Source organism: Anabrus simplex, chromosome 3 (genome assembly GCF_040414725.1).
Source record: "Anabrus simplex isolate iqAnaSimp1 chromosome 3, ASM4041472v1, whole genome shotgun sequence".
NCBI lineage: Eukaryota > Metazoa > Arthropoda > Insecta > Orthoptera > Tettigoniidae > Anabrus > Anabrus simplex.
In genome coordinates, this window is record NC_090267.1 from 494472483 (window position 1) to 494544571 (window position 72089).

Genomic DNA, 72089 nt, shown 5'->3' on the forward strand with positions numbered 1-72089 from the left:
GCGGGTTCTTTGCAGTTCCGGTTGTAGTTGTTACCCTTCGTTTTTGCGGAATTTTTCCAGAGAGAAGACCAATTTTTGAAGTACGTTCTGTTTGATAGGAGGGGAATAATCCGTGTGTGGAATGGCGAGATGATAGGGAAGACCTTGTCCTGCAGCTGCTGCTTTAGCTAAACGATCAACCTGAACATTACCGGGTATGCTGCAATGACTTGGTATCCAAATTAATATTATATCATGCTGATTTACGGAAAGGTTGTATAACAATTTACGGATGTTCCATGTATACCAACTAGTAGATTCCTGCGGAGTTTTGATACTTTGAAGGACACTTAATGAATCGGTACAGATGATGGCATTGGGAATATTATATTGCCGTAAACATAAAAGAATTTGTCGAATAGCAAAGGTTTCAGCAGTGTATATGGAAGCGTTGGGTGGTAACGTAAATTGTTGTGCTGAATGTTAAGCTGGGGGATGCAATAGGCAGCTCCAGTTCCCTCTGAAGTCTTAGATCCGTCTGTAAAGCAATTTGTGTATTGTTTATACGGATTGAGAAAGGCTTGTAAAGTTTTATTAACTAGAGTGGGATTATTCTTCAGATTACCCGGAAAGTGTTCGAAAGTAGTAGTTATGATGGAAGGGTGGCATGTAGATAAGTTGTATTCGTGAGAGTATGCCGGTAATGATCTTGTCTGTACAACATTATTTCTTAAGGGAAAAATTACTTCATATGCCAGTAGAAGTACCGGTATGTTGTTGGCTTTCAATTTTTGACATATTTGGTACTCATTTAAAAGTTGCAATTTAGGTAATATGGGATGACGATTCAGAGCTATCTTTCTAAGTAAATATTTAGACGCTAGATATTCTCGTCGCATAGCCTAGGGTAGTTCTGCTGCTTCAACCAGTAAGGAATTGGTGGGTGTTGTCCGTAATGCACATAATATGATTCGTAAAGAGTTGAATTGTAACGTGTCTAGTTTTTTTAGGTTGGTCGTTGACGCCGTATCGAAGAAATAGCAGCCATAATCTATCCTTGGCCGGATCCGATCCCCAGTTTCTACGAGTTAAGGACTTAAGAATTTGGATTGTATTTTCAATGTTGGACTTCAGTCGGGCAAAATGTGTCTTCCAATTTAACTTATTGTCTATGAAAATTCCTAATAATTTGGTATAGGGTTGAATAGCAATATGGTGGCTGGCATATGGTAGTGCAGATTTGTCGTATGTTCGTTTTTGGGTAAATGTAACCGCGGCAATTTTGGAGTGTGTGATTTCTAAACCGTGGTGTTCCATCCACTCATGTATATGGGAGAGGGCTTGGGAGATGGAGTGACGACATTGGTCGACGTTATTTTGTGTGGTATAGATCAGTATGTCGTCTGCAAATTGCAATATACGTGCATGAGTATTTACTACTCGTTCCAAATCATTTGTATATAAAGTAAAAAGTATGCCACCTAATATATCCCCTTGCGGAATCCCGACATTAGCTTTTCGTGCACAAGCGTCAAGTCTATAATTTTTCAAATTTAATGTTCGATTTAGTAAAATGTTTTTAAATATATGAATAAGGGGTAGTGGGAAGTTTAACTTGTGTAATTTTTGAAACAAAATGTGAAGATCAACATTATCGTAAGCTCCTTTGATATCGACAAAAACCGCTATAGTACCTTGTTTTCGGCACCGTGCTAATAAGAGGTCCGTTAGAAAAATATTTAAGGCATCTGTGGTACTTCGTCCTTTTATGAAAGCAAATTGACATTTCGGTAAATCATTATGATACTCTAATTGCCATATTAATTTGCGGAGAAGGATGCGTTGAAAGGTTTTAAGGAGACAGGACCCTAATATTATACCTCTATAATCTTGAGGTTGTAAGGGATCAGTGCCTGGTTTATGTATTGGAATGATGTCAAAATTATTCCAGTCTGATGGTATTAAAGTATCTGTTAAAATTTTATTATACCGGTTAAGAATAATGGATTTAACCTTAGTTGGTAGAGAGCTGAGCATCTTGTAAGTTATAAAATCTGGCCCTGGTGATGTAGTTTTTTTATGTAGGGCGACTTCTAATTCCTGATATGTAATAGGATTCATCAAAGTTTGATATTTATTAGATGTGTATGAACAACTTAAGAGATAGTCGGGCTGAACAAAATCGGGTGTTAGATTGCAGTAGAATTGATATAATTGGGGCGGAGATAAAGCTATAGGTTGGGGTGTGTGCCGAGAGTTACTAAGAGAGCGAAGTTTGGCCCAGATGATCTTGCTGGATGTAGTATTGTTAATACTCTCTACGAAGGTTTTCCATGCGATTCGACGTTTATTGTTAAATAAACATCTAATTTTTGCACAGATTCGTTTATATTGCATGTAATTAGTAAAAGTAAAATGTTTTCGTAAATTTTTCAGCACGTTTCTCCGTCGTCTAATCCAGACTTCACATTCTCAATCCCACCAACGGATTTTGAGCGTTGGATTATGATTGGTTGAGGTTTTGTAAATGATTAGATGGTAGATGTCAAGATACGATTTTATACAGTGTAAAAGCGAATCATATTCCGCGGATGTCATTTTAAAGGTATGACTAATATAATCCTGAATAAATTGCGAAAAGAGATCGTAATCCATATTATTCAGATTGTGTATAGGTATCCGAGGAAGCGTGTGAGTTGAAGAAGGCTTGTGGTTAGACCCTGTAACGAGAATGGGGAAGTGATCACTACCATGAAGGTCCTTAATAGTTTGCCAAGATAATTTATGCGCTATATCCGTGGTACATATAGTAAGACCGCGCTCGAAGCATTTGTAGGGGCTGTTAGCCGGGTGGGTGATCCATCATTAATTATGGTGAAGTTGACTTGAAGAGAAGAGGTTAAGATATGAGCAAATACAGTAGAGACAATACGCGACACTGAGCGAGATATCGAGGGACAGCTATTGGAGCTCACTCTAGCGGATAGACCTCAACGGTACTGATTCTGTCATAAGAGCACATGTATTTTTGTGTGAAGTTTTTGGCGTTATTTATATGTTTTCAGTGAGTTGACATAATTAAATAGTAGCGTGTGTCATTCCTTGATATCTCCTCTCAACATGAGGGGAAAGGTATGTGCTGTGTTTGGCTGCAGTAATTACGAAGTAGAGAAAAATGCGCGGTCGTTCTTCAGGTTCCCTCGTGACAAGAACATGTACCGTAAGTAATATTGTGTTTGCATATATATTCTTCCAGTGACAGAGATTTTTATAGTACTTCATAATCTTCTGACCTGCTCGACCCTTGTTTTAACGGGCTTAAAATATAATACGCATATTTTATTGTATAGTGCAGCAGTTAACCTTCAATACCGATGTGTTGTTGTAGGTGTGATCTGTGGGTTTTGAAATGTCACAGAAGGGATTTGGATAAAGTGTACAAGAAAGAATTAAGATCTGTTCAGATCATTTCCAGGCCAGCGACTTTAATGCCCGGTTTCTGGAACGTGAGATATCGAACCTATAGCGGTATCGAATGGATAACTCGTGTTTTGGCGTTGCACGAACGTCAGCTACATCTATCGATTCGATAAATCTCCTGCTAACTTAGAGGGCCCTGAGCGTGAGATATCTATTTGTTAACTTGGTTGGCAGTTGCGCAGAACTTCAATATCGGCGAAGGTATCGGCAGCTAATATTGTGTTAACGTTTTACATGGCTTTCTCATCTTCTTCCGACGAAGAAATTATAGAAGCTGTCAACATTTTAGAACGACCACGATTATATCATCGTCGGCCTAATGTTATGACGATATACAGTGAAAGCGAATTCAAAGACAGATTCAGATTACAGAAGGATACTGTCATGCATTTGGTTGAGGTTATAGGCAATAATTTGCGTCCTGTGTCAAACAGAAGTTTTTCAATTTCCCCTCTTGAACAAATATTAATAACAATACGTTTTTATGCTACTGGTTCTTATCAGATTCTTGTCGGTGATTGCATTCGTGTCCATAAAAGCACAGTTTGTAGAGTAATTAAGAAGGTAACTCACGAGATTGCCAGTTTGAGGCCTAATTACGTACGAATGCCAGAATCAAGGAACGAACTGTTAAGGGTAAAGGAAGGCTTCTTTTCTATGAGTGGATTCCCTAATGTATTAGGCTGTGTTGATGGAAGTCACATTCCAGTTCAATCACCGAGCAAAGATATGGGTGAACTTTATAGAAACAGAAAGGGATTCTTTTCCATTAATGTCCAAGTTGTCTGTGACCATTTATTGAAGATTAGGGATATTGTCGCACGATTTCCTGGGTCTGTTCATGACAGTACAGTCTTCAACAGTTCCCATATCAGGGCTAGGTTTGAAGCTCAGGAGTTTGATGGCACTTTACTTGGTGACAGTGCTTACCCATGTCGTCCATATCTCATGACCCCATTTCTCAATCCTAATACTGAAGGTGAAGTGAGATATAATCATGCTCATATTAGAACAAGAGTATCAGTGGAACATACATTTGGTGTCTGGAAAAGGAGATTTCCTTGTTTATCTTTAGGCCTGAGGATTAAATTGGAAACAGCACTTGCTGTAATTGTGGCTACTGCTGTTTTACATAACCTAGCAATAGATGAACATGGACAAGAGTTTGACATTGAAGCTATTCCTGAAGAAAATAACATTGACCCACCTCTGCCAGACAATGGGTCCGGAAATGCTGTGAGAAGAACACTGGTTACCACCTTCTTCAGGTAAGAATGAAATATGATTTAATAAATGAAATTGTACAACACTACATTTTAATGAACAATATAACACACAATAGTAGAAAAAAAAATATTTTACGTTGTTTCCCTGCTTCTAAATATCAATGTTGCACTTTAATTGATCATACTGTGCTTGCTTTATTTTAAGTTCTAAGGTTTTAAGTTCATTTTCTATCCGAATATTCTCTAACTGGTTTAATTTCACTTGTCGTTCCAAACTTGCACTCTCCAGTTCTATTTCAAGTTTATTTTCAATTAGTTTATGGCATCTTTTCATATGGTCCAACACTAAAATACTGGTTTCCTCCTCCCTTGCCTTTACTGCCTCCTCAGTAGTCATTATTTTCAATTTTTTTTCATGAATTTCATGGTCATATTTGTCTTTAATATTTTTTCTTTTTATTATTCTGTCTGCCATGCACTCTGCTGCCCTCTTCCTTCTTATAACATTACCGTTACCATTACATTGGTCACTGTTTATTGCAGCTGATCGACTGCATGTGGGCGTTGGGGTGACCACTTCTGGTGCCCTATGGACATCAGGGACTGCCTGGGTGACAACTTCTGGTACCTTATGGACTATAGGGGCTGTTTGGGGGATGACTCCTGGTGACTTTTGAATCTCAACTTCAAGGGCTGTTTGGGTGACCACTTCTGGTGCCTTTTGCAGATGATCATCTGATGGATTAATCACATCTAGTACAACATCTGAAAAATATAATAGTATTTATTAATATAAAATAAAAAGGTCATAGTTAAGTTATAGTACTCATTCTAACAAAATAAATTATATGACAGAAAGGAAGATAACAGATGAAGATTAAATTAGATACCTCCAAGATATTCAGCACATGAATCGTAACAATTCCGCAGAGGCTCAAGCTGAGGTTTCACCATTGCAATGAATCTCTCATCTATATTGTCTGTTTTTGGAGTAAATGTTCCACCTCCTGTTTTGTAATGCTCCACCTGAAATAATAAATACATGCATGTTTACCAATAATCATAAAGCAATAAATCTCATTGAATCCTAAAGTAATTCACATAATAGCTAAGCAAACCAGCAAACCTCCTATCCAACAGACAGACCACTGAGGATAAAAATGGAAGAGAGGTATTATTTTATTCTAGCCTTGCATATAGACTAACCTATTCCTAATTATGTAATATTTACAGTTGTTATCCACATGTTGCATTATTATTTCATTACTGGTATATTAACAATAATTAATATTAAGGATTCATAACTGATAATTATTGTAGTATTCAATTACTAGCTGCCATGAAACGTTTTCATACCTTCCTGTGTCATAAACATATAGGCCTACTCAGTACCTTGTATGTATCTTAAGAATAGTTGCCTAAATTTGGACAAAACAAGTTCTAGCTCTTATTCAAATGAAACCACTGCACTTGCATTTCATTTTCTTATTGTCATGTTACTGTTTTTAATAATATCAGTTTGACTGCATGATAAGATTAGTAGATCTTTTATTATTATTATTATTATTATTATTATTATTATTATTATTATTATTATTATTATTATTATTATTATTTCCTCCAGGGAACAGAAGTAAGATTTTAATCACAAAGAAATTAACTTATTGTTTTCTTTAGTTAGTGCAAAGAAAGCTATTTTAGAATTTGAGAAAATAGTCTGTGTACCTTTCAAAGTGGTGGTGGTGATTACTGTTTTAAGAGGAAGCATTTATCTTTCAAAGACAAAGAACAAGCTTGGAAACAACCAGCTGATAGTTTCAATGAAATATGTGACTCCCAAGAAACATAAAACATCTGGGCCTCTTTAATTAAAAATCTTGCTGAGAGCTGTTGTTTATGTTACCTTCTTATCTGTGTCAACACACTTCACACCCTTCAGGAATATTAAGTGGCCTTGGTTAGCTCCCTACATTCAACTGAAATTCTCAAGTGGACTGCTAAACCTCATATCATGAGTTAAGAGAGGGATTTGGAGGTATTAACAGGTAAGTACGAAAACAGATGCTTCTTTTATGTTAACTTTAATTTTTTCCTTCATTGGTTCACCAACAAATCATAAAAATACTGGTGGATAGGATAGTTTGCTTGATATCATTTTCTGCCATATTTGGGAGATTGTTAATTCCCTGAGGAAAATTGTGCAGTGTGTTAGTGACTTCAAACTGGTCATCAGTAACAGGAGATATGCTTTCTTAACCTAAGTTGTACATTGAATCATTAGCCTATCTTCATCAATATCAGTCTATCATCAATAATTTCAATTAATTATTTCATTTTCTAATGCCAATAGGCCTACTGTTTTTCAGCTGTATTAAAAAGTGTAGTGTTTGAGTAAATAGTTCAGCAGCTTATTATTCAAATCTATGGTAACCTTTTTACTAGGAAATTCCCAGATACATTAATACAAACTGGGGGAAAATGGGTTTAGTTTAAACTCAGAATTAAGTAGTTTTGGGAGGATGGTTGTCCAGCTGTACTTCCTCTTAAAACAATAATCACCAACCAGAAATGCTAAACTGCAGCAGTTTCAAATAAATGCACGTTTAAACTCATTTGGAGGAAATGGCCCTAAGCCTAGGAATTTCTTTCTTTCTTCATCTTCCTGTTTTGCTATTTGTTTTACATCACAGTGCCAGATAATTCTTATGCCAATGATGGGATAAAAAAAAACTACGACTGGTAAGGAAGCAACTGATGTGAAAATGGGAAACCATCATCAGTGCTGCTGACAGCTGGGTTCAAACCCACTATCTCCCGAATGCAAGCTGGCAGCTACGTGACAAACCGCGTAGCGAACTCACTTGTAGGCATTTCTATTGTAAGGTTTATATGGATAGTCTAACCTACAATATAGTAGGAATAGATAGAAATATTTTTATTGAAAAATCTTACCTTATCATCTGCAATATGCTGCCGAGCCTTCCTCTTCAATGTGTCGTACAAATAGTGCAGCTGTTTCGGGAGCCTGGGTCCTGATTGACAATTAGCATTGTACAATTTGGTTATCTCCTCCCAAGCTGTATTCTTTTCTTTCACACTCGTTGCATCAGTCCTTTTGTTCCCTATAACACTTATGAACTGCTCTACAATATCTAACAATATATTTTTGTCTTGTTCAGTGAAGTTTTTTGCCCTTTTGCTATCCATGATGTTACCCTCTGCAGAATTTAGCAATATTATTCAGCGAAATGTACCGTATCTGTATTTGTGATGATGACTGGGACAGCTGGATAATAGCCAAGACTGTGAATCACTGCCTATTGGATTCTGCTCATATTATGCATAAAAACAAGGTAGTACTAGCGGAGGCATCTAGTGAGTAGTTACGAAACTTGATCAATGAGCCAATAGTTGACAGTTCGATAAGTTAGCTGCTATTACGCTGTGCAACGCAGCGAAGATTTATCGATTCGACAGCTGTAACAAATCAATAGCTGTCGGATAGATATCTCACCATTCCAGAAACCGGGCATAAAAATCCTCGATTATACAGCCAAGGTTATGTTACATTTTTACTCTATTTGTACGTAAATATTCCTCAAAGCATCACTATCAACAACATTTTCAAACTTTTCTTTCTTTTATCTTTCTTCTCAGATTAATGCCGGGATTTTATAGATTTTCTTTCTGTTAGTAGGATTCATGTTAAGAGGAAAATTGACCAGCTATTAAATGTTAATTCATTGCATCATATGTGTACGGAATGTGCCGATATTTTTATTGACAAATGTCTTAATGTGACGATGCAATGTTTTTAAATGAGGAAAAAAGACAAATCCAATCGTAAGATTTCAGGCAGGTATGCTAAAGCTAAAAAAGTAATGCATAAATGAAAGATCAAGCCATTTCACAGCAGTCCATTTCACACCTTGTTTATATGTCTAATTTCAGTCTTTGAATAAAAACCTTTTAAATAATTCTTCATTCATTTATCCAGAATTGCTTTAGCAACTTCGAAGTTAATATCTCAATATCACTTTCTTTCTAGACGCAATTTATTTATCCATTTACGTATATACACTTCCATTGATATTTGAATTTAGCGCGATTTGTTCAGGTCAAGTCACTAGGAGCGCCACCGTCGAATTGTCTCCCATTTTAGCAAGGCGAAATCCGTAAGTGTCGTGTATTGTCTCTACTGTATTTTATATGAGTTCCTTTGGAGCTATTGCTCTTGCTTCCCCAAATTATGTGATGCGCATAGAAGTCTCAAATATAATATTTTGCTTCGCACCGGTAAATTGGTTTTAAAAAATTGGACCAATTATGGTAGGAACCATGTATATCGGGAGGACAGTAAAAGTTAGAAAATATAAAATCTTTTATTTGAATGCGCTGAAAGTAAGTGCCTGCTATAGCCTGTTCCGATGGTAGAAGATGATAGGGTATGCAATTCTTAATTAAAACTGCAATTCCACCATATCCTGCACCATCTAATCGTTCGATAGTATATCCTTTAATGCGAAAGTTAATATAATTTGAAAACCATGTTTCTTGTAAGAAGAAAATATCTGGTTGGAATTCGTTAATGAGTGGGATTAACTCATGTCGCTTATTTACCACACTCCTACATTTCCATTGCAGTATCTGCATATTTAGTATCTAAAATGGGGAGGATTTTTATCAAGTATCAACTTTAATAAGTGTCGCCATTGGACATTTTGTCCCATTAGTTCCATCAGATTAACAAAGTCGTCCTGGATCTCTTTTCGCAAATCTTTAACAGGGGCTACTTTTGATGTGGAAGGGGTTATTCCCTGCTCGTTTTCGCTAGCAAGATTAGTAGGGACCGCCGGTGTAATAGTATGGGTGGTCGGAGTTTGGTTAGATGGTGATTTTTCTGTGCGGGGGGTTCGTATTATATTGAGATAGGTCTCCCTATCATAACCCGGGCGTGGGGTTGGACGAGGTTCCCGGTGTACATAGGTAGTGATTTTACGTTTACGTGGGTTGAAATTATCAGGTCTGGTTCCCAGTGTTTCAGCTAAGGACGGAAAATCATGGGGTAGTATGGTAGGATTATAGGTAACGGGTTGCAGCCTATTTCTGGCTTCTTCAAAGGAAACGTCTTCAGTACACATATGCTTCTTAATGGCCGTCTGTTGTTGGTGTACAGCACATCGCGAGGATCCTACTTGGTGATTCTGATCACAGTGGAGGCATTTGACAAGCGTTTGTTGACAGTCTTTCGTGACATGGTTATTGCTGCATCGGCAACAACGAAGAGTTTTCGCCCGACAATTGAGAGCTGTATGTCCGTAACGTTGACAATGCTTGCAAATAATAGGATTAAAGATGAAAACCTGAACGTCCAAAATGACGCTAAAAATATAAATCTGCTGAGGGAGAACGTCAGTTTCAAAAGTGACCTTCACAGTTCCTGTCGGAACATACTCTAATGAATCGGCGTTAGATTTGCTTCTTTAAGGCGTTGGTCACCTATAACCGGCACAGGTGAATCAATAAATTTCTTAATTTCATCTTCAGTTAACGTCAAATCCACTCCCCTTACTAAACCGGCCCTGTAGACATTGGAGGAAGGTATATAAGCTTTCAGATAAAATGATTAGCAGTCCTTTTCTATGAATAGATTTGATACCCGATATTTTTCGCTCATAAAAGAGCCCACCCAATGCCAATGGGTGTAAGTTGCCCGCATTTTTGTTATCATTTGCTTTAACAAACACAAGATAGGGGCCCATATAATTGCCAGGGTATCGTGTCGCTGGTGGAATTTTACTGCTGGGAATCGGATGTGAATTAGTATTCTGTTCATCCCCAATTGGAGGGTTGTCAGACTGTTGAATGGCGGTACTAGTTGTTTGTGTTGGGTTAGGCGTTCTATCCTCAAGAGAATCCATGGAGTCATCTTCCCCATTATCTGAATTGAGAATAATTGAGTCAGTCATATCAACTGGACCATCTACCAATAAATTGTCACCCTCTAGAAGGTTCGGACTACGGTTAGTTCCTCCTCCCCCACTGTCAAATGCCATAATGATTAAATTACATGAAAAAACACAATAGCACTCAGAATATAGCACACGATATTTAATACTAAGTCACTCTGCTACCAAGGCAGCAACTAGCACACGCTAAGATGAATAACACTCGTTTTCGCTGGGAACAACTGCACTCAATGAGAGCTCGAACACGACTGATCCTCGACCTCGAAGAGTATAACCAAATACTTTCTTTGTCTTTCTTTCTTGAGGAGGTTGGTTTGGGGTTAAGTCCACTATTGCCCAGTCACAAGTCCTACTTAATATTTCACTTGAGTCACTTGAGGCACTGAATAACCTGGCTTACACACGTTTAAGTTGATTAGGAGAAGGGTCATTTTCTTCAAAAAAAACTAACTACGGATGTCAGCTCAGTAGTATTGTCAGTGATCGTGGAGAGAGAGTCGTCAATCTCTTTTTCACCCAAAGTGGGGATGGAAATGGGCAAATTCAGGGAATCTTTAAGCTTGTTGGTGTCTACTGCAACCGTGCCTCCAGATTGCACATTTCTAATAGTTAATTCCTAAATCAATTCCTCCTTGCGCAAATAGCCGGGATGGAGGACATCGCGAGGGCCGGGCATGATGACAGAACTTTACAAATTTAGAAAAAATCAAAAAACCAGCGACTGAGAAAAATGTTAGAATTCGAACCAAAAGCAATAACTTATTTAGCCGTCAAAAGGGGCTAAATTGAGATCCATTCAACCACGCTTTGCTACCACTTGTTACCGTGTTTTAGTGGATCAGCAGAGGTGAAAGAATGTGCGGGCTGGAATAGGTCTCAACTACAAAATTAAAGTTAATTTAACACTTTAACTAAGGTTATATTTTCTTTTCAAAATCAACAAATAACAGAGTATAACAGGTACCAAGTAGCAGATCAACAAATTGACAGATTACAGTTCGTTACAAGATTTGGGCTTCGAGCCCCAAGATTAATTTCTGAGCTCTCAGCTCACCACCACAATTGCTAAATGGCAGAAACCCCTAAATTCATGGAGCCCTTGCTCCCAACTTTTAACTCAAGCCTCCCAGAGGCGCCTCTCACACACAAGAGAGAGCAGATGCGCTCTCAAAGTCTTCAAGCCTATTTAAGAGGCCATAAACTGACTTTACACTAACTGCCCTCCAGGCACACATATAATGGCACAGGGGTACCTCGTACCCAGTCTACTGGACCTTCACAAGAAGAAAACAAAATATCAGGTTAAGTTACTGGCCCAAAGTACAGAAGGGATTGGAGGCGTGAACTTGAACTCCTAAATACACTTTTAAAACCTAAGTGGCTCTAGGCCGAAGCACAGGGGCTAATCCCAAGCTAAGGGGGTGACCCGTATGAGAAAACTTTAATATTTTAAGGAAGAGAAGAAACGGTTATGGGAACGTAGTCACCTCAATTTCAAAATGAAGGGGAGTTCGAGAGGGTAAAGCACTCTCTATCCCCGCTTTACAGTAAAAGAAATTTATAGATTTTACATAGACAGAAAGGAATTTACGTTTAAAAAGGACGGCTACATACTAAAGGTTTCGAATCCTCCCCGAGAGTTAAACTGCTGAGCTAGCAAGAAATAAAGATGTTAACAGGCCATTACCTTGTAGAAGAACTGTTGCTTGAAGAAAGAGGCGCTTCCCGCCCCCTGCTACATATTCACACACTGAGTTAGATGTTATACTAGTGGCACCGAGACAAGAAAATCAGCAATTTTTATACCTTCGTGGAAAATTCGAGACCTTTCAGGAATGAGTAGACACACCCTTTCGCTTTTATTAGATAGCTTAGAGCAACACATCTATGTCGAAGAAGACATACATGATTGGTTGGAAATAAATTAAAGAAATTTGGGATTGGCTAAATTCAAAACAGGCGGATAGAAAGGATTAATGTTGCCAACCCAAAGATAACAGAACAAAATATAGTAAAAACAAAACTTATGAATACTAAATTTCTTCAAGAAGGTTCATTCCTTCCCACCAGAGTGCGTAATCATAGTTTTTAGTAGAGACATCTGGTAGAGAACGTCCACACTTCTTGATCAAATACAAACAAAAACACATCAAAAATTCACACGGAGCTATCTTCGGAGAAACTGTTGAGTTAATACAGTTTGTTAAAGTTCAGGCTTTCTCCTGTAGAGGAGTTTCAATCGGCGCAATATTTGAATTAGCGGCGTGGAGGTGTACCGACCGGTACAATTAAATTACATGAAAAAACACAATAGCGCTCAGAATATAGCACACGATATTTAATACTAAGTCACTCTGCTACCAAGGCAGCAACTTGCACACGCTAAGATGAATAACACTCGTTTTCGCTGGGAACAACTGCACTCAATGGGAGCTCGAACACGACTGATCCTCGACCTCGAAGAGTATAACCAAATACTTTCTTTGTCTTTCTTTCTTGAGGAGGTTGGTTTGGGATTAAGTCCACTATTTCCCAGTCACAAGTCCTACTTAATATTTCACTTGAGTCACTTTACGATACACTCACATCAGTAATAACCGTTTTAGACACAAGTATACTTGGTTATATGTAAACAAGTATACTTGGTTATATGTAATAAGAAAAAACACTATTCTGTTCTTCGTGAGTAGAGCCATACAAAATATTACACTTTATGAAATTTTGGAATATATAGGGATCCTAATAATCTTTAGCAAAACAAACCTAAAAACACTTAACTAGGATCTAACAAGAATGAAACTCTAGGGTCGTGATACACTCTCCGGGAACGTATAGAAGTGCCACTTCTCTGCTTCCGGCAAAACAACTGAATTTCTACAGCGTAATTACAATTTGATTTGAGTGTTGTCAATATACTCGTTAAGAATAGTGATGATGTGTGTCGAAGGTTGTGACCGTTGCCTACGCTATAATACAAGGCCTTGAAATGCACTCGTGGAAACGGGTTGCTTCCTAGTTCACCATTCAGCCGCTAGGATCGCGGTCTTTCCCCCCTGTATTCGCATGGCCGTATATGTCAATAAGTAAAGTATATCCTAAATAAAAAGAACTGAATGTTTTTGCGAGTATTGACAGTACTTTATTTATAGAGCGATGCTGCATTGGCTTGGATATATCACTGAAGTTTCAAAACTTTCCTTCTGAGGGGCTTCTTATCAAGTTTCAAAACTTTCTCTCTTCTACTTAAGTGGTTCAAAGTAATGTTGTCTAACAGATGTCTCAGACATTTTCATAGTAGAAATAGAGGTGGTTTGTTGCCTTTACACTTTCCAATCTTAATTTTACTGTTGAACATGTCTTTCGAAAAAATAAACGTACACCTTTTAATAACTCTCTTCGGGTCAAGTACTGCGTAGCGGAAGTGACAAATTCCGTCGTTCACTGCAGAAGTGCCACAGACGATTTTCGGTATCTGAAAACGAATAAGACACAATGTTGGACTTTGAGTAGCTGGAGAACAGATATGTTCTAAACAGCCTTTACAGTCTGTTTTTTATTTTGCCACACGAACCATAAGGTCATTGTATTCCGCTTGGCGTCTTAGGTAGCTGAAGAAGAGCTCGGTGTCATAGCTCGTTAGGTTCCTCATCAATGCATAATGCAAATGCATACGTATGAGGTATTTTACGCAGGCCACAGTGGACTGGGTAGTCAAGATCTATGCCTGATACATTTCTCTCATGATTCTTTTCTACTTTCTCTGAATGCATTTTAAGTTTCTTTATATATGACAGGAAATCATTCATTAACCAACTGAGGAAATCATCTTCAGTACTAAAAGATGCTTTTTTTTTGCTAGTGGCTTTATATCGCACCGACACAAGTAGGTATTATAGCGACGATGGGAGAGGAAAGGCCTAGGAGTTGGAAGGAAGCGGCCGTGGCCTTAATTAAGGTACAGCCCCAGCATTTGCCTGGTATCAAAATGGGAAACCACGGAAAACCATCTTCAGGGCTGCCGACAGTGGGATTCGAACCCACTATCTCCCGGATGCAAGCTCACAGCCGTGCGCCCCTAACCGTACGACCAACTCGCCCGGTTAAAAGACGCTCGTTTGTTCTCGTTCCTGAATATGTCCCATGTGAGGTGTTGCAGATGTTATGCGCATAGAACAATTTAATAAAATGCTCCATAAAACAAATGGCTTATTTTAAGCTGTATTGTATGCTCTCGGGACAAAACCACCTCCATACTTTACAAACCGGAGATTGTTTCAGGGGAAAATACAATATTTTTAGCTCTTGCTACATTCATTTTCGTGAAATTTGTTGGGCAAATTATTTTCCTCGTTGGTTTCCTAATTTAAGGTTTCTGAGCGAAGATGCCTCTCAAATGATTGCCGGTCACGGTAGCATAGTTCAAAAAAGTCCAGTGACAAATTTTGGGATCGCCCGATTCTTATTACGTAACTCGGATCAAAACTTAGGAACAGAGGTCTATTTCTATCAGCTTGAAGTCGTATCTCATGCGTGATACTTCCTCTGTATAATGTTTCGAACATTGAACATTCACTGGAAACTTGTGAAACGAAATTCCACTACCTTTAATTTCTCGTGAATAAACAATGACTGGAACTGCGAATGCTTAACATCAGACAAATACATAATACATTCACAACCAACTCAGTTAATGAACACGTTTAAAGGCGCGAGCCTGGTAGACAGGGGGCAAGATAGCGATCCTAGCGGCCCGGCATTGAACTTCAGTGTAACCACTTTCATAGCGTTTTACGGGCTCTATTTCCAGGCCTTGTATTATAACGTAGGCTACGGTTGTGATAGCAAGACTGAAAGACGAGTGGGCGAAGGTACGTGTAAAGCGAAGACCTTAATGCAGCTATCGATATTAGCTAAAATGGCGGCCCGATCGGTTTGTTCAAATCCAAACATGAGCATGTGCGAAGCATCTGTTTATTTCTCTCTGTTGGTTTCGATTGATTAGGAAACGTTTGTGTAGTCATGCTTTTTTTGAAATATGGTTTTAAAACTATTTTGATATATTAGGACGTGTCGATCGTATTGTATGCCTGGATGTAATTCAAATTACAGGAGATACACTCGAATTCAGATCAAGTGTACTTAATGCATCGTGACGATTTCGTAATTACAAGTAATTTATTACGGTGCATTCGAGGATAAATTGGTCAATAGAGAGGATCTGTTCCGTGTACTTGATGAGCTGTTTTTTTCCGGATAAGACCAAAACTCTGTGTTGGTGCCAATCCTAGTACATTTCTCAATTGCTATACCTTTTGAGGATTTTAAATTGAGGTTATAAAAAGTGATAAAGCTATTTATTTATCTGTGAATGAAGATTATATTCTCCTTGTTAAATTAGAGGACAAGGTATCAATTGATATACTGTCCAGTCACGCAGTGATAGTGGTACGGTACACTACTCTCCTTGTGCGAGTCAGTGGTGCGCGGTAGAATCACTTGTATTTTCGTTCAAGTGTGGTGCGGGAGTGACAAGCAATGGAGACCGACAGTGGAGGAACGTCGGCGGTAACCGGGAATTCCTTACGAGTGGAGCGTGAAATTGTCGTACCTATGGAAGAGGAACCCATAACTAATTCATCTAGTAATACGACACGACGGCAAGGTTCTCAGTCAACTGAGTCTGATGTACAGAGGCGTAATACGGAAGTGGTAGACCGTTCTAATTCCGAACAATCTAACAATCAATCCGAGGCGTCCCAAGTGGCTTCTACCCCGGAATATTATAATCGCTTTCATCATGGACCTTTCTTTGTATTTGTTGAATCTATAAACGAGCAAAACATCGGCAATCTACACCCTATGGCACTTGGTCGCCGATTTTATAAAACTAAACTCAATGTCAAATCGATCCAACGTAAAGGACGTAATCGACTACAAGTTACTTTCCATACGGCTTCTCAAGCAAACGCATTTTTGAGTAATCCTATGCTTGAAACCCTCAAAATTAAAGCTTACATTCCATCCTCACAAGTGTTAAGAGTAGGCATTATTTGTGAAGTTGAAAACGGTTTATCGAATGATGACATATTACAGTACCTGGAATCCGAGGCACCAGTTAAAAGCGTGCAACGACTTAATCGCCGTGCAATTAAAGATGGAGAAACCCAATATCTTCCTACGGGTTCAATCAAAATTGTTTTCAGATCACAAACATTACCCTCCCATGTCGCCTTATATAAGGTGTACATGGAAGTTGACCCTTACATCTTTTCATCCATTCGCTGTCGCAAATGCCAGCGCTATGGGCATACAATTCGGCAATGTCAAGCGAAAAACGCTCGTTGTGGAAAATGTGCGCAACAACATGAAACCCAGGCGTGTACTGAGCAATTTACACAATGTGCGTACTGTAAGAAAAACCATGTCACAGGTTCCTCAATTTGTCCTGAACATAAGTATCAGGTCACCATTAAAAATTAATGAGTACTGAATACATAGGCCTATCTTTTCCCGAAGCTAAAGCCCGAATCGCCCTTCCAATTTATCATTCCGAGGAACAAGAACTTCAGTTCCCTCCTCTATCGTCGAATCCCCCATCCCCTTCGATTCCAAACCCGCGTAAGCGTAAGTTCACCCAAGTAATCATGCAATCTCCCCCTCCTACACCTGAACCCGGTTTCGACCGACAAGGATACATGGCCATTCTGCGAAACGAATCTTCGGTTCCAGTACATTCGATCCCGTCAACGAGTGCTATGCAACAACCTCTGCAACTAGCATATCCCTCAAGTGCGCCCACATCTGCTAGGCAGCAACCCTCAGCAACGCCTCAAGATATCCATTATCCTCCTTCCAAGGAACGCCTTCAACAAGAAGTCCAGCAATTGCTGGTAATGTTAATCCAAAGTATGGGTCACGAGCCTCAACTTCACCATGTATTATATAAACTACGAGACTCTATCATGAACATACTAGCATGATTACTTTACTCCAATGGAATTGTCGAAGTGCCGCCTCTAAAAGACATGAGTTACAAATATTGCTGAATGAAACACGAGCTCAATTTATCTGCTTACAAGAAACGTGGTTTCAACCGCATTTCAGTTTTCGATTACGAGGCTATCAAGTTTTCCGACATGATGGTAATGGCTTTGATGGAGTTGCCACATGTGTTCATACTTCCTTATCAGTTACACATTTCTCTTTACAATATATCATCCCGCACACTTATGCTGTAGGAATAGTACACCATAATACTTGTTTCATAAACATCTATTGCCCTCCCCACATTTACATTACTCAGAATGAATGGATGCATTTTTTCAACAATTTGACACATTTCCACATCTTTTCCTTCTTGGTGATTTTAATTGCCACCACACTGAGTGGGGATGTATGGTGGATACAGTCAAAGGTTCTAATTTACTTACTACTTCAACTCATCAGAATTTGTTCCTTTTAAATGACGGCTCCCCTACCCGTTTAACTCCGCCTGGATCTCCACCCAGCGCAGTAGACCTTACTTTCTGCCGCACAACTATGGCCCCTGTCACCACCTGGCATACATTATCTGATACTCACACTAGTGACCACTTCCCAATTCTCATCACATATGGTATTCACCCACCACATTCCCAGTTTCAGACACCCTCCTGTAAGTAACGTCCGATAAATTTCAATGTTTCTAACTATCAATCATACCTCAATTATATTTTGCAGCAGAAACACAAGTCCCCTCTTTCCTTTTCCCTCTTACTCCCTTATTTAACCCAATATTTAAACATATTTCATCCGTGTCGACCATTAAATGTGACGACCCATCCACAGGAATATGCACTAAAATGGTGGGATAAAGAATGTCACGATCTTATTCATAAGCGCTAAAAATTATTCAAACAATATCGCCAATCAATGACGCAGCAGCATTATTTTCAATTGCGAAATCATATTGCGAAAACAAAGCGCGTCTTTAATGCAAAAAAACGAAAAGCTTGGCAATCTTTTATTTCTCAATTAACTCCACAACTTCCAGCAACGAAATTTTGGAACGTGATCAGCATGATCACGAGAACTTTCCAATACCAAACTTCTTCTGCTTATCCGCGACAAGTTCTAGAAGATTTTTTATACCCCCTTGCCCCTGTTACAGTAAATCCATTCTTTCTACCCACCTCACAGAATAATTCTTGCTCTTTTATTTCCCTTTTGAATCCAATTACATATAATGAATTACACTCTGTATTATATTCCGTTAATAGCTCATCATCAGGACCTGTTGCAATTACTTATCAAATGCTCAAGGCCTTACCCTCCCATGTCCAAATTTATTTACTCAAATATTATAATAGTATTTTAGAGACATTACATGTACCAGCATCATGGAACGAGTTTTTCATCACACCCATTTTGAAACCAACAAAACGACCTACCGAACCTGAAAATTTCCGAGGCATAGTTCTGGGATCGTGTATACGCAAAGTCTTTTGTAAAATCCTTATGAAACGAATGGCGTGGGTATTAGAATATCACTCGCTATTACCCAAGTATCAGTTCGCCTTTCGACGTGGTAATAGTACACAAGACCCTATCATTATTTTCTTACTCGACATCTTATTAGCAAAATGGCGAAAACAATCTATCGTGGCAGTGTTTTTGGATATTAAAGGTGCCTACGATGCTGTGTTATTGCATATCCTCTGGGAGAAATTATTTAGTGCTGGATTCCCCATCCAATTCCTTTCTATTTTAAATCAACTATTTACTAACCGCCGGTTAACTATTAAATCTCCCCAACACACAATTGATAGCCGTTACACATCACAAGGTTTACCACAGTGTTCGATACTCAGTAGAATTTTGTTTGCCCTTTACATGAAAGAGCTCGAATCTCTTGTGATTCCACACGCTCGAATTCTAGTTTACGCGGATGATTATGTTATTTATTGTTCTGACTCCCACACTGACCGTTGTAGAGCCACAATATCTCGGGTTTTAAGTTTAGTCTTTCAGTGGCTAACGGCCCATGGACTTTCACTTTCTATACCTAAATGTGCAGCGATGATCTTTACACATAAACGAACCTTTGATAAAAGCCCTATTAACTTTGACACTTACAGCATTCCCTTGGTTTCACAACACTTATATTTAGGAATATATATCGATCAAAAACTCACAGGGCAAACTCATATACGGCATCTTATTAGGAAATCTGATCGTTATATCACCATCTTACGAACGGTAACGAAACGTGCATGGGGTGCTGACCCCTTGTCAGCACTACAGCTATATCATGCAACCATTCGGTCCATACTTGATTATAGCGCCCACATTATTGATTTAACATCTAAACATAGTTTATTACCTTTGGATCGTCTCCAATTTTCAGCACTACGTATCAGTGTGGGTGTCCTCCGCACAACACCAACTAACGCTTTAGTAGGAGAAACTACGGAAGAACCACTGTATATTCGCAGGATAAAACTTTCCAAAAAATTCCTACTTAAACATATTAGTAGAACGAACTCCCTTATTGTCCCTAAATTACAATTATTATATGAATATTATCAACAGCGTCCTCCTCCCAATCATCGGTATCCCGCCATATATATAGCTTATGCTGAAATCCACCATCTTACTGAGACTATACTTCGTACACCACGCGTTAATACGTATTCATACCACTATGATATTCAAACATTCCGTCCTTCTATTATCATTGCCCCTTCTGATGCATCAAACCAATCAATGTCTGCACCTTATCCCACATTATACGCTCATAAGAACTTTAAAAGTCCCATAACCTCATCAGATTACCACCTATTTACCGATAGGTCAAAATCAAATACTGGAGTCGGAGCAGCATTTTACGATCCACAACTACACACTAGCTTTAAATATCCGTTACCTAATAATTTAACTATCTTTACAGCAGAATTATATGCCATATACCAAGCCCTCGTATATGTTCAACAGTTGCAATCCAAAAAAATAAATATATTCAGCGATTCTCAAAGTGTTTTACAAGCTCTGCAATCACTCGCCCCTCATACAAATACATATGTCTACGAAGTTAAGTCTCTTCTATTTCGACTTGAAACATCCGGTTTTGTTATAACGCTAATATTGATTAAAGGGTATAATCGGCACGTAGGCAACGATATGGCCGATATAGCAGCGAAAGACGCCAGTGCAGATACCGCGAATATATTACAAATCAAAATTCCGATTCCCGACTTCTTTCCACATATTAAAACTGCAGCTCAACACACATGGTGCACACAATGGCGATTATCTGCTCGTACGAAAGGCCAACATTACTATCAAATTCAACCGAGTATTCCCAAACTGCCGTGGTTTGCAAATGGTACGTATACACGACGTCACATTACCAATATCATCCGACTACGTTTTAATCATGCCTTAACCCCAGTATATTTAACTCGATTTCACATTACGAACGACCCAACTTGTTCCTGCGGCGATAGTGATCACTTGTTTTTTCATTGCCCCCAATATGCACATCACCAGGCCATTTTAATGCAGAAATTACTTAAAGTTCACGTACCTTTCCCTACACGACTTTCAGTTCTGTTGCATCAACCTTCGCCTACGATTATTACTATTTTAAACTATTTTATAACACTCACATCAAATTGTAATTATGATCTAGTTTTTCAGTTGTTTTGTTTCGACGTGTTTGTGAGGTGGCACTTCTATATGTTCCTGTACCGAATGTAATACTTCCATGAACCTCCTATACCCGATATAATATTGCTTCTTTAAGTGCATCTATCTACGTGTGATCATGCTAAAATCGGGCATTAGTGATGTAATCGTGTGCTTTTGTGATATAAGTGTAATATATTAATGGTCTCGTGACTGGGAAAGAATTTATTGAATCCCAAATAAATATCCGCAAGACAAGACAAGATATACTGTCCCTTACAGTACGTATTTACGTTACCAACGATGTGGATGTTACAGTGCTTTAAACGAAAATAAATATGCTACCAGAGAATTTCAAGTTCATTCTCCTGCAGATTCTCTGAAGTGATCAGATGTAGCAGTTTGGTGGATCATTAGGCCCTATCAGAATCATTGTTATGAGAGAATTGAAATTCACGACAAGGTTATGTTTCTAAAAAATTTCTTGAACGAGGCAGGTTATTATAGGTCTACTTAAAACATATGGTAATAGAAAGGTCATTCAAATAAATGTATTTCTAAAACAAGTATTGATTTATAGGAAGAAGAATTACAGTCTGGAATAATTTACGAAGGGTGCTCCCTACTATATCTACACCAATTGGATAAATTTCCAAGTTCTTTGAAATCATTTAAGAAAGTACTAAGTAGACAATTGATACGTAATCTGCCACTTGGTTGACAGCCCAAAATTCAGATCATAGGAGATTATTAATTAATTGACTGAATTGAAGCGTATCAAATATTCCCCCAGGACTGTTATTTTAGAATGCAATCCTATATTACCTATTTTCTTAACCATACTAGTTCATATAAAATATGTACCGTATATTTTGAATTATCCACATATTGCTTAGCTAAACAGAGGCTATTTCTAGATAGTGTTGGTCTATTACCCAAAGTAGAGTTTCTGTTCGTTATTATTGACAGCTTAGCAATTCAATACGATAATCAAAAGCTTATCTTTGTGTATCACAGGCGTGTTTACATGGAACCGATGCGTTGGCCATGTTGTTTTTTTTTATTAAGGTCTGATATTATTGTAGATGGTCTTGATCTAACCCTATCAAAGATAATTTCTCTTATGATGACATAATCAAAGGAGAGAAAAAGGAGACTGACGTTTTATGAACATATCAAAAGAATGAACCCTGAGAGATTGGCCAACAGGATACTTCTTCTGCAGGAAAGGTGGAAAAAACAACCGATATGGCTTACACACGTGCTCAATGACTTGGCAGAAATAGGTATCAAGGAGGAGGATATAAAAGAAAGGGCATCATTTAGGAAGCAGGTTGCGGGATTGAGGGATGCGTCTGAAGAGCAACATGCGAAGCCACGGAACATCTCCGTGGAAGAACGACAAGAAGAAGTCAAAGACTCAAGAATCTTTGGCGAGAGTGTAAAGAGAAGGGTATCAGTCTGCGTGACAGAAGGAAGATTGTGTAAACGTGGCCCACAGGTAGCCGTATCGATTAATAATAATAATAATAATAATAATAATAATATTAATAATAATAATAATAATAATAATAATAATAATAATAATAATAATAATAATAATAAAAAAAAACAAAGGGGACAGGATAGGACATGATCCATGACCGAGTCCAAAGAGAAACCCAGTCGGTCTTGATCGAAGGAATGAATGTATCGATTAAATCGATGTTTTCCACCAGGATCGATTGAGATCGAGTTTGACCGAATTGAAATGTGCACCAATGGATAAATATGGCTGATGTTGAAAGTGGTCATAAAAGTAAACAAACAAAGAAAAGAATACGCAATCCATCAGGTCTGCATCTATCGTTTTTAACATGTACATTTCGTTGGATAGTAAAACTGTACATCATTTAATTTTGTTGTCATTCTCATACGTTGCCCTAACGGATCATATTTCTGTCTGCTTTTAATACTATAGGTTATGTGTTTGCATTTTATTTCCAGAATGGAAACGAGAGAAAAGAAAGAGGCTTAGGATTGCAGGAAAGGAGTACGTAAACAGTAAAGGCGATATTGTTAGTGAACGAAGAATTGGAGACGACTGCAAGTGCCGAAGAAAGTGCTACAAACTTGTTTCAGAAGATCAACGACACAAATTGTTTGATGGATATTATTCACTGAACAGCCATGACGAACAGAACGCTTATCTCTTTGGTTTAATTAGGAAGCATGATATTGCTAGGAAAAGATGTAAAGACAGTGATCGTAGGACATGTAGTTATAAATATTATGTTCGTATTCGTGGTAAAGAAGTTCAGATTTGTCGTCTTGCATTTGCTCATATACATGGAATTTCTCCGCACAAAATACGAATATTGTGCCAGAAGCAAGATCAGAATGTTATGTTTCCACGTGACGGAAGAGGAAAGCATAATAACCGTCCAAGAAAGATCTCTGTTGATACACTCGGCCAGATTAGAGAACATATATACTCCATAATGAGATCTGACAGGGTAAGTATGCTTTTGCTACCTCCATTATTAATACTAGTACCGGCATGACAGTCCTATGTGCGACCTTGGACTTACTTCTGAAGCTAGCATGTGATGACTTGGTGACATCATTGTTCTTTCCTCTCTTAGACAGCTGCTGATGCTTTCAAGATCCTTACTCGGATCAGATGTTAAGGAAAGAGAAAAATCATAAGAAGATTATGTGTAGCATTAGGCCTACCTGAAGCAGTAGAGCGGAGAGATCCTTCCTTTATGCTTGCCAGGGACTCCCTGACTTGTCCTGAGAAGTAGTCTTCTTTATGTAGAAGAATTAAAATTTGAGACTATGTAAATGTGCAAAAAACAATCTCTAGAAAGGCAGGCAGCTTAAGGGCAATATAATGGCCATGTGCTGAGCTCGTCCACCTCTGTCATTTACTAAACAGTAAAATATACGCAGACACACATCTAAACAACCTCAACCTTTTTCGCCAATTCGCATTGTAACGACCTTGACATCACACAATGCTTTCACTCTTCCACCAAGGCATCCTGCAGCATCAGGGCTGCCAACAAGTAACGATACTCCCTGGACCAGTCATAGTTTGCTTCTAACCAAACTGTAACGTAACTCTGTCACTAACAGAGCTTTCCCAATCAGAATCTAACTAGTCACAAACAGTAATCTAACCGTGACTATTAGAAATTTTGTCATTAACGGTTTTGCAACTCTCCATATCAGTAATTTTGATACTACCGGGCGAGTTGGCCGTGCGGTTAGGAGTGCACAGCTGTGAGCTCGTATCCGGGAGATAAGTGTGTTCGAACCCCACTGATGGCAGCCCTGAAGATGGTTTTCCGTGTTTTCCCATTTTCACACCAGGCAAATGCTGGGGCTGTACATTAATTAAGGCCACGGCCGCTTGCTTCCTGTGTCGATGCAACGTAAAGCAACTAGCAAAAAAATTTTGATACTGACAGTACAATGTATTAAGATCACTGTGGGACCTAACCAAACTCGTGGTACCAGGAACCAAGCCAGAATGTGCAAGCACATACTTGCAGGACCTGCCTGGATAATGGGGATTTCAGGTTGTGATAAACTAAAATTTGTGATTAAGTTTACCGATTTACTTTACTCTTATCTCATCACTCTCCTTTCGCTGCCTTCACTCCACCTGTTTCCTCTTATCTTTTATTTATACCTTATATATTTGCACCCTACATGAATTTAACCCACCTGTTAGAATAAATTCCTGGCTATGGGTCGATTTGAACCACCAATCTCGAAGTCCCTAGTCTCTTAGCTTTACCTCTTGGCTAACATTTCACTTGACAGGTAAAGATTTAAAAGTCATATATATACCTTTAGACAGCTGGCATTGCAAAGTAATTCATATTTACCCCAAAATATGTCAGTTCACTGGCCACATCTTTTGACTTAATACCTTTCTAAACAATCTGCTAGAAGGGAAAATCATAGGGAAGAAAGGCCGATGATGACTGAAGACTTGACACAAAATCTTCATTATGGTTCCTACTATGAAATGAAGCAAGCGGCTGAGGAGAGAGAACAATAGTTACATAGACAAGAAATTGAAGATTATTTTTTTCAAGCCAGAAATGACCAAGAGAAAACTAATAATTATTTATTTATTTATTTATTTATTTATTTATTTGTTTATTTATTTATTTATTTACAGAGTTTACGCCCACATTGGAGCACTTAAATCAGACTACAACAAATTTGTCTTCCTTTTCTTCTCCCAAAAAGTCTTGAGTCTGGTTGACCTGGCTGCCCTCTCCGCATCCGTTATAACATATTGTTTCCTCTGTACAGTGGTCAGAGGAAGCCTGATGCATTTATTCTTCAAAATACTTTTCTCGCCTCTGTTTTCTATGGTTTGCATGGTAATATTCAACTCCTCCAAATCACTTTGGACTTCTTTAAACCAATTGTTTTTTGATTTACTATTCCAAAAGTAATTAAATAATTGTTTTAAAACTCTGTTATCACTTAGTCGAAATATATGACAAAAAAAACTAATAATAATAATAATAATAATGTTATTTGCTTTACGTCCCACTAATTACTTTAACGGTTTTCGGAGACGCCGAGATATTGGAATTTTGTCCTGCAGGAGTCAATTTTCGTGTCAGTAAATTTACCAACACGGCCTGACGTATTTGAGCACCTTCAGATACCACCGGACTGAGCCAGGATCGAACTTGCCAGGTTAGGGTCAGAAGGCCAACGCCTCAACCGTCTGAGCCACTCAGTTCGGCAAGAGAAAATTATGCTGTCGCAAATATAATATAGTGAACAAACAAACAATCAAGTTATTCCTAACATTTTGACACTATTAGAGATCCAAAACATATCACTTATACTCAGGGCTTGAAAAATTTTCTTCTGACATAGGCACCAGTTCTGAAAACCAGGCATCACAATGATAGAAATACAATGTGATGCATAGGCCTACATCTTTCGGCCTTAAATTATAGGTAGTGGTATAAGAAGTACAAACTTAAATAAGTGTACAGGCTGTTCTTTTACGTACCATTAATTTTTTTTTTTTTTTTTTTTGCTAGGGGCTTTACGTCGCACCGACACAGATAGGTCTTATGGCGACGATGGGATAGGAAAGGCCTAGGAGTTGGAAGGAAGCGGCTGTGGCCTTAATTAAGGTACAGCCCCAGCATTTGCCTGGTGTGAAAATGGGAAACCACGGAAAACCATTTTCAGGGCTGCCGATAGTGGGATTCGAACCTACTATCTCCCGGATGCAAGCTCACAGCCGCGCACCTTTACGCGCACGGCCAACTCGCCCGGTTAAAATTTTTTTTTTTATGTCCCCACTTACTTTCAACAATTTTCGGAGATGCCAAACAAAACATGCTAGGGTATGTGTTAATAAAAAAAATGATAGACAACGGATGTACAAAATTAAACATTATGATAATAAAATGCATTACCGCCACACCTGTAGATGTCCATAAATGTGGCAAACTTTCCTGATATTAATTTTTATTCTTTCCGTCGTAGAACGTTTGGCACTATCCGGACGAAAGCATACCTAACCTAAACAATGCGGTCTCTCTTATCTCATTTACAGCTGTTTTGGTAAATCCTGATGTGATAAATATAGAGAACAAGCATGAAATATACTTTAAAATAAGGGTCAGGCTTTCAACAGCCGCAGTTATCAAAAGAATGCTTCCAGTCACTATATATTACCAGTACATTCGGAAATACAACTCGTAACATACGCTAGTTATCAGCTGGTGGTTTGGCACGCTTTCAACAACACGGTTTTATTCAGAAGGGGTGGCTTCTGCTACACATACACCAGCTGGGAATATCAGAGACCATCTTCAGAAACCATTTGGGAATAGCGTCACACAGTTTGGACTCTGTAGTCAGGAACGAAACTATTTTTTAAAGTTTCTAAAAGATGGGACCTCGAATGCTCTCGGTCTTGACTGCAGTGGTGCATGGCTGACGAGTGATGAGATAGCAGTGAAGATGACGTCACTTCGAATGACGACACACCGGTAGCAGGGAAGTTAGCGGCACAAGACAATTAAAATGAAAGCTGTGATCATGTTTACTGTGTATTAGGCCTACTGCTCAAATGACTGGCCATTGAGTTATTTTGTATGAATATTGCATAATTTGGATAATACGATACCCTTATCCCTTTTCTCTACGGGATCGAGTATGAAGTGAGACGAATTTTCATAGCAAGTTTTTACGACCATATGCCCTTCCTGATGTTGACCTCATCAGAGGAATTAATGAAATGAACCGAATGACGTGATATCATGAGTAACTAAAACAGATTATATTTACTTTATATGTAGGCCTAAAAGCCTTGTTCACCATTTATTGTCATTTCACATTTAGAAAGCCGGGCTGAGTGGCTCAGACGGTTGAGGCGCTGGCCTTCTGAACCCCAACTTGGCAGGTTCGATCCTGGCTCAATCCGGTGGTATTTGAAGGTGCTCAAATACGTCAGCCTCGTGTTGGTAGATTTACTGGCACGTAAAAGAACTCCTGCGGGACTAAATTCCGGCACCTCGGCATCTCCGAAGACCGAAAAAGTAGTTAGTGGGACGTAAAGCAAATAGCATTATTATTATTATTACATTTAGAAATGCTGCCTTCCAACTAAAATAGTCAGTATAACTCAAATACATTCATAAGTTTGTTAAAGAATAGTGTAGAATGTACAATTTATAGCTCTTTATAGCCTAAAAGTTGTGTTGACTGCACAAAATTTTAAGGTTATCACATACTGGACCCCCCTGTACATTTTTTGGCTGTAGAAGTGGGGAAGAAAGGGGTATAATATGCTAGTAAATACGGTATTTCAGTACCTTGGAAGTGTGATACCCAAAGATGGAAGAATAATACAGCAGGTAAGCAGAATAGTGCAGTTAGCTGGAGGGTTACTGGTACATCAGAGTGTGAGGGGACTGTTATGGAGTTCAGAAGTGTCAATATGGTGCAGGGAAATAATGTAAAAAGACTACACTCTACCCCTCTTGACACATGAAGCACCAGGCGAGTTGGCCGTGCGCGTAGAGGCGCGCGGCTGTGAGCTTGCATCTCATAAGAGAGAATTTCTTTTTTGAATTTTTTTTTCAATATAGTGCATGCCTAGAAAGAAGTGTTGAAGGAAGAAGGCCAGTGGGAAGACCTATAAAAAGATAGCTACACCAGTTGAAAAAGGATGTGGAGAGAAGAGGAGGGAATTGGGAGTCAGTGGTAAGAGAGAAGGCATTTCTGGACAGACAGTGATGGTGAAGACTCGTTCAACACCACTCTACCCGGCACGCTTGGGGGTTCTAGGTTGATGATATTCCACAAGCTCATTATTCCTTCTATAAGCAACTAAAGAGCTGTGATCAGTTTGGATGGGTATATCTGGAGTATGTAAAATGATTTTTTGCAAGACTGTTATAGTCTGTTCTCCTTATCACATTGAATCATGTTCAGAAAGTGTTTTTTGTTTTTCATTAAACAGCAGGTAATTACTGCCTCCATTGGCATTCTTGACATTCTAAAACAGAGTCTTCTGAAATAAAACTACATTTACAGTTTTAACAGTATTCATTTAGGTTCACCTTTAACTGTCTCAACATTGGAATGCTATGAGTTAGTCACATCTGTCTTCTTACCATTCATATAGCCTATCTGATTAAAAGTACCTGGACACCCACTCAAGTCTGACTCGTTGGCTGAACGGTTAGCGTACTGGCCTTCGGTTCAGAGGGTCCCAGGTTCGATTCCCGGTCAGGTCGGGGATTTTAACCTTAATTGGTTAATTCCAATGGCACGGGGGCTGGGTGTATATGTTGTCTTCATCATCATTTCATCCTCATCACGACGTGCAGGTCGCCTACAGGCTTCAACTAGAAAGACCTGCACTTGGCGAGCCGAACCCGTCCTGGGATATCCTGGCACTAAAAGCCATACGACATTTCATTTCACCCACTCAAAACTGTCCTGCAAGTGCTTCTCAGATATACTGCCCAGTACATACATATCCCACGTCCTTCCATCTATACGATGGGTCGGCGAATGAAGTCCCTCCACCAACTTCTGCCTTTGTACTTTTCTCTTTCTTCAATGTTGTCTCTCACCGAGCTCGATAGCTGCAGTCGCTTAAGTGCGGCCAGTATCCAGTAATCGGGAGATAGTGGGTTCGAGCCCCACTGTCGGCAGTCCTGAAAATGGTTTTCCGTGGTTTCCCATTTTCACACCAGGCAAATGCCGGGGCTGTACCTTAATTAAGGCCACGGCCGCTTCCTTCCAATTCCTAGGCCTTTCCTATCCCTGATGGTTATGAATTTCATGTTTTTGGTCCGTATTGAACTGAGAATAATATATAAGTAATAATAATAACAACGTAAACGTTTCCACCTTTTCAATACTACAATATATTCACAAAATTACAAATTACACGGTACTAGTTTCGACCCATCTAGGGGTCATCATCAGCCGTATTGGAGCAAAGATCATTTGTGGCGAAATCCTAAGAAAATGTTATTTTAAAGAATAACAAGTGAAATGAGATGTTATGGTAATAGTTAATATAATTAACTATATAGGATTTCGCCACAAATGATCTTTGCTCCAATACGGCTGATGATGACCCCTAGATGGGTCGAAACTAGTACCGTGTAATTTGTAATTTTGTGAATATATTGTAGTATTGAAAAGGTGGAAACGTTTACGTTGTTATTATTATTACTTATATATCTTTCCTATCCCATCGTCGCCGTAAGACATATCTGTGTCGGTGCGACGTAAAAGCAAATAGCAATGTTGTCTCAGTCCTCTCCTCGTTGCTGAATGTCATTTTTCACCATGTCTGTATATCGCATTCTTGGCTGCCCTCTTGGTCTTGAAAATTTTAACTGCAGATCCATACATTTTTCTGGGTATGCAATCAGGATCCATCCTTCGCATGTGACCATACCATTTGAGTCTATGCAGAGTTATGTTATCCTGCATTCTGCCAACCTGAGCCATGACCTTGATGTTCTCATTACGAATTTTATCTTGTCTTGTTTTGCCAACCATCGCTCGGACGAATCTCATTTCAGCTGCCTGAATCCTTGCCTCATCCTTTTTCCTCATGGTCCAGGTCTCACTCCCATATGTCAAAATTGGCATGTAATAAGTCAGATAAATTGCTCGCTTGCATTTCAGTGCTACTTTTGGGTTCCATATTTATTTTGTTATTTTTTTTTTTTCAAATGCTATATATTCAGTGCGTGGACCTATAGAGATAGATCTTTTGCCCCTACTTGCACCATATTATATGAACCTGCGTGTAATTGGAATTGCGTAAGTGTAGCGTGCCCCCTACACCGCAGGGCCGGACTGGGTTCCATATTAGGTCTCGGACATCTCTATAAAATGTTCTTCTAGCTTGAATCCTTCTGGTAAGTTCCTCTTCAATGAAGCCTGTTGCTGGTATCGTGCTTCCTAGATATTTGAATTCGTTGGACATCTTGAGTTGTTTACCCTCTGTTTCAATGTAACCTTCAGGTTGACCATTTCTCTGCATAACCAACACTTCACTTTTTTCCTGACTGAATATTAGGCCGTACCCTTTAGCTTTTACTCTCCATGCATTGATCTGATGCTGAAGTTCCTCCTTGGAATCTCCCCATATACAGATGTCATCAGCAAATAGCATGACTTTCATTTTGTTGTCACCAACGTTTTGGCATACTTGTTGTTAAATCTCATTTGTCACAGTAATGAAGAGAAGAAGTGACAGAACTCCACCTTGTCTTAGGCCTGTAGTTATTCTAAAGGGTTCCGTCATTCCTGATAGTGTTTCGACACGACTACTGATGTCTTCATATAAATTCTCAATTCGTTTTATTATGTCATTGATTCCACTGTTTTTCAGCACTTCCCAGACTTTGTCCTTGCTTACAGCATCAAAGGCCTTTTTGATATCCAGGAAGGCCAGCCAAAGGGCCTTATTATGTTCATAATACTTCTCCATTAGCTGACGCAGTCCAAATATAGATCAACTGTTGATCTGCCTTTCCAGAATCCGTATTGTTCCTCTGATAACTTTAATTCTATCAATGGTCTTATTTTCCTTTCTAAAATCCTTTCATACAGCTTTCCCACTTGGGAAGTTAATGTAATTCCTCTGTAATTGGAACATTTCTTCCTGTCACCTTTCTTAAAGAGTGGAATGATTATACCTATTATACCTTTTTCCCTATCTGCTGGTATCTGTCCATCCTTCCATATCTTGTGAAAAAGTCTATACATCCACTGCTTTCCTGCATCACCCAATAGACCTGACCATTTCACTACACTTCATCAATGCCTGGAGATTTTCCTGTTTTGATGTATTTCCACGTGTATTCTATGTCATTCCATGTCAGATCTGTTATAGTGTCTTCCATCCTTTCATCATTAACTAATCTATCTAATGGAATGTTTATGATATCATTCACATTAAAGAGCTTATCAAAATAATTCTTCCATTCTTCTTTGATCTCTCTGTCATCTGTAATGAGATACCCACTATCACTAGTCAGATAATTAGTCTGTTCTTTGTCCCTCCTCCTATTCTGCATCATTCCATACAACATTTTTCTGTTGCCATCTACATCTTCATTAAGTTTATCACTCCATTCATTCAACCATTTTTCTCTTTCTGCTCTGACAACCTGCTTAAAATCTTTTTTCGCCAACTTATAGAGTTCTTTGTCCTTATCTGTTCGACTTTTGAAATATTTTCTGTAGGCATTGTTCTTTTTAAGGACTGTATCTCTTGTTTTATCATTCCACCATGGTGTCTCTTTCCATTTCCTTTTGCCATTTGTTCTTCCACACGTCTCCTCTGTTGTCTTGACCAAGCATTCCTTGAAATTTTTCCATTCTTCTTCAACTATTGCAGTGGCTGTTTTTGGTATTCGCTGCTGGATTTTTTCTTGATATTCTGTGGCCTTCTCTTTATCCTTCAAAATATGGGGTGGACCCGCTATTACAGCTTGAGCACTACGGACGAGACTGTCTACCAAGTGCCAGAACATCTCCTGGAAAATGGCAGGCTGTTCTTCTAGGAGCACTGTAGCAAGCATATGTAGTGATGTGGGTCAGTAGGGTCTGGAGTGAAGTCGCTGTTCTAGTTCATCCTGGAGGTGTTTGGTAGAATTGAGTTTGGGGCTCTGGGCTGGCCAGTCCTGTTCTGGAACTTTATTGTCGACAGACCACCCATGAACTGATTCACTTAATGGCAGAGAGCATTATCATGCTGAACACCTCCTAACTGTTCTTCTGCCATAGACAAATGTCTGCATATCCTACTATCTTTAACATACTCTATACACCTGCACACTGTGACCCCACCTATGTGCACTGTACAGGCTGGAATTTACCACACCCAAACCCTTCCATGAAATTGCCTCATGCTTTAGCATAATTCATCACTGCGAGTCACATATCCCCAGTGTCTGTCTGTGGACCAGTGGTAATGGTTAGCATTCACCAGAAAGATGTGTGGTTTATGGATGAATGCCTGAGCTTCAACCCCAGTTCTTGTATCTCCTAGCACACATTCATGGGACTGCGAAAGTCTCAGGTGATGGTATCATTCGATGTCATGCATTTTTCCTGCATTACCTTCCTCAGTGTTTGTTGGTCCCTGTCAGTCAACATACATGGCCTACCCAGCCGAGGCTTTGTTGTTGTATCATCCATTTCCACTTTGTTACCATGTCCTCAACAGTTGACTTGGATTACTCATTAAGGACGGATATGGCCTGGTCTGCTAACTGACGTGGCAATCATTGCACATTCCTCACTCTACCAATTCTGCAGGTATCTCATAGCACTGATCAACATTGAGTCTCCAGTTGCCTTTTATAGCAGGAGAAGAGGTCAAAGTGTTTACGAGTACAGAAGGGTTTTCAGATACTTTTGATCAGATGGTGCATATGTCAGACACTTTACTGGTAATTTTTCTTATGATTGCCATTCTTACTATAACAAAGCATTTCCTTTCAATATTTCTTCTTTTCTGTTTTCAGGAAACTTTTTCTATGATACTGTTATATCCTTTAAGAGCTGATCTAGGATTTGGGTAGATCTTGATCCATCCCCTTCTCCAGGCCACCCCTATCCTATTAACAGTTGTAGTGAGATATCAGTTCTTGACCCTCCTCTTCTGAAAATTCTGAATTGCTTGAAATAAGGTAAGGATTATGTTTAGTAATTGTAGTACTGAATCTCTGTTTTTCATTTTAATTGCTCTTCTTCTCGTTACACAATGCATTCATTAAAAATTCAAATGACATCCTTAAGTTGTAACTAGGATCAATTGGTGTTCTAGGCCTGGTTGGTCCTGAGAAGGACTGTTCTTTCAGCTGTACTTGTTGCTGTGTAGCACGTTAACAGAAGAGTCGGTCAGGATTAAATTGTTGCCTAGTGAGGCTGTAGATTAAACTTTGTGGAAGAATTCTCTCTGAAGATTGTGATAACCTCAATCTTAGAAGGAAAACAGCCAAAGATTTTTATTGAAAACATCATACATAGACAGACAGGAATATTGGAATGAACACATAATAGGATAAAAACAGTGATGGGTCACAGATGGAGAGCAGTGATTTACCATGTAAGACTGCATGGACAGAGTACACATAAAAGAAAGACATGAGTCCAAAATATTCGGATGCCACCTTCGTCAGTGGAGGATAGAATAATGATGGTAGAGGTCATTGTTGGCAAGTAGATGCTGTGTGAGGTAAAGAGAGTGGTGTGGGACAGACAAGAGAATGGGAAAAAAGCAGTAGTTATCTAATGTTAAAGCAAGATGCTTCCCTGGACCTGAACACCATTTGACATCCAACTTCAGAATCTCGAAGGACAAGAGGGTGGGAAGGTGGGGGGTAAATGTTTGAGGACTTTTAACAGTGAAAATGTGATTATTGGTGGTGTCTGGTGGGATTGGAGACCGGAAGATCCATGTTAGGGGTTTTGCAGGGACTGTGGTGGTTGCATATATGTTTTGCTATTGTGAAGCTATTCCAACCAGTGTAGAAAGTAGGGCAGATTTTGCATTGAAGCTGGGAGAGGAACTTAAGCAGAGAATAAAGTTTTCCTTTTATCTCTAAGAACATTGCTCAACTCTGAACTACTTACACCTCTACTGCACTCTGGTGCCAAAGAGTGAAGAATGTGGCCATAGTTTAATGAAGTATGTGTTGTAAGTTTTACATCTGGAACACCTTGGGGTAGGCAATCAGTAGAGACACACTTAATTTAAAATGCCACATTGGCTAAGGAACGGACTGAGGTGCACGACTTACGACTGACAATACTAGACTGCTTATGCTGCTGTGCATGACAGCCCAATGCGGTGCTTTATTATAACCACATGACTATGACGTATACAGCGCTGGAAATACAATATCATAGCTGTGCGTACTCGCAAGGTTACATTAAATAAAATGAACACTAACTAAATATATTACATTCCTTCCTCCTTAAGTTTTTCAATAACAACAAAACATAGGTAATGCCATACACTTGATTGGAGGACACAAAACACACCAATATAAGCCACATACAAAAAGTGATTATATAATGAAACCAACAACCATACAATTGAAAACTCAAATTAACATATACCTTACTATACAGTACTATACAAAAATACAAAAGAATGAGTAGGTCACTCTACTCTGGATTGAATCTTACAATAGGTTTCCTATCTCGAAGTGGATAACATCTCGTTGCGGCAGGTGACGTAACAGTTAGCTGTGCGGGTTGCAGAGATCGTCCGCTAGCTGCTACTGGGCTTTGACGCGGTGATGAGACAGGTTGTGAAGGGGAACTTTGTTGACATTCAGAGGCTGGTGAAAACAGAGGAGCGGATCGTGAGGGAAGGTGAACTAACTGTGATGTTCCTCGCTCAGAGCTAACAACAACTGGGCCTGACTGTAATCCTACTAGCTGGTCTATATGTCTTTTCCAAGTAAATCCAGACTCGAGTTGAATCAAATATGTAACTGGGCCTAGTCTATGCATGATTCTACCTTCTACCCATTTATCTCTTCCTCTGTAGTCTTTAGCTAACACAGGTTGTCCTATAGTTAATTGCCTAGTGTGACTACCTCTTGCATTAGTTATTTGTTTGTCCTGTTTATTTACTACAGTTTTCTGTAAATTAGGTCTGATTAAATCCAATCTAGTTCTCAAAGGACAATTAAACATAAGTTTAGCAGGAGTTTCATTAGTAGTGCTATGTACAGTGTTACGATAAGCTATTAAAAATCTACTTAAAGCTAAATTTACATCTTCATGTTCAAAGATTGCACATTTTAAGCGTTTTTTCACAATTTTAACTGCGTTCTCAGCCTGTCCATTAGAAGCTGGATGATATGGTGCTATCAAGGTTTGCCTTATCCCGTTTTCTTTCAAAAATCGAGAAAATTCATCAGAAGAAAAGGGAGGGCCATTATCACTGACAATGAGTTCAGGAAGACCAAATCTACAAAACATAGGACGTAATTTCTCAATGACTTGCTTAGCTGAAGTTGAGTTAACAGTTTCAATTTCCAACCATTTGCTATGAGCGTCCATCACAGTCAAATACATTTTGCCTTTAAAAGGACCTAAGAAATCTACATGAAGTCTTTGCCATACATTGGGTGGAAATTCCCATACATGGAGTGAACTTCTATTAGGACTGTCTCTCTGGGCAAGACACGCTGAGCAACTGCTAGCTATGGCTTCGATGTCCTGATCAATTGAAGGCCACCATAAGTACGATCTAGCTAATGATTTCATTTTAACTACTCCAAGGTGTCCACTGTGTAATTCATTTAACAAGGACTTTCTCAAGGACCTTGGAATTACAACTCTGTAGCCCCACATCAAAATTCCTTGTTCTACAGTTAGTTCAGCTTGCCTTTTAACAAAGTGGCTTAAAGTTGGATCTGGCGTATTAGGCCATCCATACAACACATAACCAAGGATTTTGTTTAACTCCTGATCTTTTTGAGTTTCAATACGTATATCATTAAAGTTAATGGGAACATCAGATTCCATTATGCATTGTAAATAACTACCTATGTACTCCACACTAACATCAACGTCCTCGATCTGATTGGCTGATACAGGTAGCCTAGATAAGCCATCTGCATTGCCATGGCATTGAGATTTGACATACTGAATGTCATAGTCATAACCTGATAGAAACAATGCATCTTTTCTAAGTAGCTGGTATAAAGGTGTAAGAATAGTAGCTACATTAGGAATAAATTTAGCATAGTAGTTCACAAGACCGAGAAATCCTTTAAGCTGTGTAATATCTTTAGGAACTGGAGCTTCAACAACTGCTTTGACCTTATCACTGGCCGTAGCTAAACCACCTTTACTTATGACATAGCCTAAATATTCTAGACTGTCACAGAAAAACTTGCACTTATCTTTACCAACAGTCAAACCATGACTACTTAGGCGTTTACACACTTCTTGTAACCTTGACAAATGTTCTGCTGTATTTGCTCCTGTCACAATAATATCATCAAGAAATGAGGCCACACCAGGTATACCGTGTAGTATTTGTTCAATAACTCTTTGAAAAATACCCGGTGCTGACGAGATTCCATAACAAAGACGGTTGTAAGCAAATAACCCTTTATGTGTACTTATAGTACATAGTTTTTTACTTTCCTCCGCTAACAACAACTGCATGTAAGCTGATGACAGATCCATTTTAGAAAACTTATCCCCTTTTTGTAAGACAACAAAGATGTCTTCAATTCTAGGCAGTGGGTGTCTATCTACTTCTAGAAAGGGGTTTAAAGTGACCTTAAAATCTCCGCAAATACGGATTTTACCATTCTTTTTTAATACCGGCACAATCGGAGTGGCCCATTCACTTGAGGATACTGGCGAAAGAATTTCCTCATCCACTAAACTTTGCAATTCTTGTTCAACCCTTTCTCTTAAAGAATAAGGTATTGACCTAGGTTTGTGGTACTTAGGTAATGCATCTGGCTTAAGGTGTAGTTTTACTGGATCCCCTTTAAAAACAGCCTAATTTACTAGTAAATACCTCTGGAAATTCCTTAAATAAGTCTTGTACTAATTTAGACTCTGCATTGGTTTTTACATTCGATAAGTTTACATTATTTACACTGCTGGGAATGCTTATAACAACTTGGAGCTCTTTAATCCAATCACGCCCCATAAGAGGATTAGATCCATTACTAATAACATACAATTCTAAACTCTTTTCCAGGGACTGATATTGAACATTTACTTCTAACTTCCCTACAGGCTTGATTTTCTCGTGGGTGTAAGAATTTAAAACTAAGGCTGTGGGAATTAATTGTACATGACTTAAGTTAGCCTTGTAAAAATTTTCAGAAACAACAGATACACAAGCACCAGAGTCTACTTCAAAATTAACTGGCTTTCCTTCAACAATCAAATTTACTCTAATAGGCTCAACTTTTGTTATGTTACCTAACTGGGGTTGATTGATTTGATCATTTTCATCACACTGAAAAATGTTAGGAATATCATACACCTCATCACACAATTTTTCGTGACTAACAATAGGTTCATATAAGTCTATATAATGCTGGTTAGGTTTAAGTTTGTTTCCCTGCGGATTCTTACTACCCTTAGAAAATGAAGAATTGTTTGTAGGCATGTTTGGTTTTACATGAAATTGAGACTTGCTCTTATGTTTTGACTTGCACACCCTCTCTAAGTGACCCTTCTTCCGACAAAAATTACAAACATATTCCCGATAACGGCACTTGGCAGTAGTATGACCACCTTTATAACCACAACAAGAACACTGAGGCACTTTCACAACACGCGATGACACATTAAGTACATTGGAGCTCGGAGAATGTCGTGTTGAAAACTGCTGCAGTCGGGGTGTGGGGTGGTAGGCCAAGGATACTGCGTCCTTGTCGGTCGCTTCCAACTATAACGCCAGCTGTTCCGCCTTCTGGAATGTGAGATTCTCCTCCGACAGTAGTCGTTTCTTGATAGATTCATTACGGACCCCACTGACTAATCTGTCCCGGATATAATCAGGAAGCTTGTCCTCGAACTCGCAATACTTGGATAATTGCTTAAGTTGAACAATATATTCGAATACAGTCTCATGTTCCAATTGATCTCGTCTGCTGAATTTATATCTTTCCACAATAAAGGAATGTTTAGGATGGAGATGGTCCTGGATAATTTGAACTATGGTTTCAAAGGATTTTTGAGAAGGTTTATCAGGTGTGATTAAATCTTTCAACAAATTGTAGGTTTTAACACCGACCACCGTCAGAAATGTGCTAACTCTGTTAGCATCTGGAATGTCATTGCACTGGACGTAAAGTTCAAAGCATTCCACGTAGGTTGACCAAGTTTCTTCCGAACTGTCAAATGGTCCAATATTACCAATTAAGGACATGGCGTGATAGAAGTGAGCTAAAGTCGAAAAGGCAGCGAAAAAACTGTCGTTCAAAGGTATGGAGTGAAAGACATACCCAGTATTACATCGTGAGAAGAATGTTCGAGAGAACGGAGTGCACTATGTTGAGGCATGTAGTGTAGAACATACCAGAATGTTCTGTCGCCATGAGGAAGCGCTGGAACGTGATGACTTGTATAATTTACCTCGTTGCCAATTTTTACATCTGGAACACCTTGGGGTAGGCAATCAGTAGAGACACACTTAATTTAAAATGCCACTTCGGCTAAGGAACGGACTGAGGTGCACGACTTATGACTGACAATACTAGACTGCTTATGCTGCTGTGCATGACAGCGTATGCATGACTGCTAATGCAAGACTGACTATCCAGGACTGACGGGAGGTAGAGAGAAGGCTGCGGCAGGGGTGGGCTGGAGGGGAGTACCAATGCGGTGCTTTATTATAACCACATGACTATGACGTATACAGCGCTGGAAATACAATATCATAGCTGTGCGTACTCGCAAGGTTACATTAAATAAAATGGACACTAACTAAATATATTACAGTAAGGAGACGTTAGAATACAAAAGTTATGGAATTATGAAGGTAAATACTCTGTTCAATATCAAACATTCAGCAAGATTTGTTATTCCTGTTTGCCTTTTTAAATAACTACCTACAAAAAGAATGCATTCTAATAATGTTGTTTTTACGTCCGACTGACTACTTTTTACGGTTTTCGGAGACGCCGAGGTGCCAGAATTTTTTTACCGCAGGAGTTCTTTTACATGTCAGTAAATATACCGACACGAGGCTGACGTATTTGAGCACCTTCAAATACCACCGGACTGAGCCAGGATCGAACCTGCCAAGTTTGGGTCAGAAGGCCAGCATCTCAACCATCTGAGCCATCCAGCCCAGCGGAATACACTCTCTAAGAAGAATGTCACTAGCAATTGCTATCATCATTTAACTCAAGTCAAGAGTGGTGGTGGTGATTATTGTTTTAAGAGGAAATACAACTGGGCAACCATCCTCTATTAACACTAATCAGAGGGGAAAAGTGGAAGGGGTCCAACACTTCAAAAAATGCAGGTATCAGCAAAAGAAAGAGAAGGGCCACGAAGGACGTGGAAATGAAAGACTCCCTAGGCCTTCAAATGCTCCAGTACCGTCGGGGTCAGAAAAGAACGAAATTTCACCAAGGAAGGTCGGATAGGATAGACAAAAGTGAAGAGCTTAGCACAAGTAAGTGGACGCAATGCCAGGACTCAGCTAGGGGCACCATGGTCACCAACTCATGCTCTCTAGTTAAGAGCCTCTGGGCCCCTTTTAGTTGCCTCTTACGACAGGCAGGGGATACCGTGGATGTTATTTTGCCGTCCCCACTCACTCTGGGCTCAAATCAAGACATGGGAAGTTTAGTATAAGAACAACAACAATAGAAATCAGTTGCCGTTTCTATTGTACGTATTACATTGACAGAAGTTCCATTTTCTCAGACATTTTTCTCCTGCGAAACTGGAAATATCGGCCCATGTCCGTGATGGACAGGTTCTGTTTTAGGCTGCATAAAGTGCCATATAGGTTAATGAGACCGGCGAGTTGGCCATGTGGTTAGAGGCGTGTGGCTGTGAGCTTGCATCCGGGAGATAGTGGTTTCGAATCCCACTGTCGGCAGCCCTGAAGATGGTTTTTTGTGGTTTCCCATTTTCACACCAGGCAAATGGGTGTACCTTAATTAAGGCCACGACCGCTTCCTTCCAACTCCTAGGCCTTTCCTATCCCATCGTTGCCATAAGACCTATCTGTGTCGGTATGACATAAAACCACTAGCAAAAAAAAAAAAAGCTTTTGAGACCAGAGAAAAAGTCTGTTTAAGCCAGGTTTCCAGTTTATTCAGGGTCCAGGGTTTATACAGGTTTTACTGTACATCTATGCTGGGTCAGCTCTGAGTGTTTGTCATTTCAGAAATATGCAGTTTTTGAAGACTGTTTTGAAAATTTTATATTTTATGGCTAAGCATGTATTGTGTATCTATTAATTGATGTCTATAAATTTCTAGTGTTTCTAAAATGTTCAGATTTATCCCACACATACAAGGCCTACCTCAAAACGTGGTTATGTTTAAAGTGAATTATATTTTAATAATGGTTAACATGAAGTATGCAAGGACCATCCAATGCCATGCACTCATTCTTTTTTTCTAGAGCAGGTGCACATTAGTTTTTTCATTCCATTTTTTTCTATCAAAAGCTTTACTTTCTTTACATTTAAATCTGTTACAACTGTTTATGTGTGATGGTGTCTTATTTTGTCCTGAAAATAGTATTAGCATTTTTTCTTATAGATACATTTTTGTAACAGGAAAAATATCAGACTTGTACTCTATTGATTAGCTTGATAATTATTGGTATTGTTCAATTATAGGTCCAAGATTTTTTAAAGGAAGAAAAGCACAGTGGTCCTGATGTAAATATTACAAAAATGTGGAAAGATTACTTGGAAAAGTATGACCCCAACTTCAGTGAGTTGTGTCTTGGAAATGAGAAGGGAAGTCCTCATCCACGAAATGGAGTTTCCATGCAGTCAGATATCCTGTTATCAAACTTCCATGGATCTCAGGCGCATGAGATGCCTGACAGTCAACAGTTGGAAACATATTCATCATCAGTTGATCTGTCTCAGTATCAGCTACCCACAATTGCAGATAATCTAGGACTCATAGGTATTGTTTTTATTATCTAATTCTCTTTTTCTTTTCCAAATGAAGTTGTCTATTGCTGTTTATTTCTGTGCTACAGATGGCTAACTCCAAACATACCATAGAAAGAGGTGGTAGCAAAATATGAGCGTGGTTTATTTTTAACCTCTGAAGGGCTATAAAAAAGACACATTGACATAACAAAATGATTTTATCACTAAAAGTTTAGTAGTTTCAGACTTATTTTTCCACATAATCGCCAAAACGATTTAGGCACTTGTCGTATCATGACACCAGCTTTCTGATGCCCTCTGCAAAGAAAGCTGTCGCCAGTGAGGTAATGTGCATCTCGACAACCTCCTGCTCCATAAAGTCCACCAAAAGACACCTTTATGATTCCAAAAACCGGCAGCTATTGTTTTACTGTTCCTCATTGTCAGTTTAAACTTTTTTGGCTTGTTCAGAGAAGAATGTTGCATCCACTGCTTAGACTGTTCTTAAACTACACATGTAAAATGTCCTCTACTTCAAGTCATATAAAGGCCATTAACAATAATATCAGACAGGTAAACATTAACGGGAAAATTGAACTATTTTAGTGTTTATCGTAAACAAGACATAACAAAGTATTCTGAACTTCTAGTGTTCTACTGCTCGTTCATAATCATGTATCACCGAGGCCTACCACTCGATTGCTGTGGAGTGCAATAAGTATGTGTTTGCGACGACGTGCAGAATTAAGTGCTTGCATGCAATTCCACGCTAATCTAGACACCACTCACACACGATACTATGTGATAGTCAAGCTATACATTTAAACTATGATGTAATAGATGCAATTATGCTGACAAAAATGATTCTCCATTTAAATAAACAGTATTAATATTTTAATTTGGAGCACCCAGTGACTCAAATATGTAAAATATTGTCTAACTAGCACATATCTAGGTTATGTTAGCCAGGCAGTCTGTAAAAAATAGCAGGGTGGTGCGCCAGGGTTGTCAGATACTTGAAATCAAAATATGGGACAGATGTGCGGTCGAGGAAATCAATGGGTTCGTATTCTACAAGTCATAAACTTTGTTTCAAAATGATATGCTTGTTATCGTGTTGACATCACGATGCAGTTTATTAATGTCTGCCTTAATATTTATACACAGACTGAAACTTACAATACCGAGCAAGTTGGCTGTGCGGTTTGGGTCGTGTAGCTATGAACTTGTATTCGGGAGATGATGGCTTTGAACCCCACTGTCGGCAGCCCTGAAGATGGTTTTCCATGGTTTCCCATTTTATACCAGGCAAATGATGAGGCTGTATCCTATCTTAAGGACATGGTTGTTTCCAATCCTTGCCCTTTTCTATCCCATCGTCACCGTAAGACCTGCCTCTGAATTGATTATTTTCACCATGTTGGTCTGTATTGACTTATATTCAAATCTCTATAGAACACTTTTCTGCCTTAAATAATTATAATTATTATAATTATATTTAGTTAACCCCTTAACTGGGGAATAGTTTCATAACATCAAGCAGCCAGTGGGTAATTATTCAGCACAATGCGCAGTTTTGGAATGGGTACAGTAGCGTGCGGCAGATGTAAATAAATAAAAAATATAAAACCCACGGCACTACAGCCCTTGAAAGGCCTTGGCCTACCAAGTGACTGCTGCTCAGCCCGAAGGCCTGCAGATTACGAGGTGTCGTGTGGTCAGCACGAAGAATCCTCTCAGCCGTTATTCTTGACTTTCGAGAACGGGGCCGCTATCTCACCGTCAGATAGCTCCTCAATTCTAATCACGTAGGCTGAGTGGACCTCGAACCAGCCCTTGGGTCCAGGTAAAAATCCCTGACCTGGCTGGGAATCGAACCCGAGGCCTCCGGGTAAGAGGCAGGCACCCCTACTCCACGGGCCGGCGTAGATGTAAATACTCAACAGAAAAATATATTTTACTTGATTTACTTAAATTATGAGTGATATAGTAGAAATTCAATAGCAGTATGTTATTACCGTTTTTCTTGTAAACCCGTAAATATATACATATATACACAGAGTGTTCATACAAAAGTGAATTTAAAAAGTGTTCCATTCATTCTTATGATGACATTTTTCAAGTTTTCAGATATGCATCAATAGGTTCTACATACTTTCTGGTTCATAGGTCATTCAGAAATTGCGCACAGAGTGGTAAATACGGAAGCAAGGGCCGGCAAGCACAAAGTGCCACGTCATATTCCTCACAGTAGTAGACAGTTTTCCGTCGTCTTTGGTTTGACAGGCACACAACACAACGTTTTCTTGAGTAATTCCTGCATCCGGTCGGCGGATTTTCAGATAATTCAACGTCTTACCTAACCATCATCACGTCACACGGAACAGTTTACCATCATATACAGACCAATTTACAAAAAGTTATCAGAACATGGACAGTGGAGTTCGCAGAACAACTGTATCGTAACAACAACAACGCTGTGGTCTCGAACGCCAAAGTAGAATGGAGAATATCCTGAAGATCCAGTATTTGCCTCGGTTGCGGGAAGTTAAGTACATATATATAGAAATATACAACGCAATTCAGTATAATTGAATGAGTAATTGTGCTCCTGCCGAGTTCTTGGAAAACAGTTGACTTGAAAAAACAATTGTAAAGAGAAAAAAATATAGTGAAAAGCGCAATATCGGAAAACAAATGAAAACATATATGCACAGTGCGCTATTTTTTCAATTGAAAAAATTTAGGTCATGATTGAAGTAGGCATAGATATCAAGGATAATTTAATAATTTAAATGTCCTTGTAGTCTGTTAATTTGAAGTTGTATTTTTGATTTTAGCTGAAGATGATCCATACAAGGATCAAAACATGTCCTAATTTAAGATTAAATTGACTTTGTTATAAATGAATAGTTGAACACAGTATTGAATAGGTGGATGTATATTTGAACAAAGTTTCCCGGTAGAAATTTCTTGATCTTAAAATTGTAATTTGTCCGTCTCTGTGGTTAGTGTGATTAGCTGCCATCTCCAGAGCCCGGGTTCGATTCCCGACTCTGCCACGAAATTTGAAAAGTGTTACGAGGGTTGGAACGGGTCCACTCAGCCTCGGGACGTCAACTGATTAGAGGGGGTTTCAATTCCTTCCTCGACCATCCTCAAAAGGGTTTTCTGTGGTTTCCCACTTCTCCTACAGGCAAATGCCAACCGAGTAGAGGGGGTTTCAATTCCTTCCTCAGCCATCCTCGAAGTGGTTTTCCATGGTTTCCCACGTCTCCTCCAGGCAAATGCTAGGATAGTACCTAACATAAGGCCATGGCTGCTTCCTTCCCTCTGGGTTAGGTACTGGTCCTTTGCCCCAATTGTGACCCCGACAAAATATTATCTCATGCTTCAGAACACTGCCCGTGAGGCATTAGAGGTAGGTCCCCGCTCAGATGGGAGAGGGGAGGGGAGGGGAGGGGAGAATGGGAACCAACCCTGAGGGTAAACGGATTACATAAATAACTAACTAATAAGAAAATTGTAATTCAATACAGAACAAAAAATGAAATTAATTTGTTGTAATCCATGACAGTCCTTGTGTCCTCTGGGTGGTGTTAAATGACTAACAGTGCTAAGATGCAACTGAACTATCTGAAAAGACCTCCTTGCTTGAGAAATGTAATGACCCTCTAAAATTAGTATTTTTCAGGACCTTGAAGTTCAGGTTCAATGAATTGGCCCTTCAGTCCAAATCTGCCAACTCAACATTGAAGACATCAGCAGGACCAAAAATAAAAATATCTGAATACTTGTGTAAGCTTGCATTCGGGAGATGGTGGATTTGAACCCCACTGTGAGCAGCTCTTGAAGATGGTTTTCTATGGTTTCCCATTTTTACACCAGGCAAATGCTGGGGCTGTAACGTAATTAATGTCACAGTCGCTTCCTCCCTAATTCTAGCCCTTTCCTATCCCATCATTGCCATAAGACTGGACTGTACCAGTGTAAAATCATTCAAGATCATCAGTTGATGTCATTACACCCTTTTAATAATTTGGCCAAGAGACAGATGGAAAAAATACTGCTTTTATCAAGAAGTAGGAACAGGCACACTTAATACTTATTGTGCCAACCATTGGCAAGCGTAGCAAAAGAGAAGGAAGTGGTGGGCCTATGGGGCTGGACAGATAAGCACTCGAAATCAAAGTGCCAAAACTTTATTATATAACAGATTTAAATTTGCCTGGTTTTGATAACAATATTTGCTATGCACCTTAAACATAAACTTTGTCAGACTCTTTACCCAATATATATTAAGAACACTCTCGTATAATATATAATTTACAACCGTGACATAAGGTCAACTTAAGGCCACGGCCGCTTCCTTCCAACTCCTAGCCCTTCCCTGTCCCATCGTCGCCATAAGACCTATCTGTGTCGGTGCGACGTAAAGCAACTAGCAAAAAAAAAAAAAAAAAAAAAAGACATAAGGTCACGTAGGGAACCAGCCCAGGTAATTTAAAAATACAGATAATACGAGCTTAAGAGGAGGGTATCCCACTTCATATTATCGCCGAATACCAACAGGTAATTCTAGAAAATAACGTGGCTAACAATCTAAAACTATTACACTTTAGGAAAGCACAAGTTTACCCTAACATCTAAACAGCTCTTTGAACTGCAGAGAAACTCTACGAGTTTCTACAATATGCGACTTACACATTACTTGGCATTACATGAAGGTGCATAAAACCTTGCCAATTCATTATAAGGAACCTCAAATAACATTACCCGTGGCTTTACAACTCATAATCAAGGACTTTACAATTTAAAGATCCCCATGCAAGGGGTACGACATGCCTCATCAACAAACTGCCACGGCAGAATTGCAAAATAGTACAAGAAATAATTAGCATTAGCTCTGCGTAAACGCACCAACAAGACTTTTACAAGAGAGTTACAAATAAGTTTTGCGCAAACCTAACTCCTTGATTTCATATCTTTACAATACTAAAAGGGGTCCAACCACCTCATACCCTTTCTTACTCGGTAAGACATTGGAGAACTATAGAAATTTCAGCTCCTACCTCCATCTCAGTGGGACCTAGATCGACCTCGGCACGGCACCAGCTCATACGTGTGTCGCCTTCAAGCACCAAAAGCAGAATCGTCTCTCTTTCTCTCAGTTCGGTCAACTGTGACCTTGCCCAAGGGGTGAGGTGACGTGTCGAGCGAGTCAACAACGATTGGATCCCGCTGAAGGGGGCAGGGGAAGTAGCCCAAAGACATGGAGGCATGAGAAGTGGGGAAACGCTTTCAGAGTGGGAATTATCCACTTCCTCTGGGGCCATACTTAATAATTAAGGAATGACACTTTATTAAGGGAGGGAAGGCAGGCTAAGAAATGATTAGATAAAATATACATACAGTATACAAGAAAACAGTTACAAATATAAGGTTACACGTAAGATTAGAGCCTGGCAAGGCTGAATAAAATACGAAGGGCCGGGGGAGACTTCCCACGGCACAGATCTTCCCGCTTTAAGCCAAACCACGGAAAGGAAATAGCTTCTTGAATGAGAAGGCAAGTTCAGTCATCATTAAGGTACCTTGAGCACACCATATTTCAGTAGCAATAAAGATAGGACATATTTCAAAGCAAGCAACTTGCTCGGAGCAGCAGGCAACATGTCCCTGAGTACAGGTCCAATAGTAACGCGCCTAAAATTAGGCAACAAGGTTCACAGATGCGAATTCTACACAACTGGTCGAAGATTATATAGACAGAATTTCCGAACAGTCCTTCCACAGAGCACAGTAGAACGAAGCAATCTTCCATATAACGAGTTGCTGAGCACCAGGGCAGGGCCAACTCGAAAGAAGACAGGTCGATGTAATTAATTGAAGTTCATAATAAGGAGGTAAGATCGGCTCCGGGAGACTTGGTACACACCAGCCGGCCCTTCCGGGGGCCCTCCCAGCGAACTTAGGCAAGATGGGTTCTCCAAAAAGCTGGAACAGAGCCGACAGTATATTTTGAACGTATTGCCGAGTAACGGAAGGACCGACGGGAAGGCATGGGGTCAGGGCAGGAGGCGACTTGGCACCAGACGTGGAGGTAACGAGAGAAGAAAAGTAAACGAGATGTAGCGATTCAGGCGTGAGGTGGAAGGACGAAAATTGACACACAAACGATAGACAATATATAATGCGCCCAAACATAGGCTAACTACTAGAATGCCAATATAACATTAGGAAACCCTCCTTAAATATTTCGAAACAAGGCAAATGGAGGATAATAAACCTCAGCTCAAACGAGCAACTACGCCGGTTTCACCTGGGAGAGGTGGACCCTAAAGGTTCTCTGCCCGACCGGGCCCCTAAGTAGCAGAGAAACAGGAGTAAGAAACTCCAATATAGTGCAAGGTCCCCAGAACCGGGGTGCAAGCTTACCAGATGGAACAACATTGTTTACGAAAACCTTATCGCCGACGGCCAGGCTGGTAGGCTTACGCCCTTGATTGTAGCGTTGTTGCTTCCTCAAATGTGAAACATTCAAATTTTGCATAGCATGTTTCCAAGTAGTCCTAATATCAGGAGGGTGAATATTCTCGGGTAATAAGTCACTCATGCTCCATAAGTTGGATAGGGGGGAATTAGGAACGAATGAAAACATAAGCGAAAAGGGCGACATTTTATGCGCCTCATGGATAGCCTTGTTGAAAGCAAAGGCTAACCATGAGATCGATGTGTCCCACCTCGAAACATCCAGGTGATGGAAGGCAATGAGAGTAGAACGTAAATTACGATTTACCCGCTCTGTGTACGACGGCTGAGGGTAGTACGCCGAGGTCGTAACATGCGAGATGGACAGGCCAAAGCAAAACTTATGGAACAGGTTAGACGTAAAAGCTTTTGCAATGTCAGAGACTAAAAACCGACAGGGCCCAAAGGTACAAAAAATGCTCTTCAAACATTATATGGTGGCATCAGCAGTAGCCCACTTAGTCGGAAACAACCGCGTAATGTAGGATGCTAAAGGGTTTATTGTGTCACCTATTCAATACATTATAAATTTTTAAACACTAAACACCCTAAAGGAATTTATTATGAAATCCATTTGAGACATGTTTCGCCCTTCATTGAGGGCATCATCAGTCATAGTACCTCCTCAAGGCTTAAATCAGGTACCTGATTAGTAAATAAATTGTTAACTTTAAGATACATTACCATGTTCGCGCCGATGTGTGCTGGATTCTAGCGTGATGTTAAACGTTGTGTTGTATGAAGTGGAAGTTATCTGATGTGTCACTGAGAAGCTTTTTGTTGGTGAGTGTTGATTGACTATGAAGGAGGCTCAGCGGGCGGCGGATACTACCATCGCCTCCAACTCCGAAAAATTGCGAGGATGGGCCGCAAAACAGAAACAGGACCGGTAAACAGGAGAAATCCCCTCTACGATGGTTGAGACAATTTGCTCTTCCGAGTAGTTCAGTGCAAAGACTCTCGCATAAAACTTGATGTCAGAAATGAAGTCCGATAAGGACTCGTCAACGCGCTGCACTCTAAAATAGTAACCTTGAATAAAGAAATTAAGTGCCCGAGCTGGAATGAAATGTGTTAATAAATATGCATGAAACTGTTGAATGGACATGTGCTCAGCAATTGCATTAACTATCTTTTGCGACCAAACACCAAGAGCAACCGGATAAATAATCTGTAACATATGAGCGTGTGGTAATCCAAAGACCAAGGCATGGTCTTGGAACTCAACGAGAAAACGCAGGAAAGCAACAGTATCGCTAGCCGATTTTACACAATAATATGGAGCCTCTTTTAACATCAAGGTCAACGGATGACGAATATTAGAAAAGGCGAGACATATGACGATAAGGTTGACTGTAAAGGTTGCTGCTCTACCGATTCTAAATTCTCTCTATGTTTACCCAAATCGTCTTCACCTACAGCTACACCAAGCGGGGCAGATTTGGCCTTAACAGCCAACTTACTAAGCCATAAGTCAACCTTCTCCAAAAGGCTACCGGCCTTAGCTTCTAAATCCTTAATTTGGTTCCTAGTTTCCTCCTTCAAGGTTAATGAGAGTAGGTCTTCGATACGATGAAGGTAATGGATAATGCCACCTTGAACTTTTCTAAGTTGGTGGTTCGATGCTACATCGCTCTCTAGAAACTCCATTACTGACAAAATGTCAGATAGGTTTGCTTCAATCAATGAGGCCGCTCCACCAACCTCGCCGCCAGTTAGGTTGGGCACAGAGATTACTTTGTCTAAGTTACCTCTTAACAATACCTCGTCACTTTTAACAGTGCCTCTCGATTCTAAGCTGCGAATAGCTAATTCGTACAAAAGTTTCTCCTTCCGGAGAGCCCCAGGATAGGCTATATCTCAAGTAGCCATTTTACGGCAAAAATAAAGAAGTTCAGGGATCCCACAGACGGAAACACCCTCAGAGCACACGTCTTCCCCAAGCTTATACAGCGGTTGATCCTATGCCAGCCCCATTCAACCACGACCGCTCTGCTACCAGAACTGTGCCAACCATTGGCAAGCGTAGCGAAAGAGAAGGAAGTGGTGGGCCTATGGGGCTGGACAGATAAGCACTCGAAATCAAAGTGCCAAAACTTTATTATATAACAGATTTAAATTTGCCTGGTTTTGATAACAATATTTGCTATGCACCTTAAATATAAACTCCGTCAGACTCTTTATCCAATATATAGTAAGAACACTCTTGTATAATATATAATTTACAACCGTGTCATAAGGTCACGTAGGGAACCAGCCCAGGTAATTTAAAAATACAGGTAATACAAGCTTAAGAGGAGGGTATCCCACTTCATATTATCGCCGAATACCAACAGGTAATTCTAGCAAATAACATGGCTAACAGTCTAAAACTATTACACTTTAGGAAAGCACAAGTTTACCATAACATCTAAACAGCTCTTTGAACTGCAGAGAAACTCTACGAGTTTCTAACGGATGCGACTTACACATTACTTGGCATTACATGAAGGTGCGTAAAACCTTGCCAATTCATTATAAGGAACCTCAAATAACATTACCCGTGGCTTTACAACTTATAATCAAGGACTTTACAATTTAAAGATCCCCATGCAAGGGGTACGACATGCCTCATCATCAAACTGCCATGGCAGAATTGGAAAATAGTACAAGATATAACGAGCATTAGCTCTGCGTAAACGTATCAACAAGACTTTTACAAGAAGGTTACAAAAAAGTTTTGCGCAAACCTAACTCCTTGATTTCATATCTTTACAATACTAAAAGGGGTCCAACCACCTCATACCCTTTCTTACTCGGTAAGACATTGGAGAACTATAGAAATTTCAGCTCCTACCTCCATGTCAGTGGGACCTAGATCGACCTCCGCACGGCACCAGGTCGTATGTGTGTTGCCTTCAAGCACCAAAAGCAGAATCGTCTCTCTTTTTCTCAGTTCGGTCAACCGTGACCTTGCCCAAGGGGCGAGGTGACGTGTCGAGCGAGTCAACAACGATTGGATCCCCCTGAAGGGGGCAGGGGAAGTAGTACAAAGACATGGAGGCATGAGAAGAGGGGAAACACTTCCAGAGTGGGAATTATCCACTTCCTCTGGGGCCATACTTAATAATTAAGGAATGACACTTTATTAAGGGAGGGAAGGCAGGCTAAGAAATGAATACATAAAATATAAATATACAAGAAAACAGTTACAAAAATAAGATCACACTTAAGATTAGAGCATGGCCAGGCTGAATAAAATACGAAGGGCCGGGGGAGACTTCCCAGTGGAAGACAGACACTAGATCCCATCTTCAGTATGAGGCAGTAAAGAGAAAAACATTGTGAATATAGAAGAGATATGGTGATGACATTACTTGATCTAGAAAAGGCAACAGTGTAGTCAAATCAAGGTTTTGAAAGTAATGCAACAGAAACGATTTGGAAAACAAATGATAGAATATGTGGAGGCAATGTACAAAAATTGTTACAGCAGTGTACAGACACATGGGGAAGATATAGTGGTTTAGGAATGAAATGTGACTATGACAAGGAAGTGTGCTGTCACCATTGTTTTTCATAATGGTAAGGCACAAAATTGTGAAGGAGACAAAGGTAAAATATGGGGACAAGAAGCTGTTTGCATATGATATTCTGGTGTGGGAAGCAAACAGAGACGACGTACAAGGGCAACTCGACATGTTGAGTGAGATCATTGAAAACTGTGGAATGAAAATCAATGTAGAAAAGAGTAAGACAGCAATCGTGGTGACCAGAGGAAAAAAGAATTATAAAAATAGAGAGACAAAACCTTGCTTCAAGTACTTGGGAAGCAAACTGATGCAGGGCTGGACATGGAGATCAATAAAAGAATTCACCAGGGAAATGCATTCTACCAGTGTGGGAAGCCTGGTGCGGAGGAAGGAAGTACCATTGAAGTGTAAAGAGGTTACAAGACGTACTACTGCCCATTACTGGCATACTCTGCAGAGACCTGGACACTGATAAAAAAGACAGAATATAATCCAGGCCAGTGAAATGAAATTTTTAAGAAGTATGATTTTCATTCCAAAAAGGTCCAATTACTTCTTCCATTCCTTTTCTGTCATATCCCAACTATTGCATTTAAGTCTCCCATGACAGTCGCTTTATTTCTCTCTCCAGAAATTTGTCCATATCATCTTTGCATCCAGCCTGGGTTGCATACACTTGGATGAAATCCTCTGCTCCATTCTTTGTCCTTTACTGCATCTTTATTATTCTGTCACTTATGAAGTCCACTGTATTCACATACTCATCCAAGATCTTCTTGGTTATTATCCCCACTCCATTCTTTGCCTTAACTTAACCTTACTTAATCCCATCTTCGCTATATACTTCTAGCTTACTTGTATGATGAGTGAAGTGTGAATGAGTATATTCTCATGAAAATTAGAGATGTATTGGTTTTTACTGTTATTACTACTGTCGTTAGTTTTATAATTATTATCATCTTTATTTATATTGTCATCTTGTACATTCCATAATGATTTCTGTTATTACTATCCCCATATTTGCTATTAGTAGTAATATATATTTTAAAAAGATTTGTCGTATTTTTCAAATTACATTTCTGTTAAATAATTTCTTAAATGTTTTGGTTAAGTGTACGAGAGGTCTTTGAACCCTAACTTCACCACGAATGAAGACGAATTACTTACTTACTTCTTCTCCATGAAATCACCTCTTCTGTATTCGGAAGATAGTGGGTTCAAACCCCACTGTCGGCAGTCCTGAAGATGGTTTTCCGTGGTTTCCCATTTTCACACCAGGCTGTACCTTAATTAAGGCCATGGCCACTTCCTTCTCACTTCTAGCTCTTTCCTGTCCCATCAATGCCGTAAGACCTATCTGTGTTGGTGTGACGTAAAACAACTTGTAAAAAAAAAATCCCCTCTTCTGGCTATACAGTCAGTGACATAAGGTTGATTGTTGCCACCTTCATAAAGTTCTATACTAGTTGATCACTTCTCAGAGTTCCCCCAGTCTAAGAACTGTGTCTCACATCTGGGGAATACCCTAGCCTTTTCCAAGGCTGATTTATAAAGTACAATACCATTTTCATTTTAGGCTGTTGTTGGGGTCGCTACTCCCAAAGGCATTTTAGAACTACTACCAGCAGATGATCAAGCCAGTCCTAATATGGAGTACAGGTGCCTTTTCTAGCTGCCCCTCACCTGGGGTCGGATGCTACTCAGTGGATTCCAGCAGTCATTTCCTATACTGAGGAGACCGTCACCCCACCTAAGGAAACTTGTCTGCCCGAAGCCATTGGTCACTTTAGGGGATCAGGTTATTTACTCACACTCTGTGTTTCGATGCTAGCTGTACGATCTACTCATTACCATAGTGAGGAAACTAGCCAAACAGATGGCGGACATTCGTGCTAATTTCCTGAGAGATCTGAAGCAAATCGATTGTTGGATGGTTGTAATGATACTACAGACAACCATCTGAATGAACAAAAGAACGTCATTTATCCGGACTAAGTGGGACCAAAGGTAATCCAGATAACCTGGAAATAAACTAATAAATGAATATAAGCTACTAATGTATACAAACTTTTATTTTGATATTAACAAGAATTTTTTTTAACACTTTTTTCTGGCACATGAACTCAATACAGTACGAACTGTACTCACTTCTATTTACTGAAATAGTTGCTGCCTCTGTGGATCCATGGTAGAGTGTCGGCCTCCGGATCCCAAGATAGCGGGTTCAAACCCGGCAGAGGTAGTCGGATTTTTGAAGGGCAGAAAAAAGTCCATTCGACACTCCATGTCGTACAATGTCGGCATGTAAAAGATCTCTGGTGATACATTTGGTATTTACCCGACAGAATTCATTAAATCTCAGCCATAGTCGACCAAGAGAGATCCGGTTTACTCTGCCTGCCATCTAGTGTGCCTTGAGTAAAACAGAATGTCGAAATTGATGAGCAGACAGCCAGATGGCGTCAAATCGAAATGTCTGCACACGGTAGCTGAGGCCATACAATTATTATTATTATTATTACCAAAATAGTGCGCAAGTTTCTTTTGTTTCAAATTTGTGTGGTGTTCGAGAGCAGCACAATTGCGTAGACCTTTCGACAACATTAATTTGGCTGGAGTTGTTTTCATATGACGTTCTAGATTAACCATGAGTTCTTCCAGTTGTGCTATTCCCTCCACATGAGGCATTACCTCTTCCCCTAAAACATCACTTTTACTTTCCAGTTCACCATCACTGTCCTCTTCTGTATCACAGGCAGTAATAATTTCATCGTTGGTCATCATGCCCTAACCAGCATCACTGTCATTTTGCAACCAGGCATGTCTGCAGATATTTCAAGGAATTCGGACGTGTTGCCAACTTCAAAAACCTTACCGGTAGAATCCCAAACAGCACAGGCTTGTTTTCGGTGATCTCTATGCTGTCTGAGTATTAACTGTATAGTTTCATACGTTCATTATTATTCATTCAAAGGGCACGCATATTTTTGTTATGGAAAAAATACAAAAATAATAATACAGTAAACATAAAATCTTCTTTTTCTACTGCTTTTTCCCACACTTGTGGGGTCGCAGGTGCAAACTATGTCGCACATGTGGATTTGGGCCTGTTTTACGGCCGGATGTCCTATCTGACGCCAACCCTATATGGAGGGATGAATACAGTAACTATAAAATCAGTCTGGATAAATGAAGTTCTTGTGTATATTCGAAACACAGTGAAAGTTACAGCAAATTATAATAAAGATTATTCCACAAGTGGAACGGAAGCTGTAAATAGGCCTGTTGTCAATGTACCCACATGTAATGACAAGGGCAATGGATGATTGTGACCAAAACATTCTATTTATTGGTGGCATGGTGTAAGCAAAGAAGTTCGGGAGAATTTTGTTATTCTGAAAGTAGAACTGAATGAAATAAGTGTATTTAGGAAGATAATGAGTAACAAATTTTCACTTATAATTGTTAACTTTTAAGGTCATTGCAACAAATTCTGGGCAATATTAATCATGCCACATTGCAATATATATACTGTATTAATATAATTTTTTATGAAAAAATGAATAGATTTTTGGTATATTTTTTCCTTAAAGCATGTATAAAATACCCCCTAATTGAGCAATTGCTCTGGCCAAGAGACAGATGCATAAATGCTGCTTTTATTGAGAAGTAGCAAATGACATACATATCATGAAATTGGGAGATGTTTTCATGCTGTGTATATTTTGATACAAATTTGTACTGGGGAGGTACAGAAGAAAAGAAACTTCACCCCAATCATGTTTCCTGAAAATGAAATGCCACTGCATATTTTTGCTATAGTTCAGTTATTCTATAATTGATGAATTGGTTTCTGCTTTATGTTTATAGACCATCATACCAACGTACACTATGAAAATAGAGAAGAGGATGAAGATTCAGGACATGCTGGTGATATGCATCAATCGCGCCCTGCTCCTATTGTGAAACATTGGCTCTACAGTAAAGTCTTCCATGAAGAATTTAAACTGCATGATTTTCTTTCCCTGAAGAAGAAGTTATGGCTACTGAAGGACTCATCTAAGTCAGTTAGTCAGCAAGGAAAAGCAGAAAGAAAACAGAAAACACCAAAGAAAATTAGCCGCGACAAGGATGTTGGTGTAAATATTGTTGGTGTGCAAGCGGTTTCTCCTGCAATTTCTGACCAACCAACTGTTCAGAATGCTGCCCACCATCACCACTTCCAAAACTTCACAGCTAGTCAGGGGACAGATATGTACATTTTACCTGTGAATCTTCAGGATTTATCACAGTTACCACAGGCAACTGATGTTCTTTCACAGCAACATCATGCCATGCAACTCAACCTCCATACATTTTCCACGCAAGCCAATATGCTTAGTCCCTTGGTGAATGTCCAAGGAGCAGGTCCTGGCCAAGGTATCCAGTGTTCAAGCATGGTCACCCTGCCTGCTGGTGCTTTGAGCTTAACGCAAAATTCATGTGGATACATGAATGTGAGTGCTGCAGCATTTTACCAGTGACATTTGTGACTTCTCAGAACATTGAATAAAATCTTAAAAGTACAAACTACACTGTGAAATAGCCAGAGAAGAATTGCATGGGGAGATGTAGGTTATAAATGTATATGACTGAATGAACATTTAGAATATATCCTGTAAATAATTCTTTGTGCCACACTGTTTGGGACATGTTCCATTATTGTATATAAATGTACATTCTAGTGCTTCCAATAAAGATGCGAGAAGAGTGAATTCTATGTTTAATGTACTCGGGTCATGTCCGTTCAGTTCACCATAAAGAAAAACAAAATACAGTAGAAGTCCACTATAGCGAGTACGGTATATAACGAGAACCCCAGTATACCGACATTGTTTTGCTGTCCCTTCAGAATTCCTATATTAAACTGTGTATTATCCTTCGGTTACAGCAAGAGCCCTATCACTCACGCATCCGTTATTATGAGCGATTAAGCGCGCACGATTTTTTCTGTTACCGATATTTATGCACCCCAACGATTATATTGCATGTAGTCGATTATATTCGGTATTGATACCTTGCTATGTCCACTAGCGAGTTCTCTCGTTGACATTCGAAGGCGATGTTGGAGTTGATTAGTAATACCCATCGACTGCTGTTCCATAAAGAAAATTTGAATTGAAAGAGAACATATTTTCATAATAAATGCGTAAATAACGTGTCCAGTAACAGTTCTTAACTCATTAAACAAAAGGCTGACTAAACGATCGCTTAATTTTAATGCTAAATACTGCCATTAAGTAAAAATGACATACATTTTGAGATATGGCAGAGTGCATAATTGATTACAGAGGTTAGTTTATATTTTCTCGCGTCTGGTTAATTTACAGAAAGGTTATCATGTAAATTTATAGCGATAAGGTTATCATTTCTCTACTGGTCCTTGAAGAATGTTTTCATGATGTGTATAGTACAGTTAAGTTAGGATAGGTGACACTGTTTCAATAAGTAAATTGAAACGCTTGCCGCAAAATGCGATCGATCATCTTGGGTACAATATAGTTTTCTAATTAAGTGCATTTGCAAGCTCTCTCGTTGACATTCAAAGGCGATGTTGGAGTCGATGAGTAATACCCAACGACTGCTATTCTCTAAAGAAAATTCGAAATAAAAGAGGATAACAAGTTTTCGTAATAAATGCGTAAATAACGTGGCCGATAGCATTTGTTAACTCGTTAAAAATAATGGCTGAAGTAAACGATCTCATAATTTTAATGTTATGTACTGAAATTAATTAAGAATGTGATACACCTCAAGATATGGAAAAGTACATCATAGATTTCAGAAGATAGTTCATATTTTCTCGCATCTAGTTAAATTTCGGAAAGGCTATTCATATGTAAACTTTTAGCGAGGATAACTCATTTCTCTACATGCGTTTCAAATATGTTTTCATGACACACATACGTTAGGTTAGCTGACGCCATTTGAACAAGAAAACTCTGGAGTGATACCGTATTTCCCCGAATCCAAGATGCCTTTTTTTTTTTCCCCCCCTCTCAGAATCTCATTCGAAAAATCAAGGGTTGTCTTGCATTCGCGGCCTAACAGAAGTGAATACCACTGGCAACTACCGCGGTAACCACGATGCTAGAGAGCAGGAATATTTTCATGATGGATAGTCGTAAAGATACGTGGAACAGGTATTGCTGGCATATTTTCAACGTATTCTTGTTGACATTATGATGCCAATTTTAAGTTAATGGTTATTAAACACTTGGAAATGTAGAATAATTGTGCAGCCACAAGAAAATATGGCATAGGCCTAACTAAAGCCAATATTTGGCGTCAGCGTGAAGATTAAGACAGCTAAACAAAATGTGTACCGTACAAAAATTTCATTCAGTGGTCCGCAACAAGGACGCTTTAAAGAAGTTGAAAATGAAATTTTGAGGTATGTGTGCGAAAAATGCAAGGGCGGAATGGCCATACCGTGGCGCAATAAACTCATTAGTTGACCTTCAACATCCGCGATTAGGTCTATACATCGCTAGTCGCTGAGGTTGGCCGAACCCGGCAAGCGAGACATGCGTGTAGCGATAGCCAGTTATATCTGACGCTGAGTAAAAGTACCATAACAGTTTTATAGACAGCAAGAATTTTTTCCTGCCAGTTCGCCGTATTGAAGAGACACACGGAATAGGTATTACCGGGAAATTTTCAATGGGTTCTTTTCGGTATTATGATGCCAATTTTAAGTTAATGGTCTTTTACCCGCAGAAATAATGAATAATTGTGCAGCCGCAAAAAAACGCGGCATAACAAAAGCCAATGTTCGGCGTCTACAAATGTGTACGGTACCACAAAGGCATTCATATGATTTTACAAAGCACTTTTTGAGCCGGATTAAAATTTTTTGAAGGAAAAAGTGGGGTTTGTCTTGTATTCAGAGAAGTACGGTACTGTAATTTTTTCGGAATGAAATCAAACATACACTTCACTATCCACAGGGCTGTTGTAGTATCGGATTTCAAAAAATAACAAATAACAAGTCGTAGTGTGGATATCATCCGCGAAAACGCAAGTTTTGAACAAACTTATTGCCGTTTCATACAGATTTTAATGTGTATGGGGGGTTTTCTGACTTTTATACAAAAATCGGATATAACGACAATCTGCTATAGCGAGTAAATTTTCCACTGTTGTGAATTCTCGCTATAACAGACTTCTACTGTACCTATGCAATTGTTGAACGATCATGGATATGACATCCGTAAAGAAGTCTATGCCTTAGACAGTACAGGAGCAAATCAAGCTGTAGATATTGCAGCAACAAAAAAGCATTCTAACCTTGTCTGTATTCCTGACCTGACAGTACGCTCTGAAACAAACACAATTGATCAAGCAGAAATGTCAATAAGAAAAAAAAATAGGAAATCTATGGAAGCTGCATTCCTTTCTTGAAAGAGAAATATTGAGGAATTTACGGCAACAGAGACTTCATATATAATAAATTTCATATTGATCTGTATTGACAGCTAATTCATAATTAATGGGCTAGCAGTAGATCCACATATTCAGTACACATATAGAAATCACGTAACTATGTTTTTTTTTTTTTTCATAGAACATTCCTCCTGGCCATTCTTGGTTTTCCTCCTTTTTTTTTTTTTTTTTTTTTTTTTTTTTTTACAAGTTGCATAATGTCGCACCAACACAGATAGGTCTTATGGCGATGATGGTATAGGAAAGGCCTAGGAATGGGAAGGAAGCGGCAGTGGCCTTCATTAAGGTACAGCCCCGGCATTTGCCTGGTGTGAAAATGGGAAACCATGGAAAAACATCTTCAGGGCTGCTGACACTGGGGTTTGAACCAACTATCTCCCGGATGCAAACTCACAGCTGTGCGCCACTCACCGCATGGCCAACTCATCCGGTATTCTTGGTTTTCTAGACTAGGGTCACCATCTCACCATCAGATAGCTTCCCAATTGTAATCATGTAGGCTGAGTGGATCTCAAACCAACCCTCAGGTCCAGACAAATTCCCTGACCTGCGGCCTCGAGGTGAGAGACAGGCACTATCACTAAACTGCGGGGCCAGCACTACTTCTGTAACTTCCTTATTTATCCTGATATCTGATGGTTAAAGTGGTGTTAGATTTTTCGTCTTGCTAAAATTAACCTCGTCTTTGGATGTTTTTGCGCTGGGCTTCTAAAGTGGGCGTGACAGCATAAGTCAGTCAGAAAATTTTTCGCTTATTTCTTTTGGGGGTGATGGTATTTGACGTCATTGAGTCTACCTTGTTAGTTGATATATTACCAGGCGGGTTGGCCATGCGGCTGTGAACTTTCATCCGGGAGATGGGTTCGAATCCCACTGTCGGCAGTCCTGAAGATGGTTTTCCGTGGTTTCCCCATTTTCACACCAGGCAAATGCTGGGGCTCTACCTTAATGAAGGCCATGGCCGCTTCCTTCCCACTCCTAGGCCTTTCCTATCCCATCGTCACTGTAAGACCTATCTGTGTCGGTGCAACATTAAGCAAATAACACGCTACATATTGAACTGTATAGCTATCACAGCCTCCTAAAATGAATTTATTTTGGCGCCTTGCATGATGCTCCCGCGCAGCTATTTACGTCGAGGAACATGGTTTCCAAACGTAAAGTAAATGATCGTGAGTGTACTGGTATTTTGACAGTGTTCTAGAAGCGGAGGGTGAAGAAGACTTTTTTTTTTTGTTTTAGCAAGTGATTAATATTATTTCGTATGGCATGCAGAGGATACGGTTACAAATATGAAGGCAAAACTATATACACATAATAAAAATCTAGTAATATCAAATCATGATAATGCGTGGAGATTGATTGATTGATTTATTTATTTATTTATTTATTTATTTATTTATTTATTTATTTGCGAAGTTAGGGCTCCTGGCCCTCTCTTACACTTAACCACATACAATTTTTTTAATTTTTACAGTATTAATCTAAAGTATCATTGTAATCAATTACTGTTATTGAGATATGTCAGATGAGGAATTACAATAATACAATTAATTAAGGTTATTACTGATGAAAAATTATAGGATAAATAGAGAGTGGATAATAACAAAAAAAAAATATATCAACTTATAACCTAAAGAGTAGTCTATTTCTATGAACAGTCTATAGCTTAAATGAGAGTAGTAAGAACGTAAGTGGGATAGCCTAAGAACTTAAATCCAGTATGTCATTTTTGGTTTCATTCACACGTAATTCACTCTTACATTCATTCGAGTCAACTGTAAGTACTCTGGAGGAATTTACGGTAGGCTGTTTTAAATGTCCTAGATGAGCAAGACTTTTTAATATCATCTGGGATCGTATTCCATAACCTCGTAGCAGAGACCAGAAATGAATGGCTGTAGGTATTCGTTCGATGCGGTGCTATTTCAAGTAGTGATCCGGAACGAGTGTTAATTTTGTGAAACGAAGAAAGAAGCCTAAAATTGGACGATAGGTAGGTGGGGCTGTTTGAGGAAGGCAACTGATAGACGAGGGTCATTTGGTGCGTTTTTCTACGGTCATTTAAACGTAGCCATCCCAACTTTTAATAATAATAATATTTGTTTTACGTCCCACTAACTACTCTTTTACGGTTTTCGGAGACGCCGAGGTGCCGGAATTTAGTCCCGCAGGAGTTCTTTTACGTGCCAATTAATCTACTGACACGAGGCTGACGTATTTGAGCCCCTTCAAATACCACCGGACTGAGCCAGGATCGAACCTGCCAAGTTGGGGTCAGAAGGTCAGCGCCTTAACCGTCTGAGCCACTCAGCCCGGCATCCCAACTTTTTGTAGTAGGGTGTTATATGAGCATCATGTCGGAGCTGGAAGGCATATCGAATGCAAGAGTTCTGTGCACGTTGTAGCTTTGTTGCTTGTTCACAGGTTAGATCAGTCAATAAACTGTCACAGTAGTCAAAGATTGGAAATAGACGTGTTTGTATGAGTTTTAATTTAAGGTCCAGGGGAGAACATTTTTATGGCGCTTCAAAGGATAAATAGATGCATGTACTTTTCTGCACACATTGGTTATATGCTCATTCCAGGTCAGAGTCTCATTTAAGGTGACCCCAAGGTTTGTAACAATCTTGGAGTATGGCACTTCGGTATCATCAGTAGTAATTGGAGGAGGATTGTGATTACTATTTAGAGCACATAGTAATTTTTTGTGTCCAGTTATTATACTTTGGGTCTTTCGTGGGTTGATGAGTAAGGCGTTGTTCGTGGCATACGTTGTGAGTCGTCGTAGGTCTGTATTCATATGCTAGATCGCTTCGCATATACTATCTACACTAGTATGGTAATATACCTGTAGATCATCAGCATACAGATGGTATTTACAGTGGACAAGTGGGGATCAAATATCATTGATATGCAGGCTGAATAATAAAGGTCCAAGCACAGATCCTTGAGGCACGCCAGATAATCTGATAGCCCATTTGGACGTAACATCGTTTACTGAGACACACTGACGACAATTTGTGAGGTAGGATATAAAGAAATTGAGCGCATTCCGGTCAACGCCAAGGGGGCGCAATTTTGAAAGGAGTAGTTGTGTGTTGACTGTATCAAATGCACTGCTAAAATCAAGGAGCGTGAGTACCGCAACCTGTCGCTTATCCATAGCAAGCCTGATATCATCTGTTACCCGAAGGAGTGTTGTCGTCGTACTGTGGCCCTTCCTGAAGCCGGATTGCAACGGGTCTAGTAGTGAATGATTTGTGAGATATTCAGTTAGTTGCTCGTGAATAAGTCGTTCAAGGGCTTTCGCAAGCGGAGGGAGTATTGATATAGGGCGGTAGTCTGATGGATGATTTGATGTGGTGTTCTTGAATACTGGAATCACTAGAGCATCCTTCCAAATGTCCGGAAAAGTTCCTGAGTTTATACAGTAATTGAAGATATGAGTAATGATTGGTAATACTGCGCTGATGACATTTTTTATGAAGCCTATTGGAATATGATCTGCTCCTTTCACTTGAGATTTAATGGAATTTAAGACTCGTTTCACTTCGTTTATATTGACAGTTCGCAATGAGAATGTTGGTTCAATATTCAAGTAATTGCCATCTTCGTGTAACGGGATTTTGGATTGGGGTCGAGTTTCTTTGATTTGATTACCAGTGAAATGAGAGTTAAGTGTGTCCAACGATATTGTTGGTATATGAGGTTCTTTAATTTTTCCTATTCCTATTGAACGTAACTGATTCCACGCATTAACTGTATTGAGATTTAGGTTTGATTTCTGATATATTTAAATTTACTGTTTTTAATTAATTGTTTCGTTTTGTTCCGTAGACGACAGTATTGTTCGAAATCCGTTTGCTCTTTTGTTGCTCTGTACCTGAGAAACAAAGCCTCACGGCGGGCCATTGTTGCTTTTATCTCAGTGTTTAACCACGGAGCAGGAGGGCGAGTAACCCTTGCCTGCAGAACAGGAGCATGCTTGTCATAGAGTCCTAACAATAAGGAGTTAAATCGTTGTACTTTCAAATTCACGTCGTGCAATTGTCGTATGTCGTCCCAAGGTAAATTATATGCGTCATATTGTAGTAGAGTTAATTCTATATTTTTCATGTCTCTGTAGTTTACATTGTTTAATTTCGCTGGCACGGGGGCTGGGTGTATGCATCATCTTCATTTCATCCTCATCACGATGTGCAAGCCCCCATGCCAGCAAAATTAAACAATGATAGTTAAAATTCCAGACTAGGGACCTGAAAAATTAGCATCTATTTACAGAGTTAAAGTAATCACACGGTATTATTAATTTTAAAGATTCCACGTTTATGAAGTGCAATTATTGTCCTTGGTTCAACACAGTACAAACAAAAGCATTGTCAGTACTTCGGCATTGCTTTTTTTCAAATTGTTCGTTGGGGTCCACAATAACTCCAGACAGTATGTAGCAAATATGCTATGCTGAACTCTGTCTGCACTGCAGTTAGTGCAAGCATGATATCACATTTTTCACTTTCTTTCATCTGGGTTTTAACTGCATGTTTCAGAGAACAGTAACCAGACCAGATATCGTTTCGTGAGAGATCTGTTACTCCAAACAATTTCCCAAGCTCATCTAATTTATCAGTGTTATTCAAAATTATATTTTTTGGATACAAAGTTTGAGAAATTGACACAAAATGCTTATGGTAGGGGTCTTTAGCTTTCAATGTGGCTAGCTTGCACTGTGAAGAATAAGCAGCTTTGACAAATGTGTCTCTGCATGCAGCCTGCTGTAGAGGAGTGAGCTTAATCAAAGCATCATTAGTTGCTGCAGAAAAATTCCCCTCACAAATGAAGGTAAAACTTGCGTCAAGGTTATGTAGTTTGGGGTAAAGGAGATAGAAGTAGAATACAGAGACCCTTCAAGTTCAGTAGGGAGGTCAACCAATCCAGCTGCATGATCTGCGACACAAACCATGTGGGAGTGAAGCCTATTCACTTCTCGGTAGTCAGATCAGTCAGGTACTTAATACCATAGTTGTTGATGTCTTTCGTGTCAGACATCTTGAAAAATGTTACATCAGTAAAGTAAGCACTCAAATAGAAGACAGCCTCAAACCAGCTATTCCATCGGGTTAGCTTTGCTTCCTTTGAAGCACCGTACTTTGATGTTAAGAATTGTAAATAATAATATTTTCGCTTTCTTGTGTTCAAAAATGCAGACTTTACCATCGCAACCACATGATTCAAATCTGTCATCACTGCGACCCAACTATTGCCAACCAAGCTGATCTTATGTGCCCAGCACTGTATATGCATTAAATGATCCCCTATGACCATACTTAATGTTTCATAACACCGGGTCATGTACGGGGGCTCTGTCACTAACAAACACTTTTAACATGTTTCACAATGCTATCATTTTTTTCCACCCAACTCGGCAATTACAATACTTGCAAAACACTGTCGCTGAATCTGTGGCATATAAAACCATAATTTGCATATTGCTGAGCCCTTTCGTGCATAGTTTTTATCGTGCTTCCCATAACCTAAATGATCGCTCGACCTGCTGGTTTCAAATTTGAACAGGAAAACAACGCTGCTGGCATCTATCTCGTTATTTCCGTGACACTCGATTTACATTTCGATAATAGTCGATACAGATCTTATTCCCCTTGCTATTCCCATTGTAAATATCGATTAAAGTCTGCAAGCAGCAATCGATCGGCTACTTTTCTTCATATTCATACTAATTTCACATTTTAGGTCACAATTCCCATTTTGTCACACTTCTATTTATGCGTAAAAATGATTTTATTCCACATTAGAATTACCGTAGGCTTGGATTCAGTACAAGATTCAAAAATTCTCATTTATCACAAATGTGATTTTTTCAGGTGCCTATTCCAGACCTTGCCAGAATTGAATCTGGGACCCCTGTGACCAAAGGCCAGCACGCTAACCATTTAACCATGGAGCTGGACAAAGTGATGTAGTCTGCATACCACCAGCTGTCTTAAATCCATACGTGGTCTCATCCAATACAGCTTTTCTCAGGATGTCCTTGACATATACTGTAAGGTGAGACTATGTAACTTTGTCTTACTCCTTACTGATTGGGAACCATTCCGTGTTGCCATGCTCAGTTGTAACCATGGCTTGCCCCAAATAAATGTTACGCTTCAGTACAGTGAGATGTTCTGGAATTCCCATCTTCCTATGATTGAAAAAGTTGGAGGCCCTTTTTTTTAAATAAAGCACAAGCAGCTCCGGGTATTCTTTTTCTTTATCCGTCTCCCAACACACAAGCCAAACATACTATTTTTTTAAAAATCGTGTGTCAGTGCATGGATACGTGGAAACTCTTTTTGTTCCTAGTTCTTATAAAATGCAAGGAGGCTGCTTGGTGTATGGTACTGTAATACCTATCTTTCAAAATTTTGCTAGCCGGGCTGAGTGGCTAAGATGGTTGAGGTGCTGGTCTTCTAACCCCAACTTGGCAGGTTCGATCCTGGCTCAGTCCAGTGCTATTTGAAGGGGCTCAAATAAGTCAGCCTTGTGTTGGTAGCTTTACTGGCACATAAAATAACACCTGTGGGATAAAATTCTGGCACCTCGGCATCTCTGAAAACCAAAGAAGTTGTTATTAGGGCTTATAGCAAAATAACATTATTATTATTATTATTATTATTATTATTATTATTATTATTATTATTATTATTATTATTATTATTATTATTATTATTATTATTAAATTTTGTTACATTGAAGCCTTATCAGTTCTCTTTGAAATTTAACTTGAGCCTGCTCAAAATTTACAGAAAAGGGTGTCATAAAAAAGTTTAATTCAGACATAATTATATTAAATATACTTTGATATTTCTAAACTATTGTCGAAATGTTTGTGTAAATGTTTTTGTGGAGGAATATCTGGGTTTATTTAATAATATATGGAGTGTAGAAGAACACAACTTAGATCTCTTTATTACAATCCTTGACCGTCTACCTTTTAGTACCGGTATGCTACCAGTGTGGACAATTTTGGAAATGGGAGTGCCTTCTGTAGATGAAACATCAGTACATAACATTCACCTGAAAAGTTAGTTGCATCTAATTTTAAATTCTCTCTAGCCTGAGCAGCTCTTATTAAGTGCACTTCTCTTTCCTGCTTCAGGGACATCAATTTAGCTTCATTCTGTTCCACTGAAAATCTTTAATGTCATCACAGAAACTGCATGTATCTTGAAATGGAGATTGAATTTGGTCGCGAAAACATTGTAATAGAATTTCTCTTTCACTGGTGTTTTCTATTCTTCTTTACATTCCTGCACGTACATGTTGTACATTTTGCAGATAGACAAATCTGAATTTAAATTTCTTTTCTGTGCTTTTGTTTCTGGTGTAATGACTCCGATAGGTAGGAAATGATTTCACATGATTAATAACATCATTTTCTTCCAAACACTCTTCTCTGTCCATAGTAATGATTAGCTGGTGTTATACCAACAAAACATCAAAACACAACATGGAGTGTGGACTTGTTTCACTTGTATTCTGAAATATTAAACAGCTGCTTCAGTGGTCATGTAAAGTGCTGCCATCTGGAGGCAAACAGCTCAACTATGGACTTTGTTCACTAGTTCTTTGAAAAAGCTCCATACTATAGAGTAGAATCTGCCTCTGTTCTAAGAAACAATAATTTTTGGACTTACACCTCTTGTATTCTGAGCACCTCATATAATGGAGGAATGACATTCTGTAAGGCTGATTCTCCACGAGCAGGTAAAACACCGCTGTTCGCCCGCCTGACCGCTCAAACATTTTCCTGTTCTACACGAGCGGTTGAATTAACGCCTGTAAACAACGCCAAAAACGCCGGTGACACGCTCAGTCATTCTCCACCAGCGATAAACCCGCCTTACTGTAATGATGGATGCCGTACAAATAGGTTGTGTTGTCGGAGCTCTTCAACTACAGTTATTGGCAATATTAAAAAAAGAAACTTGGTAATAAAAGACGTTGGTGCACTCACCCTGCGTTATCGAATCGGCTCACCACTGGACAATTTCATTTAATGTTTTGCAATCACAGGAGCTATCCGGAAATGTTTTACCAATATTATAGAATGTCAGTTGCTTCATTCGATGAGCTGTTTGAACTTATTGAGGTGCATATTACTAAACGAGTGAAATGGTAGTTTAGGGGAAGGCCTGAAATTTAATTCTCAAATATTTAAATTATTAGTGGTCTTATCGATAAATATTACATAACTCAAGTTATATAGAATTAAATTTCCGATCATTTATGTCTCATAAGGCCTACATGTTTACTGTACCGGCTATGATAACAGAGACATTCATGAATTTGTATTTTTGTTGCTAAGTCCATATCAACGCCGAACCAGGTTAACAGAATATAATGAAAATCGGTACATAGAGTCAGGGAATAAGAAACTACAGTCAAAGCTATAAACAATTTTATTCACCCTGGATGAAATTGCAGGAAAAGGCACCTAAAATGTATTTTTAAATGCCTGCAATTTATTGGTTCTATCGAAAAGTACTGCATAACAAAAGTTAGAGAGAATACAATTTCCAATCATTTATGTTTTATTGCCAATGGCCGTAGCCGTGTTGAAACACCGGATCCCGTGAGATCTCCGAAGTTAAGCAACATTGGGCATGATCAAGATTTGGATGGGTTGCCACGCACTGTTGGTGGGGGGATAAGGGAATGGAGGAGCGGAAAAGAACTGATCACCCTACCGCACGTAAACGCCGGCTCAGGCACACCTCTGCGGAGGTTCGAACCTGCCTTCGGGCAGAATAACCCTTACCTTTATGTTTTATTCAGCTTTACCGCACCGACTATGATAAGAGTGGTATTTCAGAGTCGGAAGAAAACTAACTGTGAAGGCTTACAATATTGAAAGCGCATAACATTAATCAACAATGACATTATATTGACCATTGTTTGTTGTGATGTTCTTTGTCTCTTATGCTGCCACTCAACTCCGTTAGATGGGATTACTCTTGCGAACAGAGTATAACAGCCTGGCTGAATATTGGCGGGAAATAGCTGGGGAGTTAGCAAACGTTCTTCTTTAGCATTCCATTCCTCTGGTTCATACATTTCTTGATACTGCTAGTACGTAACACACTGGTTCATCATAGTATTCCAGCTATTAGATCCCTACTCTAACGTGCTGTTTTGAATGAGCAGTGTGCACACTTAAGGCACAGGCTCACTTAGTAGTAGTAGTAGTAGTAGTAGTATGACCTGGTCTAGAATTACAATTTAGGTCAACTCCAAATTATAGCACCACAATTCAATAATAATTCAAAATTCAACCCTTAAAAGAGCCGTTTCTTAAGAAAAGCTTCTTCCACTTCACATTTATTAAGTCTATATTCATTTTATTCCAAATTAGCAGTGAAGAGGGGATTTCTCCTCTGGCTTTGAGGAAGAATTTGCCTCCTAGTCAGACAGTTTCTTCCCCCGCCAGTGTAGTGAATTGGGATTTTCCGATTAATCATGTATTCCTAGGAAACAGAGTAGTAAAAGGTAACAGTTTTTGCCCTGGGAGCATCCACTATTCGCTCTCCCCCCCCCCCCCCCACGCCGGAAAAAAGACGAAGAGTCTCCACGGATCACGATTGTCTGCGGCTTGGTCATTCCAGCTCTGAAAATTTGGATTGTTAAAAGTGAGAAAATGCGTGGTTTTTCTTTGATCGAGTATTTCATGTGAGAACATTGCTTTTAATCGTGTCATTCCTACTGACATCATTGTAATGACCTATGTTCATTTCAGTTGGGAAAACCACTAAGACAGTTTTTTTCTGAGGATATAAAAAGGCAGGTGGAGATTGAGTGTCTGCCATTATAATGCTCCCCAACTTGATTGTGACTGATGGTAGGCAAGCGGGCCTACCGTTAAAATGGATATTCCGTAATCCAGTCTTCATATGAGAAAAGACGTTTGGTGAATTCCCCGTTACGTTTCTAGGGTAACGTTAAGAACTATGGAATTTAATACAATCTTGCTTACAACGTGTAGATACCTAACCTATATATTCTGTATACAATGTAGAATTACGTAGTGAAGCACGGGTACATCAGCTAGTAAAGAATATACTACACTTCAGGCAGTTCCTATCGTGCGACAGAGGCGGGTGAACTGCCCACTGCCACCACGTAGAGTATGATTCGCTGTTCTACCGCTAGTGGGAATAACGCCTCTGCTGGCATTGGACCTGCCTGCCCACTCATGGACGCGTCCACCCACGGCGTGCTAACCGCCCGTGTAAACAGCTCTACCCCCATAGTTCTGTTCCGCAAACGGGTTTGTAGCGGGCAAACAGCGGCGTTTCACCTGCTTGTGGAGAATCAGTCTAAGAATCCCTAACATCCTCGTCGAACTTCAGAATGATGACCAGCTGGACATGGAAAGTTATATTCATTCCCTCTGAAGTACCAACCACAACAGTTCTTATTTCATCATCTCACCCTTGACATAACTCATCTATCCGGTTCCACATATGCCTTGGACGTAGCTTTTCTTGTAGAAGGTTTAGGTCACCAACGTGGAGCTTCATGTCTCTTTCGTATGACTGTTGAACTTAATGATAGCTGCACAGTTGTACCAGATATTCCTTCCATCTCTTCTAGAAATCTGCAAATTGTTTCCTGAGCCAGATATGCTTCTGTACATTGACAACGTTTGGTTCTTGTGCAGCAGGGATGACATCTGTTTGCCTCCATGGAGAAAGTGTGCTGGTGTCAAGCAATTACTAAAAGGCATGAATTGATGGCAGCTTCTTTTCCAGATTGAGAATTTCTTTGTCTACTACCCGTTTCCCCAGATTCTTCCTCAGACACTGTTGGACTGTGCCAACCATGCGCTCCCACCATCCATCCCAGCAAGCCGCCTGTGGGGTAATGAATTTCCATGTAATCGTGAGGCTAACAAAGTACTGGGATGTTTCGGGAAAAATTTATCTATTTATCATATGGCTTTTAGTGCTGGGAGTGTATTTCTATTGTTTATGTTTGACACCTATTGGCGACCTGCACATCTGGATATGCGATAATTATAATAATGAGGTAGGGAGAGGGTGAAACCCAATGCTGGCACATAATGTACTCCTGTCAGTTAACACAAGGGGTCTGCACAATGCTTAAGGCCTCATCCCACAGACAAATCACAATTAACAGTGTCATACTCCCTCACTTCATATGAACATTATGAAGAGGTTTGGAAATGAATCCAGGCTTTTGGCACACAATATAGTGATAAGAAGTTGTATACTACCACCTCTCCTACCTTGCCAGCCATCATCATGATGAACGTTTTTCCAACAACGGGGCTTAAACTGGCTAACCACAGTGTCACACCATATAGACTTGAGGCTTTAATGATCATGGGTGGCAGGTTTTGAAATGATGGGAGACAGTTCATTTAGGTTTCTGCATCTTAACTGGAATGTCTTGGTGTTTTCAGAATAAATTGTATGTGGGAGACAACTGCGACTTACAAATGCCATAAGAAATCTGCCAACAGACATATCCGAAGAGAGTTCCATAATAATAATAATAATAATAATAATAATAATAATAATAATAATAATAATAATAATAATTGTTACCGTGGTTTGGTGTATTAGCAGAGGTGAAAGAAGGTGCTGGGATGAACGGGTCTCAATCTACGAAATTAAAGTTAATTTAAAATTTAACAAGGTTATATTTTCTTTTTAAGATTAAGAAATAACAAATAGAACAGGTACTCAGTAGCCGAAACACAATTCGAAAATATACAATTACAGTGATTACAGGATTTGGGCTCCGAGAGCCAGACACACAATTCTTGAGCTATAAGCCCAACCTTACGATATACAGAATTCAGCAAAGGGGCAGAAGACCCCAATCATGCCTAGGAGCACTTGCTCCTCTTTACACGGTAAAGCCTCCTCGAGGCATACAACAACTCAATTTTCAAGAAAGAACAACTCGCTCTCAAAATTTAAGCCTATCAAAGGCCACACCAAACTCCACATTCAAGTTGTCCTCCAAGGACATGAAAACAGGGGTAAAAATACCCAACCTACTGAGGCCTATTAAGTAAAGAAACAGGTAAATTACATGGCCTCTAAAATACCAACTTGAGAGGAGGTGTCTTGCACTCCTAATACACTTTATATAAAACCTACTTGGCACTAGGCCGTAACTGCAAGGGCTAATCCCATACTAAAGAGGTGACTTTTAGAAGGAAACAATTTACATTACGTTAAGGAAGAAACGGTTGTGAAAATAAGTTCATCTCAATGCAATATGAGTGGGAGCTCGAGAGGTTTAAGCACTCTCTATCCCAACATATAGTTTAAAAGATAGAATTGATACTAAGTGTCTTTACATTTTAGGGAAAAGTTACATGGTGGAAAGGCTTCGGACCTGCCCCGAGAGTTGAACTGCTGAGCTGACAAGAAAAGAAGTTATTAAACGGCCATTACCTGGTGGCTGAACTGCTGCCCGAAGAAAGAGGCGCTTCCCGCCCCCTGCTACGTACTTTACGAACTGATAGATGTTACTGAAGTGGCCCGGAGACCCGAAAATCAGCAGTTTATATACCCTCGTGGAAAGTTCGAGGCGTTTCAGGAATGAGAACACCCTCCCACAAAAATTTTATTGGTTAACGACGAAAACCCCTACACTAGATGAGGAGGAAACACCTTATTGGTGGAAAATTAATTACAGAAAATTATGATTGGCCAGTTTCAAAACTGGCAGAAAGAAAGGGTTAATATTGCCAACTTAAACAATAACTGAAAGAAATTTAACAAAGAACAAACTTATGAATTCAAAATTTCTCCAAAAACATAGTTCTTTCACTTCGCACTAGGGTGCACAATTGTAGTTCTTCAGTAGTGCCATCTGGAAGAGAATGTCCATACTTCTTACTACAGGCAAAACAAAAATACATCGAAAACGCCCCAGTTCAGAAACTTCAAAATTTCCAAGTAGTGACATCTTCTGAGAAACTTGAAAATTAACACAGTAGATAAAGTTCAGACTTCCTCCAGTAGAGGAGTTTCAACTGGCGCAAAGT

The 72089-nt window shown here is 39.4% G+C and overlaps 2 protein-coding genes across 2 annotated transcripts; one reads left to right on the forward strand and one right to left on the reverse strand.

The window, feature by feature from the left end:
- Positions 1 to 4836: 4836 nt before the first annotated feature.
- Positions 4837 to 8206, reverse strand: LOC137498969 (uncharacterized). The gene is made up of 3 exons (XM_068226880.1): positions 7638 to 8206; positions 5576 to 5711; positions 4837 to 5450 (listed from the first exon to the last, which is right to left on the reverse strand). The coding sequence occupies exons 1-3, from the start codon at positions 7890 to 7892 to the stop codon at positions 4837 to 4839; spliced, it is 1005 nt and encodes a 334-aa protein (XP_068082981.1). The 5' UTR covers positions 7893 to 8206.
- Positions 8207 to 23050: 14844 nt separating this feature from the next.
- LOC136867474 (uncharacterized) lies at positions 23051 to 56271 on the forward strand. The gene is made up of 4 exons (XM_067144682.2): positions 23051 to 23153; positions 23306 to 23814; positions 41208 to 41505; positions 55388 to 56271. Exons 1-4 carry the CDS (start codon positions 23090 to 23092, stop codon positions 56038 to 56040), a joined length of 1524 nt encoding a protein of 507 aa, XP_067000783.1. The 5' UTR covers positions 23051 to 23089; the 3' UTR covers positions 56041 to 56271.
- Positions 56272 to 72089: the final 15818 nt, after the last annotated feature.

Excerpts from the sequence above, each read along its gene's own strand:
- LOC137498969 (XM_068226880.1), bottom strand. The coding sequence starts at position 7,892 with ATGGATAGCAAAAGGGCAAAAAACTTCACTGAACAAGACAAAAATATA. Across the intron at positions 5,712-7,637 it reads AGCATATTGCAGATGATAAG|GTGGAGCATTACAAAACAGG; the intron begins GTAAGATTTTTC and ends TTATTATTTCAG. Across the intron at positions 5,451-5,575 it reads ATGTGCTGAATATCTTGGAG|ATGTTGTACTAGATGTGATT; the intron begins GTATCTAATTTA and ends TATATTTTTCAG.
- LOC136867474 (XM_067144682.2), top strand. The coding sequence starts at position 23,090 with ATGGCTGATGTTGAAAGTGGTCATAAAAGTAAACAAACAAAGAAAAGA. Across the intron at positions 23,815-41,207 it reads CCATAATGAGATCTGACAGG|GTCCAAGATTTTTTAAAGGA; the intron begins GTAAGTATGCTT and ends GTTCAATTATAG. Across the intron at positions 41,506-55,387 it reads AGATAATCTAGGACTCATAG|ACCATCATACCAACGTACAC; the intron begins GTATTGTTTTTA and ends TTATGTTTATAG.